Source organism: Peromyscus leucopus, chromosome X, assembly GCF_004664715.2.
Source record: "Peromyscus leucopus breed LL Stock chromosome X, UCI_PerLeu_2.1, whole genome shotgun sequence".
Classification (NCBI taxonomy): domain Eukaryota; kingdom Metazoa; phylum Chordata; class Mammalia; order Rodentia; family Cricetidae; genus Peromyscus; species Peromyscus leucopus.
This window is the reverse complement of record NC_051083.1, coordinates 135,952,342-136,012,582: the sequence shown is the minus strand read 5'-3', so window position 1 is coordinate 136,012,582 and position 60,241 is coordinate 135,952,342. Positions and strand designations below refer to the sequence as shown.

The 60,241-nt window shown below is 45.4% G+C and overlaps 2 protein-coding genes across 3 annotated transcripts; one reads left to right on the top strand and one right to left on the bottom strand.

Annotated features, from left to right (window-relative positions):
- Nucleotides 1-4,277: 4,277 nt before the first annotated feature.
- Abcd1 (ATP binding cassette subfamily D member 1) lies at nt 4,278-24,332 on the bottom strand. The gene is made up of 10 exons (XM_028888491.2): nt 23,000-24,332; nt 19,815-19,995; nt 12,387-12,529; nt 12,136-12,304; nt 10,973-11,067; nt 8,351-8,496; nt 7,832-7,977; nt 5,908-5,992; nt 5,565-5,690; nt 4,278-5,480 (listed from the first exon to the last, which is right to left on the bottom strand). Exons 1-10 carry the CDS (start codon nt 23,897-23,899, stop codon nt 5,261-5,263), a joined length of 2,211 nt encoding a protein of 736 aa, XP_028744324.1. The 5' UTR covers nt 23,900-24,332; the 3' UTR covers nt 4,278-5,260.
- A 90-nt stretch (nt 24,333-24,422) lies between these two features.
- Bcap31 (B cell receptor associated protein 31) lies at nt 24,423-56,781 on the top strand. 2 transcript variants are annotated; one of them, XM_028888493.2, is made up of 8 exons: nt 24,423-24,545; nt 26,360-26,495; nt 28,708-28,808; nt 34,227-34,374; nt 52,507-52,642; nt 53,532-53,652; nt 54,423-54,523; nt 56,362-56,781. In XM_028888493.2, the coding sequence occupies exons 2-8, from the start codon at nt 26,404-26,406 to the stop codon at nt 56,398-56,400; spliced, it is 738 nt and encodes a 245-aa protein (XP_028744326.1). In that variant the 5' UTR covers nt 24,423-24,545; nt 26,360-26,403; the 3' UTR covers nt 56,401-56,781. The 2 variants fall into 2 exon arrangements, with proteins under 2 accessions (XP_028744326.1, XP_028744325.1); XM_028888492.2 differs by lacking the exon at nt 24,423-24,545 and adding an exon at nt 24,669-24,773.
- The last annotated feature ends 3,460 nt before the right edge of the window (nt 56,782-60,241 follow it).

Here is a 60,241-nt window from a genome sequence, read left to right as displayed (position 1 = left end):
ATTAAAATAAAAAAGGTACTTAAAAAAGAATAAATCATACCTGAGAACATACAGGCTTCTGACAGAAAAGTTGCAGTTTATTAAAATAATTTTTTTGAGACAAGGGTCTCTCTGTGTAGCAGCTCTGGCTGGCCTATAACTTACTATATAGATTAGGCTGGCCTCAAACTCACAGAGGTCCTCCTGCCTCTGCCTCCCAAGTGCTGGGATTAAAAGTATGTGCCACTACACCATGCTAAAATGCATTTTGACATAGATTTTTAGTATGGGGATTAGAGAAGTGCTTAGGGAAAGAACAAGGCATACTCAAATGGGGGTAAGTGCCTAAGCATTAATCATCTATACTATTTTGGTGACTGTTAAGCTACATCTCATAGGGTTGCTAAGAAATTTTTTTCTTTCACATTTCTCTCTTAAAATTTTTCTTAGATGTATTTTTTTATGTGTATGAATGTTGCCTGCATGTGTGTCTGTGTGCCATGTATGTGCCTGGTACCAGAGGAGGTCAGAAGAGGACATCAGATAAGAATGGTTATGGACCACATTTAGTTGCTAAGAACTGAATTTAACAGCTGGGCCATCTCTGCAGTCCTCTCTCTTTTTGACAACTGAGATGATAGGGTGCCTCTTGAGGTACCTTGGATAGTATTATAATCTGGTAGGTAAAACTGGGAGCCACTTGGGTCAGCGAGACACATCAGTGGGTCAAGGTGCTTGATGCTGAGCCTGATGACCTAAGTTCGATCCCCAAGACCCACAGGGAGGAGGAGAGAACTGACTCCTGTAAACTGTATTCTAACTTCCATGTGCACACTATGGTATGTGTGCCTTCCTTACTAAACCAACAAATAAAAAAAGAAACAACAACAACAACAAAAAAAAAAACCCTGCCCCAGAAACCATTAGGCCCTTTTACTATAAAGGGGGTTTCTGGTGAGATTCTTAGAAAATTGCAGGTCTACAGATGGGAAATGTTAATTATGCTGAAATTTTTCATTATCCTCAGGGGAGAGGCCCCATAAAACTTCCAAGAGAGAGGCTCTTTCCTATCTGCTTAATTTCCCTTTCTATCCCAGTTCAACCTCACACATTCTCCTCAGTCTACTCATGGGTGGTTCTGTTGCCCTTGGAAGGCCTTGGTCCCATAGATTTCTTGGGTGTCTTTACACTATGGCAGCTGCCTTTCCCCTTCTGAAAATAAGGATACAAGAATGTTTACACCATTGTTTTTTAGTGCTGTGTGGTCAGGTCTTCAGGTCCAAGATCATGGTGTTGCCAGGGTTGGTTTCTCCTGAGGCCTTGACTTGTGGCCTTTCTTCTGGGTGCCTCCCATCACTTACTCAGTTTGCTCTGCTCCTAAATCAGCTGTTGCTCCTTCCCATTTCCGAGCTTCCACACATTGTCTTATTAGGTACTTCTCTTATTTTCTGTTGTGACTATATTTCTTTAGATGGTTGAATTATTTGTCTGTCATTTTGGCAGAGTTTTGAGGAGAATCAAGGGCTAATCATGTGTTCCATTTCTCATGTGTCACTCAAGGTGCTTAAGACTTCTGAAGTCACCTCAACTCAACTTCCTCTACCACCTACCTCTCTGATAGCTATTTGCTCAGCTGAACACCATGGGCTGCACTTGCCACTACTCATGGCTTCTTCCCCATCCTGTGAGAACTACACCCTCTCCCCACACCAGCCCCTTCTTCCCACACCAGCCCCTTCTTCTAATCTGCCTTTCCCTGAAAGGGTGCTATTCCCCACACACACCCAGACAGATCAAACCCAGGGGCTACTTTGCCTTTCCTAATTGTTAGATTGTCCCTTGAGATTTCAGGCTTCTGCTGAGGCAAGGCCCCTGTTTGTTTCTTTTACTTTCTCAGCCTCTATCTCTACCTACCTACCTACTATCTATCTATCAATCATCTATCAATCAATCAATCTATCTATCTATCTTTTTTCTATTTATCATCTGTGCTTGTTTGAATAAGAACAGCCCCCATAGGCTCATATATTTGAATGCTTAGTCACCAGGGAGTGGCAGTCTTTGAAAGGACTAGAAGCATTAGGAGGGTATGGCCTTGTTGAAGGAAAAGTGTGTCACTGGAGGTGGGCTTTGAGGTTTCAAAAGTCCATTTCAGGCCCAGCCTCTCTCTCTCTCTCTCTCTCTCTTTCTCTCTCTCTCTCTCTCTCTCTCTCTCTCTCTCTCTCTCTCTCTCTCTCTGCCAGCTGCCTGTGGACCAAGATGTATAACTCTCAGCTACTTCTGCAGCATCATGTCTATGTACATGACATCATGCTCCCCTCCATGATGATAATGGACTAAACCTCTGAAACTGTAAGCAACCACAATTAAATGCTTTGAGTTGCCTTGGTCATGGTGTTTCTTCACAGCAATAGAACACTGACAACAACACTATCTATTATCTATCTACTATCTATTATAATCTATCATATCTATCTTTCCTAGTTAGCTTCATGGGTCAACATAACACAGCCCAGAGTTATTTGAGGGAGTCTCTTGGGGGATTACCTCAGCCAGATTGGCCTCTGGGCACGCCTATGGGCACTTTCTTTTCTTTTCTTTTTTTTTGGTTTTTCGAGACAGGGTTTCTCTGTGTAGCTTTGCGCCTTTCCTGGGACTCACTTGGTAGCCCAGGCTGGCTTCGAACTCACAGAGATCCACCTGCCTCTGCCTCCCAAGTGCTGGGATTAAAGGCGTGCACCACCACCGCCCGGCGGGCACTTTCTTGATTGTTAATTGATGTAGGAGGGCCCAGTCCACTGTGGGCAGTACCATCTCTAGGCAGGTAGGGCTAGGTTCTATAAGAAAGCTGGCTGAGTATAGGCCAGAGGGTGAGCCAGTGAGCAGCTCTCCCCGCCATGGTTTCTGCTCCCATTCCTGTTTGATCTCCTGTCCTGACTTCCCTTAATGATGGACTGTTGGAAGTATAAGCCAAATAAACTCTCCCCTCAAAATTGCTTTGGTCAGTATATATATTTTTAAGTTTATCAAGACAAGATTTTTCTGTGTAACCCTGGCTGTCTTGGAACTTGCTCTGTAGAACAGGCTGGCCTTGAACTCAGAGATCTGCCTGTCTCTGCCTCCCAAGTGCTAGGATTAAAGGCATGTGCCACCATCACCTGGTGGGTCAGAATGTTTAGCAGAAAAGCAAAGAACTCTCTTTCTCATTCTATCTACCATCTATTATCTATCTATAAGTCATGTTTCCTGTATCATCTATGAATCTATCATAGTTTTTTCTTTTTGGCTTTCTGAGAAAGGGTGTAACTCTTGGATCTAGCTTACCTGGAATACACTGTGTAGCCCAAGCTGGCCTCAAACTTGTGCCAATCCTCTTCAACAGCTTGAATGCTGGGATTATAGGTCTGAGCTACCATGTCTGGGTAACTTATTGTTCTATTAATCCATCAGCTATTTTTCTATCTTAATAGCAATCTATGTATCTGTCTATCTATGTATACCCATCTATTATCTACTTCTTTTGTGGAGAAATTCACAGAAGTCTCTTTGAAGTATATGGTTCAGCCGTGTTTTGGAAGTTTGCAATATTATATAACCATTACCTTTGTTGCAGAACATTTTCATCACTTTCCCCCCAAAGAACCTTGTATTAATTAAACAATCTCTTCCCATATCCATTCTTCCAATTCCCCAGCCCTGACAGCTGTACATTTGCTTTGTGTTGCTATGGATTTGTTTGTTCTGATAATTTCATTTAAATGAAATCATATAATACTTGGACATTAGTGTCTGGTTTCTTTGTCAGTATCATGTCTTTAAGGTCTGTGCATGTTGTAGCATGTGTCACTGCTTCACTACCTTTTATGGCCCAATAATATTCTACTGTATGGATATGCCACATTTGTCCATATGTGGGCACTCAGGCTTCTGTGACTATTGTGTAGACTCTACACCATGGGTTTCTGACTGAATGGCTGTTCTTGGTTCTTTTGGTATAACCCAAGGGTGGGAATGCTGGGCAGTATGGGAACTCAGCTTAGCTTTACTAGAGTTGCCCACAGCAGCCCCTCCCTATCCTGCCTGCCTCTGTCTCCTGAGTGCTGGGGTTTGTTTGTTGAGACAGGGTCTCGCTGTGTAGTCCTGTCTGTCCTGGAACTCACTATGTAGACCAGGCTGGCTTTGAACTCATAGAGACCCACCTGCCTCTGCCTCCCCAGCGCTGGGATTAAAGACATGTGCCACCATGCCTAGCTTACTGCCCAGAACTTCTACCAGACACCAAGTCCAGGAGGCAGGAGTGTACTTTCCAGAGATTTTTACTGAGGGGGGTTTGGGGGGCACTCAGCCAGAGGGCTGAGGGCCCAGGAAAGGCACACAGTGGCAGTGTGTGTGGGGTCTCCCTCTTGGTGAGGGCTGGCTGAGCAGACACAGCACCTCCTATGACCCCTCTTTGGCACTGAGCTGGGAACATTGTGCCCTCACTCCTGCCTAGCCGGCAGAGGGCACCCCCAGTGGCAACTGGCAGTGTAGGCTGGTGAGGGGCCAGGTTTGGCACCAGAGGCTGGCTAGACCAAAGGGACCACCAGTGACCTCCTGTGCTGGCAGGGTGCTCATGTTGGCAATTCAGACAGCTATAAACTGGGAGTCAAATAAATTAGGTTGTAAAAGGTGGAGGAGTGGGAAGGCCAGGGCTACACTCTTCTCATGGTTCAGGAGGAACACTGTGCTGTTCTGGGGGTTAACATGGGGAAGGGCACACTTTGGACCTTGTCTGATCCTAGGCCTCATTCGGCTGTTTCCATGAGGGGGTGTCCTGTGGGACAGGGGCATTGGCTGGCCACCCAAAGAAATGGCAACAAAGGGACGGGTCAAAGGAACAATGAGGACTTGGGTTTCACAACCACCAGGCTTGCCAAACATTCTGGCTGCTGGCAGTAAGGGGGCAGCTCCTGCTTACTTCCTATGGCTCAGCCATACTGTTGTAGGGTCAGGACTAGGGCCTTCCAAACCCTCCACCCTCCCCAGAGAAAAGTAAAGGACACATTACCCTAACAGGGCACAGTTCATGGAGCAGATCTCAGGGTGAAGGTGGGATGGGGACGGGAAGAAGCAGAGTGTCATTCATATCCACTTGCTCGAGAGTGGGACCTTCAGAGAAGGCAGGCAATTGGCTAGGAAGGAGGAAGGCATGCAGGGGAGTGAAGGGAGGGTGGGAGCTGCAGCTTCCTTCATGTGATCCGAGAGCCTGGAGAAGGGTAGGGGCTGGGGACAAGGTCCCCAGTCAAGTGGAGACACCTGGGACTAAGGGCTGAACTGGGGCTGCAACCTCGCCAAGGATCTGGCGGAGCTCCTGAAGGCGCCCCTGCATCTTGGGGATGCCTGCCAGCTGCTGCTCCAGGCGCTGCTTCTCCTCAGTCAGGCTCAGGCGGGCTACCGAGTCCAGCTTCTCAAACTTCCAGCCTCCCTCCCCATCAAACTGCAGCAAGTGTGTGTGGTACTTCCTGAACAGGAGAGAGATGGAAGGCTGTCACAGGTGCTTCCCCACCTCAGGTGGCAGCCCCACTCACAACTCCAAGAGCACCTACCATAGGGAGGGCCGATGGGTGATGGACAGTAGTGCGATACCAGCATCTTTGGCTGCTTGGAAGATCTTGCCTTCCACATCAATGCTCACAGCACTAGTGCACTCATCCAGGAGGGCGTACTTTGGCCTTAGGGTGGGAGTGGGTAAAGAAAAAAGCTGTGGATTCCCCACCACTGTCCAACTTCAGCCCATGGCCAGCCATTTGTGAACCATGGCCCTGTTGTACTGGGATGAGGGGTGAGAGTCCTCCATGGAGTTGTCTTCCTCCCACTGGGAGCACCCATTTTCCCTTCCTTGTTGGATCCAAATCACTAAATGTCCTTGAAAGACACTGCAGTGCTCACCTGTGGTAGAACATGCGGGCCATGCCAATCCTCTGCTTCTCACCTCCAGATAGGACGTCCTTCCAGTCACACACAGCCTCCCAACCTGGGCAGGAGGTGAGGGGCTCAGCTCAATTCAACAGGTACCCAGTGAGAGTCAGGGTAGGACCAGGGTTAAGGAAAGCCAGAGCACTTTGACCCTGGCTGAACTTGTCCAGCTGCAGACTTCTGCTCTGTGTCCTCATCTGCCTATAACACTAATAACTAAAAGACTTGGAACAAGAACTGTCTTTCCCACATAAAACATGCTACAGTCCTACCTCCAGAAGGATTTGGAGAGAGGGTCTTTCCAAATGTGCTCAGGTTGGGTGGACCCTAATCAAGTGTGACTGGTGCCTTTATAGAGAATGGACATTTAAACACAGAGACATGTATAGAGAAAAGATGCGAAGACACACAGTGAAAAGTTGGCTGGCTACCAGCTGAGCAGAGTCCCTTGATGTGTTCTTCCTCATAGTCTCTGAAGGAGCTAGCTTTGCCACACCCAAATTTGTCTCCAGAATGCTAGAAAACAAAGTTCTCTGTTGAAGCCTGTCAGTCTGTGGCACTTAGTCATGGCAGCCTCAGGATACCTAATGGGTTGACAATAAAGAACCTGTCAACACTGCCTCAACAGGCAGCAGATGTTGAGGGCAAAGAGCCTCAGAGATGGTTAGAATGTTCTCCTCAGAACAGAGGCTACTCACCAGCGGAACTGGGTCATATCCCATGGCCTGGTGCTACTATGCTGGCATAGAGGACTGAGTGAGCATGTGAGGAGGGTGACTTGTCAGGACTGTGTGGTAGAAGTGGCATTTCCTCTCCTATCATCCACCCTATGTTTCTATATGACTAGAAGTTTCCTTAGGGCATGTGAAACATTTTAGCTTGTCGTCTTGTGAATGGTAACCATGGTGCTAATTCTAGCCACTGTCATACATGTAGTACCCATGGAGCCTTCCTGGGAAGACAGAAGGCAAGTATTCTTTGTCTTTGTCCTTCATCACTTTCCTCCATCCTACAGCCTGTGACTGGATGTGATGGCTACTGCAGTCATATTGGTAATACGGTGACTTTAGGAATGGAAGTCATGCACAGCATCATAACTTGGTATAAGAGCTTGTATCCCTACAGCCTATAGTGAACCTTTCTGTCCCCCAAACTGTGGCTTGTTTCTTTTGGGATTTACAGCACAGTGGAATAAACCTGTAAATGACTTGAACCATTATGGCGACTAGCATGGTACTGTTATTCAGAGTTGAATTCAATCCTAAGAGGTTGCAATTGTTGGCTACAGGTACTAGTCATTCAGAGCAACCACAGGGCACTGCAGGAGATGTTCCTCAATAAGCTTTCTCTTCTCAAAAACACCTTCTCTAGCCACTTGGGGGCTTTCCTCAGAGTCATCCATGACTCTGCCCTCCACTCACATTCCAAGTCTCTGTACAAACAGAAACATATACCTGGCCATCCTACCCTACCTACAGAAGGGTCAGCCTGCTCAAATGCAAAACTGATCTTACCAGTTGGTTACCTAAAGCCTCAGAGCTTCCAGTATCTTACAGAGGCAGCCAATATCTTTGTACCTCAAGGCCCAGTTGCAACCTATCCTGCTGTCATCTGGCTCCCTAACAAGGTGATTGTCCTAGGTGGTGGTTGTTGTTCTTTTTTTTTCTACAGAGGGTTTCCTAGGTAGCCAATGAGGCAAGTGCTCTGCTACTTTTATTGGCACCCAAGCAACCTGTTTACCCTTTCTCCCTGGCAGGCACTTTGAACTCCTGGATGCTGAGGTAACTCATGTCCCCAGCGATTAGGGGAAGAGGCCAGAGGTAGGTTGGCAACAGGTTCCCCATTAAAGTCTTGGGACAAAGGGTGACTGAATTGTGACCCCATGCCCTGTCCCTACCTCCCTCCCGTTGCAGGATGTGGCGGAGATGCACGATGCCCAGGATGGCTTCCAGCTGCTGCTCCGAACAGCCCTTCCTCCGCATATCCTCCACAGAATCAGGATAGATCACTTGGTCACGCAAGGAGCCCACGGACATGTAGGGCCTGTGGGAAAGCTGCATGTCCACTGGGGCAAGGTAGCCCTGTTTCCCAGCAGTGCTCTGTGCTCCAGAGTGGCCGTGGCCACAAAGCTTTCCAACTGTTGACATACCACACCCAGGTACTCCCCCAGCTAACATGTCCCCCAGCTAACATGTCCATATACTCACCTATGTGCATGGACACAAGTATGTGTACCACCCCCATTTGTGGACATGAGTGTAAGAACCACCATCCTGATCTGAAATGGACAGGACTAGTTTGTGTTCCTGACTATTGGCATATGGTATAATATCTTGGCATCCTTTCCTGAGAGGCAGACTCTGCCGATGCACAGATGGGAAAAGGTGGAGAAGATACAGGGAATGGGTTTACTCACCTCTGAGGGATATAGAACATGCGCTGGGGTGGGGGCTTATAGAGTACACCACTGTATGTGGGCCAGAGTCCACCCAGGATTCGGAACAGTGAGCTCTTGCCACAGCCATTGGGGCCTGTGATGAGCAGGTGCATGCCTTCTTCCACCTGTGGAAGAATCAGGGCATGGCATCCAGAGCTTCAGTCTCTTTCCCCATACCCTGAATCACTGTGGCCTCCTTCCCAGTCTCAACAAAGCTTTCTATATCTGGGATGGGGATGCAGCTCAGTTGGTAGGGTGCTTGCTGAGCACACACAGACCGTGGGTTCAATCCTCAGTACCACATAAACCTTGTATGCTTGTAATGCTAGCACTTGAGAGGTATAAACAGCAAGATCATAAGTTCAAGTTCAATTCAACTAAATCCTTGGCTACACAGTAAGTTCAAGGCCAACTTGAATTACATGAGATCCTGTCTCAAAAAAGAAAGGAAGGAAGGAAGAAAGGAAAGAAAGAAAGAAAGGAAAGAAAGAAAGTGAGTAAGATAGGAAGGAGGGGAGAAAAGCAAGCAAGCTAGTTTCCTATATATAAGGCTGGCATGTGGGAAGGATCTTGCTATGTTGCCCAGGCTGGTCTGGAACACAGTCTTCCTGCCTTAGAATCCTAGGGGCTGAGATTTTAAGCGTGTGCTACCATACCAAGTACACTCTTGATTTCTTGGCAAGTGACTACAAGGCCACAGGGATGGGGTCCAGTATGCAGAGCGTCAGTTGAATGCCAGGTCTAGGATATAGGGGAATGGACAAGACTTGATTCTTTCCTCTAAGGCCCTAACATGCTTCGATAGCACAAACCAAACACAGGGGCCCCATTGGCTTTTAGACCCCAGAGTAGCTGAGCACTGGAGTTCTGGCAGCAGTGGCAGGAAGGAGGGGTTAGTCCATTTAGTGTCACTGCTAGCTAGTCAGAGAGAATGGGTCACAGAGGAGGCAGTAGACATGGCATGACCATCCCTAGCACTACTATCCTCAGTCCCTTCCTTTTTAGTGTAGGTGGTTCCTTATCTGCAAGTGATAAGGGTGTTGCTGCATGGGGCTCCCTGGAAGATCCACGTTCTGGTCTTTGATTTACCTTAAGCAATGTGACAGGTTGACCTGTGTACCCTGAATTTATCTGAAGTACTATGTCCTACTGTCTCAGAGTGGGACCTGACATTGCACATGAAATTAGCTAAATGGACACTAAGGCATACTGGAGGAGAGTAGGTTAAATTCAACATAAAGAAGTAAGATTCAAATAGACACACACAGAGGGGTGTGTATGTGTGTGAGGAAAGAGGCAGAGAGTAGGGTGACACAGCAGAAACCCAGGAACATTAAGGACTGTCAGTGAACTAGAAGTCAGGCAAGGCCTGGGGTGCACATGCTCTCCAAGAAGGAATCCACCTTAGTCCTTGAAGCTAGACTTCTGGCCTCAAGAATATGGAAAGAGTCCATTTCTGGTGATAATGCTGCCCAGTCCAGGGGGCTTGTTTAGGGCAGCCCCAGGACACTCACTAGCATAGGACAGTTGGTTCTGGAGGATAGGAGTGGCAAGAGGGTCTCAGGCTCTCTCAGGGCCCCAGCCCTACTCTTCCACCTGATTCCTTGGCAGTCTTGCTCTCCATTCAGGTTCAATTTGTTCACCCAGGCTGCAGTATCTTTGCTTCCTTGGGCAAGGCAGGAAACTACCTACCTTGGGTCCATCAGGGACCATACCATTATGTTATGCTGTTTAGGGAAGGGACATGTGCTGTATGTACTCAACTGGCTTTCTAGGATCTTGCCCTTCTTCCTCCTCTCCAGGCTCAGCCAACCCCTAGGTGAAGGCAGGGGTCTGATAGTCCACTTCCTCTTTCATCTTTCTAGCTTCCTCCCTTGCTGGGACATTGCAGGCCCAGGTCCCTTTGTCCCTTAGCCCCTAACTCAAGTTGTGTCCACCTATCTACCGCCTATGCTTTGAGGAAAAGCTTCACTGGGCTTCCTCTTATCAAATGATGATCAACCTTTGGTGGTATTTATTGTACTTTGCATCAGAGTCTAACTAGAGACTCTTTAAATTTATTTATTTAGTTGCTTTTTTTTTGAGACAGGGTCTCACTATGTAGCTCTGGCTGTCCTGGAACCCACTCTGTAGACCAGGCTGGCCTTGAACTCAGAGATATCTGCCTTCCTCTGCCTTTTGAGTGCTGGGATTAAAGGTGTGCACCACCACACCAAGCTGTGGGTAATTTTTAAGGGCATCCTAGTCTCTGATTTATCTTTGGTTTCTAATAGCCCAGAGTTCAGGGAAGCCTGATAGGATGAACAAATGATCAAACCAGGAGTACTTTGGTAACCCTTGGACAACCCTGGTAATTGTTAGTCTCTTTTATCAGCACTCACATTATTGCTTCAGAACTCATGGTCAGAGACACGTTAGTCTCTCAGCTTGACCTTGGCCTATCTGCCACGCAGACCTGAGGACAATGTCACTGCTAGCACAGCTAAGCGAGATGCCAAGGGTTAGGGTTCACAGATAAACTGGGAAGTGTACCCTGTCCCCAGCTACTTGGTCCAGACTGGTTAGCACTTCAGGTTGGGCATGCTCCTCCACTTGACCTACCCTGATGTTGAGGCTGGCCACCACCACCTCTCCTGTGGGTGTGATGATGGGGATGTTCTCACAGATGATCCCCTGCTCCACATCTACCACCTGGCCTGTAGAGAGAAGGCACGGAAGGATAGGGGCACAGCATTTTTCTGATTTCCTGTGCCCTGATGCTCACCCCAGTTCCCTTGGCACAGGCTTAACCTACCTCAATAGTAGGCCCTAAGTTCTCAAATAGTATGGGGCCCCATGTAAAACCAGAGGTCTTCCAACAAGTTGATAACCCCAGAGTCAAGTAGCATGCCCTAAGCTGCCACCTTTTGGTCCTCTGGAGTCCGAGGCATTGAGTGGGTACTCTTGCCCTGTGACAACCCCTTTTGGCAACATTGTAAGGTCAGCTACAATGCCTGAGCTCCACTGCTGCAGTACCCTGACTCCTGTGAACTAGCAGCTGGCTGGGATTTCTTTTGTGCTTGCACTCTGCCTTGACTTCTTTTTTTTTGTTTCTTTTTGAAACAGGGGCTTATCCTATAGCCCTCACTGGCCTTGAATATGCAGCAATCCTGCCTCAGCCTCCCAAGTGCTGGGATTACAGGCATTAGCTATCACTTATGAACGTAAATATTTTATTTATTTACTTACTCATTTATTTAATTTTAGACAGAATGCTAAACTTGACACCACCATGCCAGCTTTATGTTGTAGTACGGATTGAACCAAGGGCCTTGTGTATAGTAGGCAAACACTAACTGAGCTATATCCCTAGCCATGAAACCCCTTTTTTTTTGTTGCAGTGTTGGGAAATGAACCCAAGGTCTCATTTTTGTTAGGCAAGCACTCTACTACTGAACTACATACATATATCCACATCCCTCATTGCCTTGATTTATCTGTGTGGGTATAAGATACCCAGCACTGAGAGTCCATAACCCTTCTGTCTTAACTGGTAACCCAGACCAACATACTTGGGAGGGTGTGTCAGCAGCCAAACTGGTAGCCAGTGCTTGGAGAATGCAGGCTGCTGGGCCAGCCCCCTCCCAAGTGATCTAGTTTTCAATGATCTTTCTGGCAATGAGTGCTGAGTACAGGGTTTCTTGAGTGTTGGGGTGGTAATGTTAAGAGACAAAGCAGTGGGTAGGAAGGCAGAGGAGAAGCACTCTGCACCGAGGGTACCTTACCTTGGATCTTCAGGGGCCCCTCTACACGGACACCAGACTGTACCATGGCCCCAGGCCTAGCCTGAGCCTCCTCTAGATCCCCGGTCCTCTTAAAACGACAGTGTTGGACATCTTCGAATACCTGGAACATCTCATACACTCTGGCTGTGTAGCCAGCCAGCTCTGTCACCTATAAGGAGGGTGACATGGGCTCAACTTCAACTAGTTTGGGAGTGGGAGAGCAGGCAGGGTGGGAGCTGCACTGGGGTTACCTCCTTGTAGGATGACATGATCCTCTCGGTGGCATCTGCAGCAGCTGTGAGGAGGTTTCGGGCAATGGTGAAGGCTTCTGTGCGCTCACTAACCAGCTCCTCCTCCTTCATTTCCAAGGCTGCCTTCTTCATGGCTTCTGAGTCTACAAACCAAGGTTGGAGGTAGGAGAGACAGTGGAAAGTCACAGAGCTACCATGGAAAAGATGAGCATTGTGCATACCATGTTATGATAGATGTACAGAAACACATATGTTCTCCACCTCACAGCATAAATAAAAACTGACTGACTCACAGGAGAAAATGGGTAAGACTTGTTCTTAGATTCGATTTCTTAGCCGTGAGACTAGAAACACAAGTAGTTAAAGAAAAACAAATCAACCTGAACTTCAAAATAAATACTTTTGAGCACTGAGGGACATCATCAGCAAAGTGCAAAGGCAACAATACAGACTGGGAAAAAATGCTTGTAAACCACATGCTAGTAAAGGTATAGTCCTCTAAAACTTTTCTTAGCTCAGAGCAATCTAGCATTTGGTTGTAGAGGCAGGAATATATATATATGCCAGGTGTGGTAGCACACACCTATAATCTCGATACTCTGAAGGGTGAGGAAAAAGGATTGCCTCAAGTTCAGGGCCAATAGTGTGGAACATTTTCTCAAAAAAAATTAAAGAGATATAAAGAGCAATAAGGTGGGCTGGTGAGGTGGCTCAGCTGGTAAAGGTGCTAACCAACAAGCCTGATGACCCAAGTTTGACCCCCAGGATCTGTATGGTGGAAGTTGAGAACTAACTCCCAAAAGTTGTCTTCTGACTTCTACATGTGTGTAGCATTATGAGTACTTCCTCATCCTACTATCATAATAAATAAGTACATATGTCATCCTGACTAGGGAAGCTGGAGCAATGGGAGGTAGGAGCAGACATTGGCCAGGTGAGAAGTAGGACCCCCAACCCATGGCTGGAAGGAGATGAAAATAGAAAAGCACTTGGCAGTTCCTTACAAAGTTAAACAGTGAATTTCCAAAGGATCTAGGAATTCCTCTTCTAGCTATATAGCCAGGAGAAACAAAAACATGAGTTCACACAGAATCTTGTATGGAATGTTCACAGTAGTGCTCTTCATAATAGCCAAAAGGTGGAAACAATTAGCCTGTTTGGTAATGGGTGAAGACACTGAAGTGTGTATCGTAGAAGAACAAAACTAGGTCCCTATCTCTTGCCTATATAGAACAATTCTAAATGAATCAAATACCTTTTGTACCTTGGAATGAGGATACATTCCTGAAACCCCAGCACTTGGGAAGACAAAGATGAGGATCAGAAGTTGAATGCCCTCCTTGGCTACATAGTGAATTCCAGGCCAGCCTTAGCTACATGAGATCCTGATTCAAAAAAAAAAAAAAATTCATGCTGGGCATGGTGGCATACACCTTTAATTTCAGTACTTGGGAGCTACAGGCAGGTGGATTTCTGTGATTTTTGAGGCTATCCTGGTCTACAAAGCGAGCTCCAGACCAGCCAAAGCTACATAGTAAGACCCTGTCTAAAAATAACAGCAAAACTAAATACCAAACAAAACAAAACAACAAGCAATCCAGTTATACACACACACATTCTGTGTGGCATGTGTCTATCACATCATACACATGCACACACAATAAATAATAAATAAAAAATAAAGAAAAATGTTGAACACCCTAGCTACCAGGGAAATGGAAGTAAAAACTATACCAAATTTCATCATCCTACAGAGGATGGCTACCATCAAGTTCCAGGCCCACCAGAGATACAAAGTGAGAACCCTGTCTTAAAAAAAAAATAAAGTCTGCCAGGCAATGGTGGCACATGCCTTTAATCCCAGCACTTGGAAGGCAGAGGCAGGTAGATCTCTGTGAGTTCGAGGTGATTCTGGTCTATAGTGAAAGTTCAAAAACCAAACATAAGCTTACAAAAAAAAAGGAATGACAACAAATGCTGGGAGGCTGTAGGGAAAGGTGAACCGCTTTCCTTTTTTTTGTGCAGGAATGTAAATGGGTGCAGCTGCTATGTCAATCAGTGTGGAGGATCCTTAAAAAAAACAACTGAAAATAGAATTTCCATATGACATATCTGTACCACTCCTGGACAAACACCTAAAGGACTCTAAGTCCTACCACAGAGATACTTGCACATTCATGTTTATTGCTGCACTATTCACAATAGCCAAGAAATGCAATCAGCCTAGATGTCCATCAATAGATGAATAGAAAATGAAAAAGTGGTACATATATAAAGTGGAGTTTTATTCAACCATAAAGAAATTGAAATTACACCATTTGCTAGAAAATGGATATAACTGGAAATCAACATACTAAGCAAAACACACCGGACTCAGAAAGACAAATATCATGTTCTCTAAAATTTATGAAAACGGAAACTAACAGGGGCAGGGAGAGAGACAGGAGAATGTAACAGGAGGTGAATATGGTCAGAGTGCATGATATAGTTGAATGAAAATATCTTTATGAAAGCTGAGCATAGTGATGCATGCCTTTTATCCTAGCACTTGGGAGGCAGAGGCCAGCCTGGTTTGTATAGTGAGTTCCAGGAAAGCCAGAACTACACAGTGAGACCCTGGCTCAGAAAAACAAACACATCTTTATGAAACCTATCATTACATACAATGAATATATAGTTAAAAAAGCATTTATAATAAGTCAGATGTGATAACACATGCCTGTCTCAAAAGAACAGAAAGAGAAATTATAGTATATGCATACAATGAAATATTAGTCAGTCATAAGAGGGAATGAAGGACTGGTTCACTTCCAACATAGATGAACCTTGAAACAATTATGTTCACTGAAAGAAGCCAGACAGCAAAGGTCACATGCCATTTCTATGCGATGTCTGGAATAAACAAATCCATAGAGATAGAAGGCAGATTAGAGGATGCCAGGGGCTGAGTGACAGAAGATTAGGAGTGACTGATAATGGATCTGGAGCCTCCTTTAGAGGCAATCAAAATGTTCTGGACTTAGATAATGGTGATGGTTACACAATGGTTAAAAAAAAAAAACCCGATATATATAATTTTTTGAGACAGGGTTTCTCTGTGGAGCTTTGGCTGTCCTGGAACTTGCTCTGTAGACCAGGCTGGCCTCGAACTCACAGAGATCTACCTGCCTCTGCCTTCAATGCTGGGATAAAAGGTGTGCTGCTTGAGGTATATTTTTAAAAAGGCTGAATTGAATGGTCTGTTAATCACATCTCAATAACATCTATTAAGGAGCTGGAGAGACGGCTCAGTGGTTAAAAGCAGAGGATCTGAGTTTGAGTCCCAAAACCCATGTCGGGTAGTTTCCAATTGCCTGTCATTCCTACTCCAAGGGATTCAATGCTTCTGGACTCTTTAGGCATCTGTATTCACATGTACATATTTGCCCTCCACATACACATAATTGTTGGGTACCTTATCAGTCTTTCTTGCTGAACATCTGGATTTCTTCATTCAGCTCCCACTGAGCTTTGTTTCTTAAGTGTGACTTTTCTCCTCCTGACTTTGCAGTGCCCCACATTCTACTCTGTGGTCTCTAACCTCCTGTCAATGGACAGCTCTGATTTCTTACAAGAATCACTCCTGTCTAAACCTGCTTTTTTGGTCATAGTTTACATCCCATGGCCATGCCCTTAAAGTCTCCATAGTTGACAGTTTTGACTTTCAAGACCTTATGACCCACAGAAGAGCAAGGCTTTAATAAATTATTATTATTAGTAGTAGTATGTGTATGCATGTATATGTACATGTAATATGTGGGCACACATTTACAACAGCATACATGTAGGGGTCAGAGGACAACTTCGTGGAGTGGGTTCTTTCCACTTTTTAAAAATTAATTTATCTCTTTTTATTTCATGTGCACTGGTGTTTTGCCTGTATGTGTGTCTGTGTGAGGGTGTCAGAATCCCTAGAACTGGAGTTACAGTTGTGAGCTGCCATGTGGGTGCTGGGAATTGAACCCGGGTCCTCTGGAAGAGCACCCAGTGCTCTTAACCACTAAGCCATCTCCCATCTCTTTCCACTTTTACGTGGGCCCCAGAAATCAAACGCAGATCACTAGGTTTTCAGGGAAAGCACCTTTATCTGCTAAGCCATCTTGCCAGCCCCAGAGCAAGGTTTTTACACATGGAACCTGGAAATGTGGTGGGAAACACGGAAGAAAGGGGGGTATAAATGGATAAATAATGAGTGTCCACTGGGGAGTCATCAAAGGACCAGGGCTCTGGGAGGTGAAGCCGTGGGAAGAGGTAACCAGGATATATATGACCCTCAAGTGGATTAATGGCTGGGGTTGGTCAGGGAGGAAAAGGTACAAAGAGCTCAGAAAAGTTCAAGTTTGAAAGGGAACAGGATGGATGCCTTCAGGGCCTGGCCCAGGAAATGGGGGAGGGGAAATTAATGCACTAAAGTTGTGGTGAGCTAAATCTAAATATCCCCTTTTCCACTGTGTCTTCAAAGACATAGCTACAGTAGGCAGCAGAGACATTAGCCCTTTTTCCCAATATCCCTATAGCTTTTTTTTTTTTTTTTTTTTTTTTTTTTTTTGGTTTTTCGAGACAGGGTTTCTCTGTGTAGCTTTGCGCCTTTCCTGGAGCTCACTTGGTAGTCCAGGCTGGCCTCGAACTCACAAAGATCCGCCTGCCTCTGCCTCCTGAGTGCTGGGATTAAAGGCGTGCGCCACCACCGCCCGGCCCCCTATAGCTTTTCTTTTGTCAGTGAGACAAAGGGACAACATGTCTTTGTGACCTGGACATTCTGGCAGCAGCTAGCACTTCCTAGAGGCAGACCATCCTAGGACCTTTGGAGTCAAGGCTTGGCAGACAAGATAGGCAATCTCACCCCCTTTCTAGCCCTGGGGCTACCATTGCAGGACAGCAAAACAAAGCTTATCTAAAATCATCCCCAGTGGTAGGTGGCTTCCTCTAAGGCTTTTTTTGAAGTACTTGGAACATCAATTGCCACATCTATACCCTCATTCAGCTCACCATAAAAGGTGAGGGAGAAAAGTCACATAAAGAAGTGACATACACAGAGAGGCAGTACTTGGGAGAGGAGTAAGGCAGAACACATAAAGGTAGGCAGAAATAGTTAAATGCTTTAAAAAATTCAAGTTGGACATGACTGAAAGAAAAACAACAGGTGACCTGGAGAGTTATTAAGCAAAAAGAAAGACTAAGAAGCTGAAAAGCCTAAATATGGCTCATTGGTTAAGAGCTGCTGTTGCTTGTGGTTGTTTGAATGAACATGGCACCCATAGGCTCATATTTCTGAATAACTGGTTCTCAGTTGGAACTGTTTTGGGAAGGATTAGGAAGTATGGCCTTTTGGAGGAGGTATGTTAAGGAGGGTGGGGGTGGGCTTTGAGGTTTCAAAAGCCCATGACAGGCCTAGTCTCTCTGGCTCTCTGCCTCCAATTTTTGGGTAAGATGTAAGTTCTCAGCTACTGCTCCAGTGCCATGCCTGCTTGTCTGCTGCCATGTTCTCCATCATGATGGACACAGACTCACCCTCTGAAACTATAAGCAAGTTCCCAATTAAATGCTTTCTTCTATAAGTTGCCTTGGTCATGGTGTTTCTTCACAGCAATAGAACAGTGACCAACACATTGTTCTTACAGAGGACCTAGGTTTGGAACTTACAACTGTCTGTAACTCCAGTTCCAGGGGATCTGATGCCCTCTTCTGGCTTCTGCAGGCACCAGACATGCACTAGGTACACAAACATACATGATGGCAAAACACCCATATACATAATATTAAAAAAAGAGAAAAGCATGCATATTTGAAGGAAATAAAAGTCTGATGCAGGAGAAGCAGAAACTCACACCTAAGCACATTTCACTAAAGCTGAATAGTACAAAAGAGAAAGAAAATGATAAAGGTATCTAGAGAGAAAATGCATGGTACTAATAATTAAACTAACAAAAAAATTTAACAGCTATGCAAGAAGGAAGAAGACAATGAAATTTTGTCAAATGACTGGAATAAATTAACTGTCCACTAAATTTTTATGCTTAACCTTACTAGTTCAGGAATAAGAGTAAAAGATTTTAAAAAAGAGTGAAAAATATTTTCCGGGTAGTGGTGGCACATGCCTTTAATTCCAGCACTCAGGAGGCAGAGGCAGGTGGATCTCTGTGAGTTCAAGGCCAGCCTGTCCTACAAAGTAAGTTCCGGAACAGCCAGGACTGTTACACAGAGAGCCCTGTCTTAAAAAACCAAACCAAAAAAACCCCCTCAAAACCAAACAAACCAAAACAACAACAACAAAAAAGCCAAACAAAACCAAAAACCAAAAAACAAAACAAAACAAAACAAAACAAACAAAAAACCCAAAATCAAAAGACCTCATGATACCCTTACTAAAAGAACTTTTTAGCCAGGCACAGTGTAATCCTAGCACTTCAGAGGCTGAGGCAGGAGGATGTTCAAGGGTAGCTGGGCTACAAAGAGAGACTCCATTTCAAATCAAAACAAACCACAAAAAGAAAAAGTTAACTTCTGAAAATGTCTATCAGGAAGGATGACTGAAGGAAGGGAATGCTGAGCAGAGATATCAGTATCCATATGGGTGAGTTTACACAGATCACACAAAGCCATAATAGAGAATGAAAGCACATGATAGCCAGGTGTGCTGGCACTCACTAGTAATCTCCAGCACTCAGGAAATGGGTAGGAGGATCAGCAATTCACAGTCACACTCAGTTACATACTGAGTTCAAGGTTAGCCTGGGCTATAAGAGGCCTTCTCTCAAAAATCAAAACACAAACAAAACAAACAAAAAGAAAAAACCCCACAAAACTTCAGGCTGGGTTGTAATGACAGGTGTCACAGGGGTTGCTTCTCCAGGTAAACTATTCTAAGGCTTAGGAGGAGGGGAGCTATTTATTGATTAACCTAAGGAGACTTTCAAGAAATGCATGCTCACCTTTTCAAGGGCAATCACTAAAAGTTGAATGAATAAATTGCAAACCAGTAGAGGAACAAACAGAAATAAAGACAACCTGACCACCACCAAAGTGACAGGTAGGGCAGGCTTCCTACTCCCTACAAAGGCCTTGCAATTTGTAAGAACCATTTGTTGGAAGAAACCAAGGCTGAGTCATGAAGGGATTTACCCAAACCATTTCCTATGCTTATCTCCAATTAAAATTGGGCTGAGGACAGGTGGGTAAATGGTACACACATGTGGAAAAGTAGTATGTGGGGTTCCTAAGTCTGTGGTGCCTTCTTGGCACCAAGGACCCTGAGATGCATACATGGCAGCTAAGAGCTCTGAGGAATGCCTGACTTCTGATAATCTCAAGGCCAGTAGGACCTCAGTGTAGAAGGGAAAATTGGATGGCTGAGCTCTGGGCCCTAGTCCCTGGATCCTTGGTTCTTACCTGACTCTGCATAGCCAGTTGCTGTGATGATGGGGACAGCTACCATGAGCAGGCCAGATGCACTCCACACATATTTCATGAGGAACTGTTCCAGCATGACATACCATAGGCGTTCCAGCAGGATAAGGTTGATCTGTGAAGCCAGGTCTTGATAGGAGTGTTGTAGTAGTGCCAGTTCCACCTGCAAGGGCAATAGATATCCAACAGTCTTGTGACAACTCCTGGGGGGTAATGGTGAGAGTCCCCAAGTACGGTCCACATACATGCTAAGCTATTTGATGGCCACAAGGCCAAGGGATTCAAGACTATATTTGTGGAGGGGCCAAGTCTCAAACAGGGGTGATGGTAAGGGACTGTCTGATGTTATGAGGCAGCTCCTATCCTCTCAATTACTGCTGTGGTTGGGACATTGACTGCTTTCCTCTCTGTATCCTGCCAGGGCAGTTTCTGGATCCAGGCCCCTGAGGGCAGTTGCCTTTCATCTTCTGCTGACCCCATTTCATTGGGCTCCCTCCTAGTGCCTCCCCACTCCAGAAATCATGAGCAATAGTTTTTCTACCTTGAACTAAGCAAAGTGCAGCATGGGAGAGCAAATGATAAAGCTCTTGGTTTTGTAAAACTCAATAAATAGTCTGTCTACTTAGGCTCCATTTCCTGCTACTTTTCCAGGACTCTTTTCTGTGAGAAAATTACACTGAATTTTCCCATCAAAACAAGTAAATATACTCTCAATTCTGGTGGCAGCTACAGTCAGACAGGCCTTGGAGGAGTCTAGAAGTATTGGGAAGTATTCATGACAAGGTGACTGTGGTGTTTCAAATTGCTCTGCCCCCACCCCCATGCCCAGCATGGCACTGGTTGTCAAGTGTTTTCACTTCTTTCTCCATTTTACTACCATACACCTCATTGTGTATATTCTCATGTCTATTGCAGGACAGAGAAATAGAGAGAGACAAAGTGACCTGCCCAAGCTCATACTGCCTGGAGATAGCAAGCAGTGTAGGAATGTGGACTGACTGGGCCAGGCTGTTAAGAGAATCAGATTTTCATTTTGGTTTGAGGTATGGTGGCTAGAATTTAGGTCCTTGGGCATTCTAGGCCTTGAGCATGCTAGGTAAGCACTCTACCACTGAGTTTATTTCCAGTCCTAGAGAACCAGACTTCTGTTTTTTATATATTTGTGACAGGGTCTCATTATATAGCCCTGGCTGGTCTGGAATGCTTTATGTAGACCAGAGCCAACCTCAAATTTGTGGTAATTTCCCTGTCTCTGCTTCCCAAGTGCTGGGATTACAGGTGTACACCACCAGGCCTGGCCTTTTTGTTATTTTTGAGACAGCCTCCCTCTGTGCCGAGAAACTCATTATGTAGACCATGAACTCACAGTCATCCTCCTGCTTCAGCCTGATAACCAGATTCTTACCAATAAAGCTGATTTAAGACTTACTTAGTTCTTTCAAGCAGGAGGTTGTATACATATGTATGTGTACACATGCATATGCACTGTTTGAAATTCTAGCAAGAATATAATACCCTGCTGTTTGCCTACCAGCCAGCTAGCCAGTTAGTTCCCTTCTGTCATAAACTGTTAACCTGAATCTAGGCCCATGTCCACAGTACATTAGTCAGTGGGACTAGAGTGGGACATGTGTCTATACAAGGGCAGTCAACTCACCATGGTGGCCCATCATTTCATACAGCTTAGACAAGCAGACCAAGGATGTACACAAGGTCCCTGGGTCCAGCAAGAGAACTCTATTGTTGAATGTGCTATTTCCTGAAGCTAGCCCAGAGGAAGTCTTTCTAAATACCATGCTCTTTCTTTTGCACGCTCTGCCTAGGCCTGCTCATATAGCCCAGCTTTCTTCAAACCTAGCCTCTCATTCCTAAAGTGAGTAAACCACCTTGCAGCACCTTGGTAATCTAGGATTGTGCCTTGAGCTGGTAGCAGTACCAGCTAAGGCTGATGGTGTAGCTATGGATATTGTGCCAAGTGCCTCACCCAAGGCCCTGGCTACTTGCCAAGGCCCTACAGCCTGGTATGCAGAAGAGAATGGGAGAGGGGTTATAGTGAGGGTGAGACACTTTTTCTCCTCATCTGAAACCTGACCTGGACCAGAGATACCTCTCTTTGCAGAATGTAGAGACAAATCCTTTCTGAAAGTCAAAGACAAGCCCGATTCTCTATATGATATGGAGCCAATGAGACAAGGTCCTGGGGCAAGTGGCTACCTGACCCAGGAAGCACACACAGACTTTCAAGAAATGGGTGCTTTTGTGTCCCTCCCTCGCCCCAAGCACTGGGGAACGGAAACTAGTTGCCAGAATAAGGCCTGAGGCAGCTGCAACCACAGGCCTAAGGAAGGGGAGGGGCTGCCACAGAATAAAGCCTGCACTGGCCTGAAGTAGCCTTTCCCAGTGTCTGACAGCTCTCCTGGACCCAGCCTACCTCATAGAGTGGCTGGAATCTGGGCGGAAGGGCGGGAGGGGGGGAGGGAGCTAGTCAGGCCTCAGGCCTACTGGCCGAGGCTGGGGCCAGGCATCCCCTATCCCTGGGAGGGAGGGAGGCAGCTAGGAAGGTTGCTTGCCAAGCCTTTCAGTCACTAGCCAGGCATGCCTGGGGCTTTGATAGCCTTGACCCTGAGCACTAGCTGCTGTGCTGAGCTCTGCTTGTTAACTTCTGCTTGGGCTGAGTCATGCCCATAATACCAGTCAGCCCAGGCAGTCAGCTCTGCTGGACGCTGGCCTTCAAAGGGCCCAGAGGTGCAAGAGAGGTTAGGTAGCAGGCTGTGTCCTACCATCCCTACTCCCGGATGGTAGGAGTCTAATTCCTCCCAGTTGGTTGCAGGAATGGTTGACTGCAAGCTTGGAGTGAGCTGAACCAGGAGCATCTCAAACCATTAGAATCCAAAGCTCCAAGACAATTTTACCAAGGAAGCAGAAGTGGCCTGGAGGTTGCAGGCAGCCAGCACAGGGAAGTTCCCACCCAGTGGTGCCATTTCTCCATTTCAGCACCTTAAGACTATAGCCATCCAAGGCCTACCCCTGAGCTTGTTCCAGTGCCTAATCACAACTTTAACATCAGCCTGAGTGGGCCTTAGGCTTTCCCCACTGCTTATAGCTGGCTGCCATGGGTCTCGCAGGCACCCCCTCTCCCATATAAGCAGCATTTCAACCTGCCCCACCTCATGGCCCCCGTAGAAGGCAATTTCCTCTGAGTTGGCCACCACTCGAGAGTGCATGTAGCGCAGTTCTCCCTTCCGCCGGGCCTCCTCTGCCACCAGCTCCCCAAACTTGGGAGAGAAGGCTCGAAGCACGTTGGCTGTTAGGAACACCACCAGGCCAGCGATGGCTGAGGGCCAGGCTGTGCCAGCTCCTCTGGAGCGGGCAGCTCGAAGGAGAGTGTAGGATGTCACAGCCACGTCCAGGAGCGGCTTGGTCAGGTTGGAATACAGGTGGGCTACAGAGGCAGCAAAGGCTACCACATCCTCCGTCAGAGATTGGTCAGGGTTTCGAAGCCGTCCATCCATGTTGCTTACTCGGTAGTAAGTCTGCTGGGAGAAGTAGAGGCTGTAGGCATGAGCAACTAGACGGCTTCGGAAAGACAGAGCCAGCTGGCCTTCTAGGTAACGGATGGCACTGTTGATGAAAGTGGCAGGAAGGGCGATGAGGAGCCACTGCAGCAGTTGCCAGCTAAAGGCCCGTGGGTCCTTGCGTACAATGCAGCGGGCCAGTCTGCCGTCCAAGCGGGCCACATACACAGACAAGAAAGTTCGGCTTACCAGAGCAGCAGAATGCAGGGCCAGCAGCCCTGTTTCCCGGCACAAGACTCTGGGGAACAGCAGCCTCAGGAGCACCAGGAGCCGCTGCAGGAATACCCGGTTCATGCCAGCCCTGGCTGCTGTGGCCCCAGAGGTCTCTTGCATGGGCTCCCCAGTTGGCACCTGAGGGCCTCTGGCAGGAGTCAGACACTGCCGTACTAGAGGGTAGATTTTGTGGACTCCATAAGCTGTGAGGGCCAGGACCACAGCTGTGCGCTTCAGCGTGGTCACCCTCGAGGATCGTGGAGTAGAAAGCACCGGCATGTCACCTGGACTGGTGGGCAGGCTGAGGGACTATTGCCCAAGGCTGCAGTTGCAGGCAGATGCTGGAAGTGCTGTTGCTCCGACCCAGGGCTCGTTGTCTAGGCAACTGGAAATCTTGAAGTGGTCCCTGAGACTGTTGCTTTAGGTCCCTGGAGTGGTGCTGGGGCCCTTAGATCGGTTGGCTTAGGATCCTCCAGGGTCGTGGCCTCTTCAGGCAGCCCAGGTGGAGGAAACTGGCTTCCCTCTCCGGATAGTCCCTTAGCCCCTGAGGTCAGAGCCTCTAGAGGTCTAAAGGAAAGAGGCTGTCTCTTCCCTTCCACCTCCTCTTACTGCTCCTCCTCCCCTTTGTGACGCCCCTCCCCGGGGCACCAGGCGTGTTCGTCCGCTTTGCACCCGGGCTGAAGCTTCTGTGACTTCGCCACAGCCCAGGATCCCCACCCACCCACCCCTCCCTAGGGGGGATGGGAGGCGGAGTTGGGGCGGAAGGTGGAGTCCGGGCAAGGGGTGCCCCACCCTGTTCTCGCCCTACGGCTGGGTTCCACCCCCTCTCTGACCACAGAGACAAGGGATGATCGCGCAGGCTAGAGAAGCGGCCCTAGCCTTCCCGCCAAGGGTCCTCCGTCCTCCACCCCTGCGTGTCCGAAGTGTAAGAGGCGCGGCACTGCAGCCACTTCCTCTGAAAACCTAAGCAATGGCCTGCGGCCTGGGGGCGGGGCGGGAAACGGCAGTGGGCGGAGCCGTTGAGGGCCTCCACAGGGCTTGTAGGTGGTGCCCAACGCGCGTTTCCGGTTTCCGGCCGAGGGCTAAGGGGCGGGCTGGAGCGGTGGTGAGAGTTTGGTAGTTGCGGTTGGGCGTGCGTGTTGTCTGAAACTCGGTAAGCTGGGTCCGCGGGCATGGCTGGCTCCCGGACCACAGAGGTTCCCCCAGCCCCTTCATGAGGACGGAAACTGAGCTTCCCAGAAAGACTGGGGATTCTGGGAAATGTCGGGATTCGGGCCGACTTGGGAGTCTAGGGCAGGGGCCGGTAGAGGGATGTTGGAGTGGCATGTGGAGTGGTGCTCCAAGGGCACGAGGGCGGGGGCCAGTGATGAGGTCCTACCCGAGAGAGCTGTCCAGGTAGGCCTAGCTCCTCGAAGGCTACCTGGCACAATGGACCTGGGTGGCATTGTGGCATACTAAGGCTTGTAGGAGGTTGGTCCCTTTGGCTTCGGGCGATATTTTCTGGTTCTGGAACTTTCTCCAGGTAAGGCTTCGAGGTGTTCTGTGGAGACCTGCATTTGCTTTTGGCCTGGATTCCTGCCCTCTAGGAGTCACTCTTGTGGGCCTTTTGAGGGTACTTAATGCTTCACACTTCATGTATCCGCAGGAGCAGTCAGAAGGCCTGTTTAGTTCCCAAAAAGCAGCTTCAGCGGGAGGCTGCTGGGTTATCTGTCCCTCCCAGGTGTTGGAGGGAGGAATGGCCCTCCTTGCTTGTTCAGGGGCCGAGGCGGTGGCGTTTGCAGAAGGTGCACATATGAACATTTGTAGTCCCAGGCCCATTGTAGCAGCGACTGAAAGACATGTAGCTCCTGCAGAGGCTTCTGGTCTGGGAAGGGAGTCCGAGGGGTGCTCCTGTTTGTATACTGTTCTTATGAGAAACATTTTTTTAGTTAAACAGGTCTAGGGAGTCCCTTGGACCCCCCCTCCCCCAAAGAATCATCAACAAAGGTACCTTGTCGTGGTAACATGCTTGAGGGTCATAAGTAACTATCCCAGTCAAGGCAAATTCTTTGACTGGTTAACATTGGAGGGACTCTAGCAGGCCCCAGCATGGCAGGCCTTGCCCTTCTCCCATTCCCTCTTCCTTACTAAAAACGGTTAGATTACATTCTTAAAGCCAGCCACCAAGGTCTGTTCCCTTATTTGGCTACTACCTCTTCCTGAGGCTGACTACCAAGATCCAGCTATCAAAGTATTGAAATAGTCAAAAGTCCCCTTTTGGCTACCCTAATTAACATGTCCATTCAAAATTAACCAACTCATCCTAACACGGGGTTTCTCATTTTCCCTTTATAAACTGCCATTTGCCTATGGGCCATGTCTTGTCTCCTCTCTATCCAGAGGCAGTCGTTTGTCCCAGAGGGACAAATACCCCTTCTCCCTCCCCCTTGTTCTTTTTCCCTTCTTAGATCTCTGTCTCCTATTCCTCATCCTTTGTCCCTCTGGGGCAAATAAATCTCCTTTGTGCTGAGAACTTGGTCTTGGGGTGTCTTGGGCTGACTTCACAGTCCCTTTCAAACATCATTGACCAAGTATCCCTATTGGGTTAAGACCTGTTTCAGCTAGGTCTTCAAAAGCTCTGAAGCAGAGTGCTGGAGTCTATCATGAAGAGTAGCAGCCCCAGCCTCTCTAGGGTCCTTGAACTAGATGTCAGTGGCTGCCCAGATCACATGGTTCCTTCTTTTCCCTTTGACCTACCAGGAAACAAGCTCCCATCTCTCTGTTGGAAACCTTTAAGCCACAGGATGAGTCTGCAGTGGACTGCCGTTGCCACCTTCCTCTATGCAGAGGTCTTTGCTGTGTTACTTCTCTGCATTCCCTTCATTTCTCCCAAAAGGTATGGCCAGTAGAGCAATAAGACAAACATGGGGAGGGTGCCTATCTAACCCTGAACCTTATAGTTTCTGTGTGCAGAGTTGGTGGGCACTGAAATTGGGGCTAAATGGAAACAAGTAAAACCTGTCTTAGACGAGGGTGGCAGCAGTGGGTTTTTTTTTTATTTTTTTTTAAATCCTGCACACTGTTTTGCTTTGTCACCTCTTCGGTTCCTTTCCTGTGCATCTGGTCTTTGCAAAGGAAGATCTAGCTTCAGTTTTGTGAATAATAGTCTCTTGCCTACTCTTAGGCCTCAGGGCTGTGGGGGATGGTTGTGTGGAAATCAGAATACTTGCACCACTGGCTTACATTGTTGATTTGCTGACTTTTGTCCTCCTAACTAGCTCTTAATGGCATTGCTTAGCAGGCTCATGAGCATTACTCAGGCTATGAAGGATGAAGCCATATTCCCTTTTAACAAACAGGATTTGCTAAAAGTTAATTAGGTACTAATTTTTAAATTATACATAGTACATTAACACACTATCTTTATTTAAATTAAGATGTCATAAAATCACCACAGTTAATAATACCTAAGGAATATTCTTGCCAAAACCCACATTGGCATCTAATTTACAGGAAATACAGAGACCAAAACACTGGTGGGACTGTAGTCTTGGATGCTTTCTAGGACAACTTTGTTCCACCACTCAGGAGGTGAAGGCAGGATCAGTTCAAGGCTATTGTGGCTACATAACAAATTTGAAGCTAGCCGTGAGACCCACCCTGTCTGAAAATGATAAGGGCTAGGGAGATGGCTTGTCAGTAAAGTGCTTACTGTACAAATATGAGGATCTGAGTTTGATCACTACCACCCATGTGAAAGCTGGACAGGGTGACACACTCCTGTAATATAGTGCTTTAGAGGCAAAGACTAGGAGGATCCTAGTCAGTCTAGCAGAATCAGTAAGCTCTGGGTTTAGTGAGACCTTTGAAAAAAAATAAAGTGGAGAAGATTAGAGAAGACACCCACCTAAGGCCCCCACACTCATGTGCATGGACCAGAACACATGTGTATCCACATATAGATACAAACACATAGAAAAAAGTGAAAAAGGAGAAGAAAGCAGGGACTAAGACCAACTTAAAACACTAAGTGCAAATTCAGAACCATGCCATGTCATGTTTCTAGCAAACCAACTGTTGATTTTTAACTTTGCATCTGATGATGAAGGTGGTTTGATGACAGGGTCTCAGTATGTAGGCTTGGGACTTGCAATGTAGACCAGTCTGGCCTCGAACTTACAGAGATCCACCTGCCTCTGCCTCCCAAGTGCTGGGATCAAAGGTGTGCACCACCATGATCATCCTGGCTTGCTGATTTTTAACAGTATGGAACGCCTTCTGAAGACTTTTTAGAGCCATATCTTGAATATTTGTTCATGAAAATGGAGAGTCTTTTTATAACCTAGGGTGGTAAGAGTCTAGACAAAAAAAAAAAAAAAAGATTGTTACATATTAGAAGGACAAAAGGAAGCCAGGCATAGTGGCACACTTCTTTAATTCCAGCACAGGGAGGCAGAGGCAGGTGGATCTCTGAGTTCAAGGCCAGCCTGGGCTACCAAGTGAGTTCCAGGACAGCCAGGGCTACATAATGAGACGCTGTGTCAGAAAAAAAGAAGATAAAAAGAAAGACAAAAGGACTAAATGGTGTTTGTGGCAGGCACTTCAACTACTACAAAGAAAAGTACAATGAAAAGTAAGTTTCCTTTATTAGAGACTGCCAGTGTTTTAAGACTAATTTTCTAGGTTTTTCTGCAGGTGGACAAACATCCTTTATTTATTTATTGGTTTGTTTGTTTACTTACTTATATATATTTCATGTGCATTGGTGTTTTGCTTGCATGTATGTCTGTGTGAGTATGTTGGACCCCCCTAGAATTGGAGTTATAGACAGTTGTGAGTTGCCACATGGGTGCTGGGAATTGAACCTGGGTCCTCTGAAGAGCAGCCAGTGCTCTTTACCACTGAACTATCTCTCCAGTCCTGACAAACATGTTTTCACTAAATACTCTTGAACTTTATAAATAGGAGAAATATATAAGCAACTAAGACTGATTTTGTACTAGCCTCTTGGTCATTGGAGAAGAGCACCAAGCTATCTTTCCATTTTGCTCAGGGTTTGGATTACAAAAGTGCAGCTTCTTTAGTGTCTGTCTTCATCTCCTTAACAGATGGCAGAAGATTTTCAAATCCCGGCTGGTCGAGTTGGTAGTGACCTATGGCAACACCTTCTTTGTGGTTCTCATCATCATCCTTGTGCTGTTGGTCATTGGTGAGTGAGCTGCAGTAGGGGTTGCTACCTGACCAGATCCTGTGTCCTGGCATCTAAAGCCCTGTGTCACATTGGATGGATAGAAAACAAGTTTTACCTTCTCAGAGACAAACTAATTAAGTGCCCTTTCATTCATGTGAAGGAGTTGCTATATTAGCAAGGCTTTCATTTCAAGAGGTTCCTATAGCAGTCTGGGCTTATACTCAGTGGCTTTTATTTATTTATTTTTTTTGGGTTTTTCGAGACAGGGTTTCTCTGTGTAGCTTTGCGCCTTTCCTGGATCTCACTTGGTAGCCCAGGCTGGTCTCCAACTCACAGAGATCCACCTGGCTCTGCCTCCTGAGTGCTGGGATTAAAGGCGTGCACTACCACCGCCCGGCTTAGTGGCTTTTATATACTCTTATGACCATCTGTGTTTCCAGGGTACTCTAGTTATTTTAAAACTGATGCTGAGAGAACTAACTGGCCTGTGACATTGGTCCAGATAGTGCTGCTTTTTAGTCATGTAGGGCAGCAGTGTGGTCTTCTCGCTTGAAGTCTAACATCATCATCTTTTTAAATTTATTTTGTCTTTTACCTTTTGTTATTTGTCATTATTATTATTTTTTGTTGTTTGAGACAGGGTCTCTCTATGTGGCCTGGGCTGTCCTGGAACTTGCTCTGTAGACGAGGCTGGCCCCAAATTCAGAGATCTATCTGCCTCTGCCTATGCCTTCAAAGTGCTGAGATTAAAGAGATGTGTGCCTGGCTGCTTTTTGTTTGTTTTGTTTTCTCATTTTAAGAGACATGACAGGGTTGGAGAGATGGCGCAGCAGTTAAGAACAATGGCTGTTCTTCCAGAGGACCCAGGTTCAATTCCCAGCACCCACATGGCAGCTTAACACTGTTTCTAACTCTAGTTCCAGAGCATCTGATACTTTCACACAGACATACATGCAGGCAAAACACCAATGCACATAAAATCTTTTTTTTTTTTTTCCCCCGAGACAGGGTTTCTCTTGTGTAGCTTTGCGCCTTTCCTGGATCTCACTTGGTAGCCCAGGCTGGCCTCGAACTCACAGAGATCTGCCTGGCTCTGCCTCCCGAGTGCTGGGATTAAAGGCATGCGCCACCACCGCCCAGCACACACAAAATCTTTAATAAAAGAAAAAATATGAGTTGTTTTTTTTTTTCTTTTATTTGAGATAGGGTCTTACTCTGTAGTCTAGGCTGGAATTAAACACCTGGCTCAGTCTCTTGAGTGCTGGGGTTACATATATGTACCAACATGCCTGGTGAATGAAACAGGGCTTCCAAGTACAAGACAGACCAATTAAACAGCCTAGCTGGAAATGGGGTTCTGGCTTATCCTATAGTGTAGGTAGAAAACTAGGTGTTTGACAGCATGTCTTAGACAGAACTGAGACCTCTTTGCATATGCATAGAAGTAAAGTCTTTCCAGGTCATTCAGCTGTATAGTATTGTAAACTCCAGCATTAACATGTATTATCTACAAGATTTTGAAAGATTAATGGGTCAGAGGGCAGGCTCAGGTCTGTGGCCTTGATAGGTGGTATCAAGATGGAAGGGGAGACAAGCAAGTTGGTGCTTGCCTTTAATCCCAGCACTCAAGAGGTAGGTGCAGGTGGATCTCTGTTTGAAGCCAGTCTGGTCTACATAGAAAGTTCCAGGATAGCGAGGGTTACATAGACCCTGTCTCAAAAAACAAAGATGGAAGGGGAACATTTTACCGTGAGGTGGTAGTAAGCCCCTGTAGAGACAGGGAACGAATAAAGCTCTTGTCTGGCTGTTGAATGTTTGTTGTTTTGCTGTAGTGAGCTATCATCAGTCTGTTCCCTTGCTTGGACTCTGTTTTCTTTACTCTGCTGTGAAACATCAAGTCCTGTTTCAGAGATGTGATGCCCACATAGGCATAGAGGACTCCTTTCTCAAGTTCCTAGCAGAAACACTGCAGGGTAGAGTGTGGGTTAGTGTTGCACACAGCTTCACCCACTCCTCCCTGCAACATTGGGCATTTTCCCTTAATGTTCAGTGATTGATGGGATTTGTTCAGGAAGGACTTCCTCTGAAAAGGTCAAATGTGCCTATAGATTTCCAGGCACAGCTGTTGGGTGCCAGCTACTCACATACCTTTTGAAATGCTTTTAGCAAGACTCCATGGGGCAGGTTTTTTTCACTTATGGTTTGAGTAGCTTCTAGGATAGGAGCCAATAGGGTGTATGTAGGTCTTGCTTAGAGTTGAACTTCATGAAATGCCAAGCTATAATAGTTAATGTAGTAGTACTTTTTCATCATGACCATCAGCCTACAAATAATGAGACTTAATTTATTATTAATTATGAAAGCTCAGCCTTAGCTTAGGCTTGTTTCTAATTAGTTCTTATAACTTAACCCATTTATATTAATCTGCATTCTTTTATGTGGCTTGTTACTCCATCTCTGTACTGCCCATCCTGCTTCCTTCATGTCTGGCTGGTTACTCCTCCTTTCTTCTTTCCAGAGTGTTCTCTCTGCCCAGAAGTCCCTTCTATACTCTCCTCCTAGCTATTGGCCTTTCAGCTTTTTATTACACCAATCACAGCAATACATCTTCATACAGGGTACAAATATCCCACAGCAAAGTTACTTTGTTGTTGTATGGTCCTTGTCTCCCAACCCCCCCTCTCCCCTCAGACAGGGTTTCTCTGTTTAATAGCCCTGACTGTCCTGGAACTCCCCTATAGACCAGGCTGGCCTTGAACTCAAGGAGATCTGCCTACCTCTGCCTCCTGAGTGTTGGCATTAATGGCATACACCACTACCTGGCACTTTTTTTTTTTTAAGTAAATTTGTGTCCTTGCTTTTGAGTTTGGGGTAGAGCCAAGAATTGTAGTGGCAAAGCACAATTGGGATTATTCCATCAGTCTTGCTCTGTCCCCTAACTAGAGCCATGAAAATCTTTGATTTCCTAGTACAGCTTAGTGGGCCAGAGATCTATGTAGAAGATACTAGTTGACACAAACTTGATTGTTTTTGTAGATCAGGGATCTGCAGATGTCTGTGTGGGGATTCTAAGGAAATATGGCTCTGATGACTAGTGACTTCCTTCTTTAATGCTATGAAGCATAATCTAGGGGGTGTGAAGATGGCTCAGTGGATAAAAGCACTTACTGTGCAGGTGTAAGAACCTGATTTCAAATGTAACCTAGAAAAGTCTACATACCTTCTACAGATAGAGGTGCTGATTGATAGCAATACTATGAAGATAGTGGGCATAACCAGTTAGAGCCCTCCTCAATTGGAGGGACCTAGCTTAGATCTTTTTGAGAGACTTGGAGGTAAAGAGGTTATGTTCTGCTGTCCTTGGTTAGGTTGATAGTATACAATTTTTCTCATTCCTGGTTTCCTCTTTGTTGTTTGCCAAGGTAGTCCTGGGATTCCTAAATATAAGTAACAATGTAAAAATGTTTTTAGCTTGTTTTCTAATTATAAAAATAATGAATATTTTTAAATGCAAAAATTAAACACTTAACAATCCCTTGTAACACATATTAAATAGTTAATCATCATGAATACTTTATGTGTTGAAATATTTACAATCTGGAGTCATGTACATTTTCTTTGTGCTTTTTCCACTACATGCTATACTTTAGACATCTTTTTAATAGCAATTGCATTCTTTTTAAAGAATATATCATATTCTCCCAAAGTGATACCATTTAATTCCCACTTTGTAGGCATCCTTGCATTTGTATACAAAAGATTCTGTGGGATAAATTCATAGAGGTAGAATTGCTGAACCTGAGGGTATGAATGTTTTTTATTTTCTATCAGGTGTGTTATGCCAGTTTATGATCCTCCTGTCAGCACTTGAGAGTGCTTGCTTCATGGCACAGATTTAATGCAAAGATACTAGGAGGGCAGACACATTTTGTAATGCAAGATGGGCTTGAAAACCAAGTAGTCTCAAACTAGAAACTGCAAACTGAACAGACAGTGATATCTTGCCTGTCTCACATAGAGGTGTGTTAAGAGCCTCCTTCAGATAGATTTTTGTTTTGTTTTGTTTTTAGTCATTCGTTTGAAACAGGGTCTCATCCTGTAGCCCTGGCTAGCTATGACTTGTGACCCTCATGTCTCAGTCTTTCAAATGCCAGGTTTATAGGTATATACCACCATGTTCAGCTCTTCAGGTAGATTTTTATGTGCTGACTTCAAAAAATGTCCCCCCTGGTTTTGGTGGTGGTGGTGGGAGACAGTGTGTCATTGTATGTACCCTTGGCTGACCTAGAACTCGCTCTGTAGACCAGCCTGGCCTCAAACTCAGAGATCTTCCTGCCTCTGCCTCCCAAGTGCTGGGATTAAAGGTGTATGCCACCAAACCCTGCTAAAATTCTTTTTTGAGGCAAGTGGTCGGGGAGATTAGTAGATACACTAAGGTTCCATGTCTGCATTACAGACCAAAGATTCTGAGGACGTATATTACTAAAGCAGAGCACTGTGTATCTGACAGTGACTCTTGTGGGAGCAGAGGTTGTTCACTCACTCAGCAGTATAGTTTTTGCTAATGTGCTCTGTGTTAAGCTCTAGGGGATATAGAGGAGAAGGCTTTTCAGTTTGTAGTCTGCTGTGAGGAAGATGGACAGGAAACACAGATTGAAGATAATTTCAGTGACAAATGTATGCTATAAACATAACATAGGGTGATATGACCAAATGACTTTAAAACTGATAGCTGTGTATTTACACATATAGCTATCCTGCTATAGGTGATTGTACTAGAGATTTCTTCTTTTTACAATTTTGCTGTTTGAATTTTTGATGGACATGAATTCCTCTTTAAAAAAGCCTTTAATTAATTACAGTTTATTGGTGGTAGGGGACACATGCATGCCACAGTGTATATGTGGAGGTCAGAGGACAACTAGCAAGAGTCGGTTCTGTCCTTTTACCATGTGTGTCCTGGGGATTGAACTCAAGTGGTCAGGCTTAATGGCAAGTACCCTTACCCACAGAGCCATTTTGTCAGCCCATGAAGTTCTTTTTAATTAAGTAAAACGTAATAATGCTCAGTGTTGCCAATGCTGCCTGGACAGGTTTTGTGAGCTTTCCACCAACAGGACCCCTGACTGATCAGTTAAGTGGCTGGCAGTCCAACTTGAATGAAAACTGAGGTGGGGAGTATCATGGGAAAGGGAATCTATCTCCACTGCCAGCAATGCCTCAACCCTGAGTAGCATCTTGAAGTGTAATACAAGCTCATGATCTAACTGGAGTAGGGTGGGCTTGGTTTGTAAAAAGTTAAAAGGAGGTCCAAGGTTGAGAACTTTTGATAAAACCTCCCACAAAGGTTGTGTCTAGAATTAGTACTTGGATTTGAAGGAAAGGAGTCTTGCTACCTGTTTTCCTTATCAAATGGCCATCTCTGTTCTCCCAAAGATGCTGTACGTGAGATCCGGAAATATGATGATGTGACAGAAAAGGTGAACCTCCAGAACAATCCAGGTGCCATGGAGCACTTCCACATGAAGCTTTTCCGTGCTCAGAGGAATCTCTATATTGCTGGCTTTTCCTTGCTGCTGTCCTTGTGAGTAGGGAGGGGTCAGGGACTTGTGGAAGAAGCCGTGGGCTAAGCAACAGTATAGAGCTATGTAGTTTGACCTTCTCCTGTGGCTTTAATTCCTCATTGTGTGTCCTTGTTTGTGTTTGATAAACCACATAATTGCCTCCTGACCCAGGCCCAAAGACTCAAGATTTAGTGTTTAAGGGATTTTTACCCTCTTAATCACCTGGCATATGTTGTGCTTTAGTAGGCATTAATATTCTACCTGTCCAGATTTTAGCTTTCCAGAAAATAGCCAGTCATGATCTTGGATTTTTCTGGATCCAAGTTGAGGAGAATGAAATATGGAGGCAAGTGAGGGTGTGTGTTTGGTGTGTGTGTGTGTGTGTGTGTGTGTGTGTGTGTGTGTGTGTGTGTGTGTGTGTGTGTGTGTCTGTGTTTGTGTGTCTGTGTCTCTCTGTGTCTACTTTGTATCTTTTTAGTGTTTTAGTGTGCTGAGTCATCACTGTATGTTTGTACAATCTAGGGCTCTACAAATGCAAAGCACATTATGCTCTGCTACTATCTTCACTTTCAGCTCTTAATACATTTTTAAGACTATATATATGTTTATGTGCATGTGAGTGTTTAATATTTTTGTGGTACCAGGCCTTGAACCCAGGCCTCTTGTATACTACGCACATATTCTACTATTGAACTATATCCTTTGTTCTACTTAAAATTTTTCTGATTAGACTTATTTTTATTTTATGTGTATAAATGTTTTGCTGTAGCAGGAATCTTTTTTTTTTTTTTTTTTTTTGGTTTTTCGAGACAGGGTTTCTCTGTGTAGCTTTGTGCTTTCTGAACTCACTCTGTAGACAGGCTGGCTCGAACTCAAGAGATCCGCCTGCTTGCTCCGAGTCTGATTAAGCGTGCGCACCATGCCGCTGTAGCAGGAATCTTAAAGGGTCTTATTAATAAAAACAAACCCAGGGCCTGGTATTGGGGTGAATGCTAGAAGATCAGAGAAGCAGAACAAGCCACAGCCACCTCACCCCGCCAGTTCCTCAGCTGATTCTGTTTCCTCAGACTGGAAGCTTCGGTGTCCTCATCCAAATGAATCTCAGCTGAACTGCTGCTCTAAAGCCTGAAAAGCTTAACCAGGCTATAGTTCCTGCTCCTCACACCTTATATACCTTTCTGCCTCCTGCCATCACTTCCTGGGATTAAAGGCGTGTGTCACCATGCTTGGCTGTTTCCAGTGTGGCCTTGAACTCATAGAGATCTCTGCCTCGGGAATGCTAGGATTAAAGGTGTGAGTGCCACCATTTTCTAGCCTCTGTATCTAGTGGCTGGCTGTTCTCTGACCTCAGATAAATTTATTAGAGTGCACAATATTTTGGGGAACACAATAACACCACATTTTGCTTGCGTGCATATATGTGCACTACATATGTGCCTGTTATGTTAGATCCTCTGGTATTGGAGTTATGGGTGGTTGTGAGACACTGTATAGGTGCTTGGAATTGTATTCATGTCCTCTGTGAGAGTAACAAGTACTCCTAACCACTGAGCCATCTCTCCAGACCCCTTTGCTTTAAGATTTGAAGTGGGGTCTCATCAAGTTGTGTGGACTGTTTTTCAAATTTACCATTCCTTTTTAGCCTCCTGAGTTGCTGGTATTATTAAATATATGTGAGCCTGCTTAGCTTGAAGTAGTATGTTTGATCATCTTCAAGCTTAGCATCTTCAAATTTAGGAAAGTCAGGAAATGAGAATGTTGAGAGAATTTGCACATACCCTAGATATATAGAGTTTTAAAAAAAATACCATGAAAATGGGGCTGGGGGTGTAGCTCAGTGGCAGAGTGCCTAGTGTGTTCAAGGCCCTAGGTGACGTCCCTAATGTGCACACACACATACACAGAGTAAGGAGAGTGAAAACTTGCTGTTCTGCAAGGGGAAATGAGAAGAACTGCAGGAAAAGTAGGCTTTACATGGTTTTGTTAAGTAAGGAGATGGAGGACATATTGAAACCACTCCCGTATATCAGGCTCTACCAGAATGCCAAGCTTCTCCAAATAATTAACTTTGCTTAGACATGATGAAATTTTATTCAGAAACTATAAGATCAGCTAGAAATGGAATTGCTACTGATCCTTAAGGAACTCCAGAGAGGGATAAATGTTGAAAGGCAACAAACATACTTGCTTCCCAATTACCAAGTAGAGAGGGTGAATGGGGAAATGACTAGAATGGGACGATTTTATTTAGACCTGAAGTCATATTCTAGAGAGGTGGTGTGCTTTTGAGAAAGGGGATCTGAATTAATGGAGAGTTCTGTAAGTCTTATCCCTCCTTTCTATAGATCAAACATAAGATTCTCAGTATTTGCCAGGTTGAAATGTTAGGGGAGATTTGCTCATGCTGATTGCTCTGAGACCACCACCAATGGAGCTGACTTCTGTTTAGAGGGTAAAGTCCACATTCAGCTGACTGGAATGGGCCATGAGTTTTCTGGCAGACTAAGAGGAGAAAGAAGCACACAGAAAAGGAAGAGGCGGGGCCAAGGGGTTACGCTCACTTAGATGAAGGAAGTAGACTCTCAGGTTTATTCCTTAATATTTATTCCCAAGTTTTATTTTCCAATAAACAATAAAATATCCCAATACTGAAAGTTCTCAGGGACCCAATGCTAAAGTGTGGGCAGGGTGATGGCCTAACCAGTGTACTTAGGTATAGTTGCTACTATGCAGATCAATGCCATTCAGATAGAGGCCACAAGAGACTTTCTGCCCACCCTTGGCCTATTCCATGCAGATGAGGCTGTGGTGAGCAGATATGGCAAGAAGTAGACACTAACAGAAATAGCAAGTAGATGAATGACCTTTCAGAATCCCAGCTCTCTAGATTGCCTCACTAATTGGGCTGGCTGGATTGTGAGACTTGAATTTGTAATGGGAAGACATTTATAAATGGGTATGTAAGGTTCATCAAGGACAAGGAACACTGAGGTAAACAGGAACACAAAGACTTGGGGAATAGGCCTTGTTGCAGCTTAGTTGAATTAGTGGCAAAAGCTCATAGGCTGGGAAGGAGTCTATAGTTTAGTTTAGTACTCAGCATTTAAAACAAAACAAAACAAACCAGCAGGGGCTGGGCGATGGTGATACAGGTCTTAAATTCCAGCACTCAGGAGGCAGAGGCAGACAGATCTCTGCATTCCAGGCCAGCCTGGTTTACAGAGCAAGTTCTAGGACAACCATGGCAGTTACACAGAGAAACCCTGTTCTAAAAAAAGTAAAATAAAACAAAAAGTGATCAGCAGTTAAGAGCACTTTTTTTTTTTTTTTACAGACGCCCTAGGATAGGAGGTTTGATTGCCACCACCCACATGATGGCTTCACATCCATTTATAACCAATTCTAGGGAATCTGAAACCCCACCCTCCCCATCCGCCTCTACCAAGACAGGGTCTCACTGTGTAGCTCTGTCTATCTTGGAACTCATATATAGATCAGACTGGCTTCATATTCACAGGGATCAGGCCTGCCTCTGCATCCTAAAAGCTGGGATTAAAGTTATGCACCACCACACCTGACTCTTACTTATTTATTTACTTGCCCATCTATTCATTTGTTTGTTTATGTATATGTATGTATTTATATGTATATGTGTGTCTTATCTGCACGTGTGTTTCTGTACTATGTGCATACCTGGTTATAGACAATTGTAAACTACCATGTGGGTGTTGATAATTGAGCCCTGGGCCTCTAGAAGAACAGGCAGTACTCTTAACCCTGGGCCAACCACTGAGCCATCTCTCCAGCCTGATGCCCTCTTTTGACCTCTGTGGGTACCAGTCATGCACATGGTGCACATACATATAAGCAAGCAAAACACTCATATAAATAAAATAAACTTTAAATAATGAAAGGGAAAGGTACACAAAATTAAAAAACAGTGTATCTTTATGGGGCATGAATATAGCTTGTAGTACAGGCCATTGCTCTGGGTGAGGTATTGGGGGGGCGAGGGCTGAGAAGTTAATGTGAAGGACTACCATACTATAAACTTTATAAATACTGCACATGTAGGCTGCTTTTGTTTTAAATTTAACTTTTGATTTTTTTTTTGTTTTTTTGAGACAGAGTTTTATTAAGATAAAAAAATAGATTATTGAATCTACTTTTAAAAGGCATCTACTAAGTTTTAAATATTTTACATTGGATTGGATATGTTAAGATAAAAGTAGATTATTGAATCTACTTTTAGAAAGCAACTACTAGTTTTAAATACTTTACATTGGATTGGATTTTTGTATATTGTATACAAATTATGTATATTGATACAAATTTGAGATTGATTTTGCTAGAAAATACTGCGCATATATTTCTAATCTTGTTCAAGGTATTCTACCTTATACAGCTCATTTAACAATGTAATGCAAATTGCTAGTCCTTGAAAGTTATTACCAACTAATTAGGATATAAAGAAATGAAAGTTAGTAGTTATTACAATTGAACTTGTAGTCAGATTAGGTATGTTTTCAAGGTCAAACAGATATATTTTAGATAGACAGGTCATCTTCAAACACTTCAGAAATCTACAGAATATGGCATTTAAGATGTTTTAAGAACATAGTTTTTTTTCTTTTTTCTTTTTAATGACAATGAGACATGTCTGCTCCTGGCAGCACCAATTTACTTCAGAGAAGATGATGGACATTGAAGAAACTCCATACGGAGTTTACTTTCTCTGTGGCAAAAGTTAGCCCCTGGGCAAGAAAATGCCCTGGCATCAACTGCTGACAGTATACTGGACAAGCAGGACACAAAACAAAGGACTGCCGATCCTTGCCAAGACAAGGTAGGAAGGCTCTTTAGAAAATCCTGCTTCACAGAGGAGTCTGTCAGATATGCCAGGCCTGTAGGTGGAAGGTTAATGCACCAATGTTGCAGAGAAACCTCAGGTGACTGTCCAGGCAGCCAGCTGTTTCTGTCATTCCTCACATTTCTTGGAAGTTGCTTGTTTGTACTTCCTCTTTTACTAGGTAATATTATTTCCTTCTTGGGTCTCTGAGGGAGTTGAAGACTAGATAGTTATAGTTTTCCCTGTTAACAAATTCAGAAAAGAAACTCACTACAGAAGTGTAAAATGTGTAAGTTTGAAAGACATCAGAAGATATTTTTCAGTTGGTAATACAAGCTAGGGTAGAATGTGAATTAGGTACAACATTTTGGACTCAGCAAAATAGGATGAATAATAGAGTTTTTTGTATGAATCTGTCAAATGTTAATGGGCTGGACATTGTTAATATAATTCTTGACTATATATATTGTATATAGTTATTGTACTTATTGTATATATAGTTTTTCTTATATTAGCTATAAACTTTATTTTAGACAAAAAAAAGGGAAATGTGGTATTTGTACACTCCAGTAAAATTTATCTGGGGATCAGAGACCAGAGCCAGTCACCAAATTAGATATATAAGTCAGATGCGGTGGCACATACCTTTAACCTATCACTCAGGAGGCAGAAATCTGTCTGGCTCTCCGAGTTCAAGCCTACACTGGGAATAGAGCCAGGCATGGTGTCACACACCTTTAATCCCATCACTAGTTAACCATAGAGGTCTGGAGGTCAGTACAGACAGACAGGAAGTGATAGAGCTGGGCGGAAAGAGGAAGTGATGTAACTGGGTGGAGAGAGGAAGTAAGATGGCAGGGCACAGAAAGGTACATAGGAGTGAGTATACAGGAAGTAGCTCTCTTGGGCTGAGGATTTCCTAGTGGTAAGAACTTGTGGCTTGGCTTGTTCTATTCCTCTGATCTTTCAGCTTTCACCTGAATATCTGTCTGGCTCCAGGTTTTTTTTTATTAATAAGACCTTTTAAGATTTGCCTTACAGGTTCTGTGTAACAGTTCTGGCTGTCCTTGAACTCACTGTATAGACCAAGCTGACCTTGAACTCATAGAGAGCTGCCTGCCTTTGCCTCTTGAGTGCTGGGATTAAAGGAGTACACCACCACCTCCCAGCTAACTTTTGATTTTTTTTTTAATAACACAGTATAAGCATAAACTCATTGGATGGTTGCACATCAACATTGTAATTATTCAATAAGGTGTTTTTTGTTTACATTTTGAACTTTTTGTTAAAACCAAGACACAAACAAAATCAGCCCAGGGCTATGTAAGGTCAGAATCATCAGAATTGATCAGAATTGCCACTTTCCACCTCTGTATCTTGTCCCACTACAAGGTCTCCAGGGGCAGTAACACATGTGGAGCTGTCCTCTCCTGTGAGGACAGTATATTCTCAAGGATCTACTTAAGTCTTTTTTTTTTTTTAAGACAGGGTTTCTCTGTAGTTTTTGAGCCTGTCCTGGAACTCACTCTGTAGACCAGGCTGGTCTCAAACTCACAGAGATCTGCCTGTCTCTGCCTCCCAAGTGCTGAGACTAAAGCGTGTGACACCACTTAAGCCTCTTCTTGAGAAAGTGTTACTTTGTTGAGAAATATGTCCATTGTGACTTCGTTTGTGTGTTTCATCATATATTTGCTTATAAAGCAAATTATACACACTGAATATTCCTCCCTCTTAGTAGAAAGCTTTTGTGGGTTGTGGTCAGTGTTTCAAACTTTTTTTCCAATGTTGGAGATTGAACCCAGAGCCTCTTGCACACTAGATACATACATAGTCTGCGTCTGATCTATAACCTTCAGCCCTATGTTTTTTTAAGTAGATTATTGAGATCTATAAAGAACTTCTGCTAAACCCTTCACTGTGAATTTTGCAGTTCGAATGTAGTTTTCTTTTCTGTTTCAACTGTGTATTTCCTATAGGCAAAAGCTATGTTATAATCTAATCAGAGCCCTGTCATGTGTGGTGCATTGTTGAACAAACTGTTAGCGCATGAATGTATAGTAAAATTCTCACTTTTGGGCACATAATTTTGTTTTTTCCTTGTGCTGAGGATGAAACCCACGGATTTATGCATTCTACATAAGTGATCTAACACAAGAAATGCAGACCATCAGGCAATACCATAATAAGTATACGAAAGTGTTTTTGCAATTTCTTTCTAATCTAAATGGGTAGCTTCTGATAAAAAGTAGGTCTCATATATAATCTCATAGTGATACTTGGGATGGAAAACTTCAGTTTGGGTGCACCACCGAGTTTGCTCATGTAGTCCTAATCCTCTATCTGTTAAATTGACAACTGCTCTTTACCCTTCTCTTTGACAAGCATATAAGGCAAGACAAATGGCTGATTTAACTTCTTGCTCAGATTGCTCAAGCAGCCACACGTGTCTGCTCCATGAGCCGTGTGCTAGCTGCCTAGCTGTGCCTATAGCACCCTCCTGTGGCTCCATCTAGTCACAAGTAGGGTCCTGTGCCACATCTTGGAAAAAGATGCAACAATCCCAAGGATCAGTGTGGATTTACCGGTTGCTCACATTATTTAGTTTCTAGGATTTTGCTAGAAGTACATACTCTTCCATGGTCTAAGGATCAGAATCTATGATAGTGGCTATAACCCTTAAAGAACTTTGTTGCCCAAACTGACCTCAACTGCTTGGACTCAAATAATCTTCCTTCTTGTCTTAGCCTTCTGAGTAGCTGGGGTGGTAAGTGTATGCCATTCCAATTCCACTCAGCTGGAAGAAATTTCTTGTGTGTGTGTGTGGGAGGGGGGGCATGGGAAAGATAGGATCTCACTGTATTTTAGAGTGCCCTTGAATTTACTGTAGTCTTCTCATGTCAGCCTGCCCTAATATAGCTAGAATTTCTGTTTTTGTGTGATCTTAGCCAGAGAAATATTCTTGTTTATACCTTATATCTATAAAACTCATGTGTTGCTCAGAAACACTTAAAAAATAACCATCTTTTTTATTTTCTAGTTACAGAATTACTATACTTGGTTACAAACAGATATAAACAAGAGTCTTAAGACATTCAAACTGTAGAAGAAATGTCAAACTGAGGCTGGGAAGATAGTTCAGTGGATAAAAATCCTTTCTTAACCATGAGGACCCTGAGTTCAAATCATCAGCAGTTATGTAAAAATCTTGTAACTCCAGTGCTGTGGTTAAGCAGAGACAGGAGGATCTTTGGGGCTTGCTGGCTGCCAGCCTAGCTCCAGGTTCAGTGAGAGACACTGTCTCAAGGGGAGACATGATAGAGTGGTAGAGCCGGACATTAGATGCCCTCCCTTGGCCTTTACTGGTGTGCACAGTTACATAGACAGACAGACAGACAGACACACACACACACACACACACACACACAGAGAGGTGAGAGAGAATGTGAATATGAATATTGAGGTGAAAAAAAAACAAACCCAGAAATTTCAGGCTGGTGATATGTTTTATGCAAGACCCTTGACACTGTTTTGTTTTGTTTTTCAAAACAGGGTTTCTCTGTGTAGCCCTGGCTGCCTTGAACTCACTTTGTAGACTAGGTTGGCTTCAAACTCAGAGACCCACCTGCCTCTACTGAGTGCTGGGATTAAGGCGTGTGACACCACCACCACCACAACCTGGCAACACCATTTTTTTTTTTTTTTTTTTTTTTTTTTTGGTTTTTCGAGACAGGGTTTCTCTGTGTAGCTTTGCGCCTTTCCTGGAACTCACTTGGTAGCCCAGGCTGGCCTGGAACTCACAGAGATCTGCCTGCCTCTGCCTCCTGAGTGCTGGGATTAAAGGCGTGTGCCACCACCGCCCGGCCCATTTTTTTAAAAGTACACATAATTAGAGAAATGTCAAACTCCCTTGTGATCTTATCTCCAGACATAGCTACAGGTAATACTAGGAATGTTTCTGAACTTTGAATTGTTTGTTTATTTATTTTTTTGAGCTAGGGTCTTGTTGTATCACACAGGCTAGCTTCAGACTGCCAGTAGTCTTACTACTTTCTTTTAGAAGTATGTTCTTGCCAGGTGGTGGTGGCACATGCCCATAATCCCAGCATTCAGGCAGGCAGTGGTAGCACACGCCCTTAGTCCAATCACATGGCAAGCAGAGTCTTTGTGTGTTCAAGGATACACTAGAGAACAACCAATTGTGTTGACACACACCTTTAATCCCAGTACCAACCATGGAGACCTGGAGGCCTGTACAGACAGACAGTGACAAGGAAGTAAGGTGCTGGGCTAACAGCCAATGAGAGGGCAGAACAGCAAGGCAATAAAAGCCTGGGTAGACAGGAAGTATCTTTCTCGGGAAGCTATGGCGGCCCGGTGAGCTGAGGTTAGTTGGTGGCTCTCACTATTTCCCTGATCTCTACAGCTTTCACCGTAGACACCTTTACATTGTTGGGTTATCTGTGCTTGTGTGGGCAGTAGAATGATATTAGAGATCAGTGGGCTTATGTTCCCATACCCATGCTTTTCTTCCAGCAGCTCTATAGCTTTAAATAAGCAGCCTTCCTCTCTTACCCCTAGTCTTCAATTGGTCAAATAAGGCATATCTAGGACACTGGCCAGCTGAAAGATGTCCCGTGTGGGGTTTTGGGGGGTATGTGTCTGAATCTAGTGTATTTTGTTCAGGTTCTGGCAGAAACCAGGAGAGACTGTAACAATGCTTTACATTAGATGGGCCTTTGTAAAAATAGAGGACACTCAGGAGAGGCTGCCATACCCAAGAGTCCATGCCTGATTCTAGACCTGGTCCAGATAACGCATCCTTGCAGTGATAAAACTTGTTAGTACTGGATGAGTGAGTCATATCCAGCTGCAGATCACATAGTAGAAAGCTCTTTTTCCTGGCTTTTGCTAGGCAGGTTTGGCACAGTTTGTGAGCTAAACTCCACTTCCCTGTTTGTGTTAGTCTTGTTGTAAGAGGTTAGTAGCTGTAATTTCTTATTACCTTTCATATATCTGAAGATCAATAAATAAAGTGGCAGTACATATTTATTAGAGGAATATAAGGCTTTTTTTTATAGTGCTAGAAATTGAACCCATATACTTTTGCATATTAAGTAAGTTCTTCTCAACTGCCTTTAACCTTCGTCTCACCCAAATGAGACTTTAAACGAGCAAAAATAGGAAAATAAGCTCTCTAAAATATCGTATGGCCATTTGGTGTATGTGCATGTATGCATGTATTTGTGGGGATGTGGAGGGCAGAGGAGGACATCAGGTGTCTGGCTCTGTCACTTTCCACAGTATTTTCCCTTGAGATATGTTGTTTGAATCTTAGATGGTCTTTTAATAAAAAACCCAGAGCCAGATATCAGGGTGAATGCTGAAAGATCAGAAAAGCAGAGCAAGCCACAGCCAACCTCACCTCACCAATTCCAGCCGATCCTATTTCCACAAATCCTCAGACTGAAAGCCTGAGTCCTCACCCCTGAGGGTCTCAGTTAAACTGTTTTAGTTCCTATTTCCCCACCCCGTATATTTCCGCCCTGTTGGCACTTCCTGGGATTAAAGGTGTGTGTGTGTGTGCTTCCCAGTACTGGGATTAAACGTGTGTGCCACCACTGCCTCACTCTGTTCCAGTGTGGCCTTGAACTCACAGAGATCCAGACGGATCTCTGCCTCCCCAGTGCTAGGATTAAAGGCATGTGCCACCACTATCTGGCCTCTATGTCTAATCTAGTGGCTGGCTCTGTTCTCTGACCACAGATAAGTTTATTAGGGTACACAGTATATCACCACAGAGATAGGTCTCTCACTAAGCCTGAAAAGAGACTGGCATTCAGTGTTAGTGGCAAGCAAGCCCCTGAAATCCTCCTGTCTCTGTTCCCCATAGTACTAGGATTGTAGGTACGTGTAGCCATGGCCTGCTTTTTTATTTGGGGGCTAGTGTCTGAATTCAAGTCCTCATGCTTAGACAACAAGCACTCTTGCCCACTGAGCTACCAACTCTAACCCTGTTTTTAGCTGCACTTCTTTTTTTCCTTTGAGATGGTCTAACTATAAAGCCCAGACTGGCCTCAAACTCACAAAGATTCACTTACCCCTCCTCTCAAGTGCTGGAATTAAAAGCATGCACCATCATGTCTAGCAATAGCTAGTCTTGACATATACCTTTCCAGATCCTTCTATAAATAATATCAATCTTATTACTCATTAAGCATTTTAAGACAAGGCACATAATACAGTTTTGCACTTTTGCAAGGAAGAAATTGACATTTAGAGTAGTTCAGAAGCCTCTCTGACTCCCAGAGCTTATCACTGGCTGTGCTGAAGTTTCAAATTTTGAATTCTTTGACCACAAACATAGAATTTTTTTCTTCTGGAGAATCCACCTCATTTTAAAAAACAGGGTCAAGTTTTACTTGCTTATTCGTATAATCCCAACAGAAGGGTGGCAAAGGCAGGAAGATAATAGCATGTTCAATGTCAGCCAAGACTGTAGAGTTAGAAGTTGCCCCCTACAATGCAGTGTACATTTCTACCTCTACATTTCAGGAAGATGTATACTTCTACAACATTTTATTTTCACATTAATAGTTATTTCTCAGAGGCACAGGGCATGACTTAGTGGTAGAGGGATTACCTGTTCTGCACAAATATTCCAGGTTTCATGAGCAAAACCACAAAAAAAATAAGTTTTTAATTTTTTTTTTCAAGACAGGGTTTCTCTGTCTAGCTCTAGCTGTGTTAAAACTCACTCTGTAGACCAAGCTGGCTTTGAACTCACAGAGATCCCTGCCTTTGCCTCCCAAGTGCTGGGATTAAAGGTGTACACTACCATCTCCCAGTTGCTAACTTGAATTTTTAAACTAGTTTATTGTAAAGGCTTTTCCATCTATCTTTCCAGCATTGTGTTATCTACTAATTTCCATTTGGTGGACACAGAGCCTTTAGCCTTATTTTTTAAAAGAATACATTCAGTGGCTGGGCGGTGGTGGCTCACGCCTTTAATCCCAGCACTCGGGAGGCAGAGGCAGGCGGATCTCTGTGAGTTTGAGGTCAGGTTGGTGTACAGAGCGAGAGCCAGGACAGGCACCAAAACTACATAGAGAAACCCTGTCTCGAAAAACCAAAATCAGTGGAAAATGTCTCTCAGTTGTCATTTTTCCTATGCCTTAGCTAATCTGACCTTGTTTGAGTCTCCTGGCCCTTTTTGGGATCTCTGTGTTGCCCTTGCTGTCTCTTTTTGCCTTCTGTGTTCTTGTTTCACCAGGAGGAGCTGAACAGGTCCTAGCTGATAGAGTAGGGTAGAAGGGTCAGGATAGACAAAGGGCAAGGTCTTTCAGTGGTGGACAGTTAAGTTATTAAAGTAGTACTTTGTCAGCATCATGGATTAGGATTTTTTTTGTAAGAATATATGGGATGGAGGAAAGCAGGAGAATCTAGACATGAAAAGTCATCATGAGAAATGCCGGTGTCTGAACCAAGGCAGTAATAGCAGGAGGGATGGTGTGAGAGGCACTGGCAGCTGGGATCTTCTACTCTGAGCGTATTGAACGTGAAAACCTAGATGCTGACTAGAAAGGGAGCTCTGAATGGGTGTGGTGGTACACCGCATGCTTTTAATCCCAGCACTGAGGAGGCAGGAGGCAGAGGCAGACGGATCTCTGTGAGTTCCAGGACAGCCTGATCTACAGAGTGAGTTCCAGGACAGCCTGATCTACAGAGTGAGTTCCAGGACAGCCAGAGTTCCACAGAGAAACCCTGTCTCAAAAACCACAACACTCCCTCCACCCCCCAAAAAAGAAAGAAATGGAACTCTGTGAACTGCTTCATAAGGACGCTTCTGAGGGAGCGGCTCATGGATAGGGGCAACAGAGCACACTGAGGGCATGCCTGGGAGGACAAGGCAAGCAAGCTGGACTGAGCACAGTCAGAACTGAGTGTTTTCCAGAAAGATGAAGAGGCTTGGGAGCTGCAAAGGAGAGGGAAGCTAGGAAGATGGAGTGCCAGTGGTGAGAGAGAGCCAGGTACACTTACCCACAGAGGATGGCATGGTTTCTGCTAGGCCAAAGTCAGAACAAATGGGGATTAGCTTGCTTCTGCCACCTATTTACATAATACTTGAGCCACTTTCCTACTTCTTGGGTTTCTTTTCCTGTAATATGTGCTATGCCTGAAAAGCACTACTTTAACCCTGTCTCTGAACCCAGGAACTGAGAGTATGCTGTCCTGTCTCACCCCATGTGTCTTGTGCAATTTTAATGAAAAACACACATAATCACATACTTACCAGTCACCATCTTAAGTATAAAAGCACTCAGTATTGTTAACAAACTTTCATATTCTGCTGTAGTAGCCTCTAGAACTCTTCTCTTCAAATCTGAAACTACACATGACACAGCCTGTGGGTCCCTTCTTTTTTTTTTTTTTCTTTTTCCCAGAGCTGAGGACTGAACCCAGGGCCTTGCGCTTGCTAGACAAGCACTCTACCACTGAGCTAAATCCCCACCCCATGGGTCCCTTCTCTAAGCCTCTCTTCCTCTGCCCTTAGGACCACTACCACAGCAGAGACACCATTATCCTTTGTATCCACGGGCAGGAGCCTTTCCTACAAAGTGTTCTACTGCTAGTCTTGCTCAATCTAGTTTGTCTACTGTGCCCTGGTCAAGGGATATTGGGCATAGAAACTTGACATAGATCCTTGATGCTGTGATCCTAGGAGTTTGTGCCTTACCCTCTGTCATAACTCAGCCATGTGGATCTCCTTGGAGAGCCTTGAGTGTTATGGCCCCCTTTTTTGAGCATGGCTGGCTTGACCCTCTATCTCTTCCTTATTTTCATGACTGCTGGTACTTGAGGTTGAGAGGCCTGCGGTAGTGGGAGCTCTACCTTGCTTCACCTGGAGTCTTGCCTGGGAATCTCCTGATTGGGGTTCCTTGTCAGGGTAGCCACCTTGTCCTTTCTTCTAATAGTTGAGGCGTATTCACAGAGTGTCCCAGGGCCATGCCACACTGTAGGACTTTGCAATATAAAGTCAGCAGGTGGCACTGCGACACCAAGGCCCTACTTGGTATGTGGCAGAAGTGTAGAAGAACTTGTGTATACAACTTATGTCTGCAGGGTGGCTTCTCAGCTGAGCCTGTTCTGGGCCACATTATGGGACCTTTCAATTGGGACTTGCTCCTCCTACTTCCTGTTCATGTTTTGCTCCTTCTGTCTGCTCACTGGGATAGATAGGTGAAAAGTGCCTGTAAGCCATGTCTCTCTACTTAATGTATTTGGCCTGTTTCTCTAGAGGTCAGAGAGAGATTCAGTTTCTTCTGCTTTCTCTTATTTACTCAGCCTTTTATAAAAGCATGATAGCCCTGCTTAGCCTCCAAGAATATTTTACCAGGAGCACCAAGTTGAGTTCAGGAATTTGCTGAGGACACATCTGTATTTTGTTAAGTTTTGTTCTTTGGGCTTCATGTCTGTGCTTGGATTCAGTTAATCTGAACTGTTATCAATGACTACTCTATACCTTTAGGAACTTACTTTGGTTCTTTGGTATTCACCTATGCTTTTTAAAGTGAATAGGTATGAATAGTTAATCTGAGTAAGTCTTTAGAAGATAAAACAGAGCATGATAGATAATACAACAGAAGTAGAGGCCATGAAGTAGTCATTTCTGATTTCTGTAGGCTGATGTGTTTTGGGATCAGAGTGCGGCAATTCTGAAGCTTGTCCCTCTTCACCATCTGCCACACTTAGTTCTAGGGGCCTGGAAAATGCCATAGAGAACAATGTAGACAGTGTCTGAGAGGTGACTAGCAAGTGGGATCTGGATGTGTAGCTCAGTGTGAGAAAGAGCAGTAAAATGTTCTAGAAGGCTGACTCCTAGGTTGGCAAATGCTGGAAAGGGCCTATTCTGTCTTACTAGGGCCCTAAGGTTTGGGGTGGAGGCCAGAACTTGGGTCTGTCCCTAGCTTGAGGTTGTGAATTGAGTTTCCCATGTGGCTTCTCAGCTGCCACTTCGGCTATAAGCCTAGCTTGCTCACTGACACAGAGTCTGAGCCAGCACCTTCCCTGCTGCTTTTATGTTCTCTGTTGTTAGATAGGGCGGTGAGTGCTATATTGGCTTGTCTCCCTCCTCCCTCAGTGCCAGGCTGCCAGGTAGACATAGGTTTAGCAAGAAAAAACGGGCAGGCTTAGACCTGAGTATCAGCCTCAAACACGCTCCTTCCCCTGTCCCAGTAGTGAAATTAGGTCACCTGGAAAGCTTCTTTTCATTGTACCTGGTCTGGGAGAGTAGAGATGGCATGTATAGGGCCAGCCTAGAGGTGTTTGTAGCCTGATAGGGCAACCAGATAACTGAATATCCCGAGAAAGTGGATACAAGTGGGAGCTGCTTTGGGAGCATCAGAGGGTGCCTCCCCAACAAGAAAGTCTTTCCCAAGGGTTGAACTGGATATGATGACTGATGTGCAAAACTAGGCATGTTTCAGGGATGGTGATGCCTTGGCATTACTCTCACATAGTGGCTCAACTAGAGGAGAAACCAGTCAAATTTGTCAGCTCTGAGGTGGATGGGAACTCTGTACAGATGCCAGTAGGAGGAAGCACCAGACACTAGCAGTGAGGTGACTAAAGGGTATCCTCTCCAGAGTTGAAATGGAAAGCACTGGATAGTGACTTGGGGTGAAGAGCAAAGAGGACAGAGTCCAAGACCGCTTACATGCTTGGCACTACATCAGGGACACACTTGGTAGCTCCATCTGATGGAGTAAGGGAAGACCTCTCTTGGCAGACTGTGTTGGGAGTGTTTGTGATAAAATCAGAAGCTGATGTTTAGTAGGTAGTTGAATTATGAGTCTGGTAGCAGATAAACCCTTTAGGTGATAAAGTTAGCTGGAAGAAAATCTAGAGTACAGAGTAGACACCTGAGGAAGAGAGTACTAGGTGGCAGACATCTTAAAAGTGATCTGTTAGTAGCAGCATATGTTACAGAGTGCATATCCTCTGAAAACTCAAGAGTGAAGGATGAGGCAGTTAGGGGGCAAGGCCAGGGCTTAAGTGGAAATGGCAAGAAAGTTGACGAGGAGTTGTAGGCAAGGGCATGAGATGCAATATACCAGGGAAAATGACCCACAGTCAGCCTTGGATGGATTAGAGGCATAGTTCCAACACAGGTGGTGTGAAAGAACTGTCGGTGTGTGTTGGTGCAATTAAATTGTTTGCCCTTGGAGGCCAACTAGAGTGCCCTGGAAGGGAGGTGGGAAATGTCCATGACAGTTGGCCAGAGGAAGGAAAATCAGGCCTAGGTTGACAGTTTGGTTCTCTTAATGGCTGAAAACCAAAGGCCAGAATTATGAGCAGACACTGTCTAAGGTCTTATGCTTGGGTTTTGTGGAAGCTGGATTCTGTGGGTATCCTGGACTATCCAGGAAACCCTGGTTCGCAATATCTGAGGAAGGCCTAGAACAGCACTGAGATAGCTGTTGCACTGTGACTGCTGTTCTTGACAGCATCACCTTTCTGGTTGTGGCAGTCATCTACCACTGGGGTGACAGCTATATATACTCCCTAGTAGCCATTTGCCTGGCCAGGTGGGAGTTAGCAACCCTTGGTTACTCACTGATTTTTGATAGGACCCAGCAGTGTCCATGGGCTCCATCTCTACCACCAAGTGACACACATTGCCCCCTCGTCCCCATTTCTAACTATGGGGAGGGCCCTCTTAAACTTTAAAGGGACCGGTTTGGGAGCCAGGAAGCTTCTGTGCTAGGAGTTGGGACTAGTCACACTTGCCTTTCTTTCTGGCTTCTCTGTGACTTTTGACCACTGTGAGTCAGGCCCATGACTTTTTGCTGGCTGCTGGGGTGCTTGGTAGCTTCTTCTACTTTCAGGGCTTCAGCCCAGTGGGGGGCAGGCTGGTGGGCAGCTTGGGGCTGAGGCAGGAAACCTGAGCTCTAGGCCACGAGGTTTGGGCCGCTAATTTTAGAGAGCACATGTCACTGGAAACTCTCCTCTCCTGCCAGGAATCAACAGCCTGGTTTTCGCTATGCCACCAGAGACCCCTGGGAGCTTCTCCCTAAAGCAAGACCTACGGAGCCCCTCTATTCCACATGTGCATTCCCAAAAAGGGTTCTGTTAGAACACTGCAGAGCCTAGGCTGAAGCTGAGAACAGAGTTTACCTGCTCTGTGCTTCTGGTTCTGTTGCCTGCCCAGGCTGTAGGTAGGGATGACAGAGTGCCAGTGCATTATGGACCAGGGAGGTCAGCCCTGGAGCAGGCCACTAAGGCTGCTGCTACTCTTTTGAGCAAGCACTTTTGTTGAAGTGCCCTGGAACAGGCATCAGGCATATTTTCTTCTTTCTCATCCTTTTTCCCCAGGCCTCTGCATGCACTTTGCCTGACTACAAGTGCTGTGGTTAGATTTTCTGAGACATGTGTGAAAGTATTCCCCTTTCTTGGCTGCCTGAGCAGTGCCTTTCTCAAGGCTGTAGCAATTCCTTCTATTTTCTGTCTAGTCTTACTGTTCAGGGACCAGTGCTTATCCCCACCTGCTACCTGTTTACTTTTCCAGTTGCTTGAGACAGGCAACAGACACCTGTGTCCTGATTCTTTTTTTCTCTGTCCCAAGTAGTGAAAGACAACCTCGGTTTGAATGCTGTCATATAACAGATACATTTTGTCAGCTGGTTGTAAGATGTGTTTGGGAAGGGGATTGGAGGAGAAGTTTTTTCTACTCATGTTGGGGCCTAGAAGCTGAGAGAATATGTTTCTTAATGCAGGTTTTGGAGTCAGGTAGATAGGAGTTGTGAATTTCTGGCTCTTTATCTTAGACACATTGCTTCATCCTGCTGAACCTCGGTTTTCTGTCAAATGAGGGTAGCAGTACTAACTACCTCATAAAGTAGCTATGAGGAATTTACTTGGCAAGTTGAAAGCACCCAGATTTGTTTTTCTGACATTGTTCTCTTAGGGAGGCAAGCCTGGCCTTGCAGGGAGGAAAACAGTTTTTGCTGAGGCTTGTCTAGCACATCTAGGCTCTTACCTGGAAAATATTGGTGTTTCAAGACCTTTTGCTATATAGCTAGGCCGTGCCTGGGTGTGCTTCTGTTTCCAATCCCTCCCTGAGATACTTCCCAGAGCCCAGTGTAGCTGTTTGGGGGAGGTGGCAGAGGACGGTTCCTGGGCCCCACTTTGTGTTGCCAGGTCTGGGCTGGAGGCAGGCTGAGCAGGTAGCAGCCAGGAAGAGTTCCTGCCAGGCCCTTTGCTGTTGTGCTTCTCACTTCTCCCTTCTTTTTGTAAACAATTACAGCCTGCTTAGACGCCTGGTAACTCTCATCTCCCAGCAGGCCACACTGCTGGCCTCCAATGAAGCCTTTAAAAAGCAGGCAGAAAGTGCCAGCGAGGCAGCCAAGAAATACATGGAGGAGAATGACCAGCTAAAGAAGGTGAGTTAAGTCGGCCTTCATAACCTCAGTGGGATGTCCAGAACCACAGTGCTAGAGCCACATTTCTGAGGGTCCACAGTGGTCACTATTAGGTCTGTGTGAGAGTGCTGTTGCCTGACAAAGGAAGGTTTTAGTGGGGATGATGTGCCTGTTGGAAGGATCTGGGGTAAGTCTCTTGCCTTCTGTTATCTCGTAGGGACACAGTAGTGGAAGAGGGTATTGCCATTATTGTATCCATATGCTGGTTCCAGTTGTAGTCTTTTCTGATGAGAAATCTGGGAGCAGGGACCTATGCTGGGACTCTCAGCCTCTTATTCTTCAAAAGTTAGCTGTCAGCTGCAGCCCTTCAGGAACATGGGGCTGATAGACCCCTTGGTACTAGGAAAGAAGCAGAGACCAGTTTGTTGGCCTGTCAGAAGAGGTGAAGTGTAAGCCAGCTAGGAAGGAGAGTGATGGTCTGGTGATTGGTGGGGTGCAGCTGGATAGGAACAAATTTTGGGGTCATTGCCTGCAGTGAACTGCAAGAGCCAGGGAAGAGAAGGAATAGGAGTTAGGTTATCTGGGCAGAGAGTTCCAGGTGACAGCAAGTTGAGTCTCTGGTTAGATGAGTAAACTCCATAGAGTCATTGAGCTTTACTGGTGGGAAGGTAGGTCTAGGGGCCAGGGTGGGCAAAGTGTGTGGCCTGTGAGCTTGTAGCAGATGCCCCTGCTGGCCATTCTCCTTTCTTCAGCAGCTAGCCATATCCTGGTCTGTGCCTGGGATCTTGTAGTGGCCAGTTCTGTCTTGACATTTGCAAAAGGGCGAGTAATTGCTTTAGGTAGCTTGAGAAATCACAGTTCCACGGAGTGCACTGGTCTGGAGATGATGCTTTACCTTCACTTTCCCTAGGGAGCTACTGAGGACGGAGGCAAGTTGGATGTTGGGAGTGCTGAGGTGAAGTTAGAGGAGAACAAGAGCCTGAAGAATGACCTGAAGAAGCTAAAGGATGAGCTGGCCAACACCAAGAAAAGTGAGGATTGCCCCCCTCTTATATCCAGAGGCTCTACTGCGTACTGCTGTCCCCTTGTATCGAGTATTAATAGCACACTTTGTGTGCAAACTCAAAGTTGGGTAGAAACAAACATAGCGTTCTGCACCTTCATACCCAAATGTGACTGAGTTGGTTCATTGCTAGAACATTTCATTGGTTGGAGTAGGCTTTGGAGAAGCCCTAGCAGTTGCTGTGCATGCTTTAGTAGTGCCTACTGGGACTTTCTTGTCAAGACAGGCATGCCGGGGGAGCCTCAAGATGCTTGGGAGCTGAAAACAAAAATGTCAGGAAGAAGAATTTGTGTGATCTGTTCTCCCTTTCTCCCTTCTCGTTTCTATCTCTTAGATTAACTCCAGACTCATTCAGTACTGTAGGTATTGGTCACTAATACTCTGTAAGGTATCACTGTCACTAGGAGTCTTAATGCTGGGATTTTGCTCATTGCTTCTCATTGCCAGCCATTCAAAAGCTCACCCCTTCTGAGGACCACTAATGTCCCTCCATTGAAGGTACTAATAGGGGCAGTGCTCTGACTTTTTGTGCCGTCTATATGTTGGGTCATCCCTTCCTTTCACCTCTCTAGTGGCAGAGACACTAGTGGCGGAGACATTGTCAAACACTGGAACCTGTCTGTACAACCTCTTTTGAGACAGATTCAGAGCAGTTTCCCATGTTTTAAGTAGGTAGGTTTTTTCTTATATAATCCCAGTCTTCTAATTTCTTCCTGTCTTCATTTGTATTGTTGACAGAACTAGAGAAAGCTGAAAATGAGGCTCTGGCCATGCAGAAACAGTCCGAGGGCCTTACCAAGGAATATGACCGCCTGCTGGAAGAGCATGCCAAGCTGCAGGTCAGTATTTCCCTACCTATAGGTGCAGGTTAGACTTAGGGTGGTCGGGGTCCTGCAGCACAGTTCCTAGGGGTGCTGGCGAGCCTGTTGCCTCCTTTATTGCTAAGTGTGGACTTGGAGCAGACTCAGCTGCTAGAACCCTTCATGCAGGAGGTATGGTGTAGTACTAGATGCTGGGCTAAAACCTGCTAAGGGCAGCCCAAGTCAATAGGTTGGCTCTCTCTGCTTTGAGCCCTTAGTACCTTAAATCCACTGTCAAGCTCCTAAAGAGGGGGTACTTAACATACATGGGAAAGCTGGGTGCAATGGCCACACCCAAAATGCTAGTATTTTAGGAAGCTGAGGCTGGAGAATTGAGAAAATTCCAGGTCATCCTAGACTATATACTGAGACCCTGCCTCAAAAAGCAAAACCCCTCAATAAGTAGGGTTCTTCTTCTGTCTACTTTTCCTGTGGGATGGGAGGAGGGTATTGTTTGGCAAAGTCTGAAAGGATACTTAACCTTGTTGTTCAAATCTTAGATGGTCTTTTAATTAAAAAAACCCAGAGCCAGATATCAGGGTGAAAGCTGAAAGATCAGAGAAGCAGAACAGTCACTAGTTCTTACCTCTATGAAATCCTCAGTCTAAAGAGAGTGAGTTCCTGTTTCCTCACACCTTATATACCTTTCTCTGCCTAGACATCACTTCCTGGGATTAAAGGCATGTGTGCTTCCCAGCACTGGTATTAAAGGTGTGTGCCACCACTGCCTGGCTCTGATTCCAGTGTGGCCTTGAACTCACAGAGATCCAGATTGATAGGATAAAGGGTGTGTGTCACCACTGCCTGACCTCTATGTCTAATCTAGTAGCTGCCTCTGTCCTCTGATCCTCAGGCAAGTTTATTAGGGTACACAGTATATCACCACATCACCTGGTAGGTGCTAGTTGTTGATCTGAGTTTTCAGGCTAGCCTCACAACTCTAGGTATAGCTGGAAGCTCAGGAAGGTGAGTGGAAGGAGCCAAGTTTAATATCCCTAGATTTGTTTGGTTTACATCAGGTAGTGGGTCAGAGGAAGGGTCCAGCCCCACAGGGATTGCCTGGGCCCTCAGAATGATTGTACCAGGCTGTCTGAACAGGACTTGGGGGTTGGGGTCCATATGTCCATGTTGACACGTGTATGGACACCAGAGGATAACCTTGATATCATTCCTCAAGAGCTATCCATCTTATTTTTATGGGACAGGATCTCTTACTGGCCTGGAACTTATGAAGTAGACTAAGCTGACTAGCTATAGAGATCTGCCTGATCTGTCTCTCCAGCTCTGGAATAATAAGTATGCTCTACTATACCTGTCTTTTTATGTGTTCTGGGGATTGAACCCAGGTCTTCCTGCTTTTATGGCAGATATTATCTCTGGACCCCTAAGGATTTGGGTTTTAAGAACACCAATGGAAAGTACACAATGGTGGAAAGACCCTAAATTGAGACTTAAAGGCTGGTGGTCTGCTGTGTGCTCTAGAGGAGGTCTTGGTTCTGTTCTCACTGCACTGTAGTAAAAGAGAACTATAGTTATCGCCTCCAGCTGCCACTGAACCCCAGTGGGGCCCAGCTCACTGAGGTCCTGCCAGTCCTCTCCTGGCATTAGGTCCAGGGTCTTCCCTAGTGAATGGATAGGCTGACATACTCACCCTGGCAAGCTTTTGGGTACTGTTGAGGGTAGGGTACCTTCCTTGTCTGGGTACTTGTTATTAACAGGAGAGAGGAACCAAGTGCTTGGGGCCATAATACTAAAGGCCCAAGGGGTGGGGGTGGGCCCTGCTAACTTACTACTTTGAGGTTTCTTTCCTTTTCCAGGCCTCAGTACGTGGTCCCTCTGACAAGAAGGAGGAGTAAAGGCTTGTTTCTTTCCCTGCCTGCAGCTGGCTTCCACCTGACCCATGCTCACTGATTCCTGGGAGCTTAGCCTTCCCCCTGGTACTTGGGTTTGTTCCCTTCTACTTCCCCAGTTTTCTTCCACAGCTTATAGATCATTATTTTGACCCCTTTACACATACTGCTATCATACCAAAAGGGACCTGATTGTTGCTCATTTAGAGTAATTTTGCCATGGTCCTGCCTGGCTAGGGCACTTTTCACTCCTAGAAGTGTAGAAGGGCACTTGTGACCTGGCCTGCAGTTGAGCCCCATTTATTTTGCAGTGTGTCCTAAAGGAGGCTGAGAAGCAAGTCACTTGTATTATCCTGGGGGCAATAAAGGTTGTTATGTTACAAGGTGTTTGTGTCTGAGGCTTTGGGGATGGTTCTGCTTCTCCCCTTTCAAAGCTGAAGAGTGTCCAGGAAGGTTGCAGAGGCTCAGTGTGGTACTCTTCCTTTCCTTGAACTTGTTCTTAGCCCTTGAAGAGCAGGCTCACACTTGCCCTCAAAGCTCCTGTTTTCTCTGCCCCTGCCCTTCCCCCTCTTTCTCCCCTTTAGCCAGGACAACTCTACTTTATGGCTCTTGGGGAGTGTCTGTCTTGTCAGTCTCCCTGGGAGTTGGCAAATGTCTGGGAAGCCCGCTAAACCAACAAGACTTCCTGGTGCCTTCTCTGGGTTCCTATTCATCACATTCAGGACAGATAGAATGTGGCAGAGTGCCACCAGTCACTCCCTGCCCAACCCCCTCCTGATGGTTTACAGCATGACCTCTGACTAATGCTGACTGGGAGAGGAGACTGTCCTTGGCAGTGACCTAGAGCTAGCTAGAGCAGAACAAGGCAGTGGAGAGGGGCTGCAAGGCAACCAAGAAGGGACTGCACAGTGCTTGGATCTCTTTTGGGTCCACAAGCTATGAAGACTTGATGGGGTGGGATCCTGCCTCTCTGCACTGACTTGCTTTGCTGAGAGGTCCATGCCCTCACTGCCTACTTGATTAGTGCAATATCAGCCTGCAGCTAAGCTTCCATCCAGCAGGGTGCAAGAAAGGGCCTGTCCCTGATCAGGTGCTTGACACCCCGTTCCCCCTTTACATCAGCCTTACTGTTTTAGGGTGTGTGCTATGCCTAATGTCTGTGAAGACTGGGTGGAAGGGATTGTGGGAGCAGGTTAGAGGTGTCTCTTGGAATTGGAGTTAGTCCTGAAGATGTTGATATTGGCTAGATGGTTGACAGATAACTATGTTCCTACTCCTGTCTGACCTGTCTGGGATTAGGTGAAGCAGCTGCCTTCTTAAGCATCCTGTTACTCTTCCCCACCCTCAAAGCATGGCTGCCCTGTGAGGAGTCCACCCCTTTCCCAGAAGTCTAGAGGTGGTGCCCATGAGGGCAGGGACATTCAGGTAACACCCTCTGATTGCTATGCCAAGGCATAGGACTAGTCTGCTTTTCCAGGAAGTGTTCTGGACTACTTTGGGCCTCCCCGAGCTTGCTTGTCTGTGCTTTGGAAGGCTAAAGTCCAGATCACCTCTCCTGCTTTTCCACTCTGACCCTGGCCACTACCTTCTATGGCCCAGCTTCTGAGGCATCCTGTCTGATGGTTCACCACTCCATTTTCTCACTCTAGTTGGACTTTTTGGTCTCAGTTTCGTAAGCCCTTTATAGAAGCAGATTTCCTGAGTAAATAGGCCCCATCTATTATAGCATCCAGTGAAGCATACAGTGAACAATGTGAAGTTGCCTTTCTGTGATGTCACTATTTTCTGTATCTGGTGTTAAGACAGTTTGCTGAGAACGCCTTTAGCATGAAGGGGAGTTGAATGTAGACCAGAGTTCTAATCCAGAATAGATACCTGGTGGAGAGAGCCTGAAGCTGTGAGCTCCTCATGGGTGGAGTTAGTTGAGAGAAAGAATGGTATGAGGACTTGGGGAGAATTCTAGTGGACTTTAGGAAGATCTTTTGCAGCTGAAGATAACAGGCTGAGACTTAGGGATGAGAGTAAGCAGGAGATTGGGAATAGCACTCTGGGCAAGAGCAAGGGGTCTATAAAGGAATAAAGACAGAAACTGAAGAAGAGTACTGAGAAGAGGGCAGGGAAGCTATAGCCTGCCCCAGGGGATGACTGCTTCCTGCTCTGCATGGAACAGAACCACTTTGCACAGAACAGAACTAGGGCTGTCTGGTTACCATCCCTCCAGTGGTGCCACATACTCATCAGAGGCTGACCTCTGTGTGCACTATGTCCCCCCCCTTCCAAGACCTGTCTTCTATCACTTTTTTATAGTAAAACATAAATTTATATACTTGTAACACATAAAACATCTTCACCATTTTCAAGTGCATAGTTTGATGGCATTAAGCACTTGCACATGTAAAACTTGACATCACCCATCTGCACAATGAAGTGCTCATCTCCCCATATTGCAGCTGTCCCCATTAAACCATGTTCCCATAATCCCAGCCTCTGGTACTCATCATTCTACTCCATCTCTATGGATTTGACTGCTCTAGGAATTTCCTGTGAGTAGAATCATACAATGTTCTTTTGGAAGTGGCTCATTTCACTGATCATGTCCTTCAGGATCATCCATGCAGCATATATCTGTTTCCTTTTTCAGGCTAAATAATACTGTATTCTGTGGACAAGCAATACTTTGATTCATTCATGTACATTTGGGTGCCTCCCTCCATTGGGCAATGAGCCTAGGGTCTTGCACATGCTACGCAGATGTTGTGCTTCTGAGCTGTATCTCCTGCTCTTTATGTTTTGAGACAATCTTGATTGGTTGCCCAGGATGACTTTAAACTTACCCTGTAGGCCAGGAAGACTTTGAATTTATGATTCCCCTGTCTTAGTCCCCTAAATAGCTAGGATTGCCAGGCTCAGCTTACTCCATCACCACCCTACCCTACCCCATCCCTTTTGGGAACCTACTAAGTTGGCCTTGAACTCACTGTGCAGCAAAAGCAACCTTGAACTTTTGGTCCTCCTGCTTCAGCCTCCTGAGGTAGCTGGATTGACTACTTGGCCCAGTTGACTTTTTATTCCAATTTTTCTTTTCTTTTCTTTTTGGTTTTTTGAGATAGGGTTTCTCTGTGTAGCTTTACGCCTTTCCTGGATCGCGCTCTGTAGACCAGGCTAGCTTCGAACTCACAAAGATCCACCTGCCTCTGCCTCCCAAGTGCTGGGATTAAAGGCGTGCGCCACCACCACCCCGGCTTATTCCAATTTTTTTAATGAGGTTTTGGCATGTGGTCCAAGACTACTCTTGTCTAGGTCTCCATGATCTCTGCTACACAGTGAACTATAGCACCATCTTTGACCATTAAAGGCCAGCCAGGGCCCAGGATAGTATACTTTGTTGAGTCTCCCTTTGTACCCACTTATGCTCTCCTCCCAGTCCTTCCAGACTCAGGACTCTTCTTCTGTATGTGGTGAGAACTTCAGAAGTTTTAGCTCCAGGCCAGATTTTCTAGAACTGCAAACTCCTGTGTCCATTTGCCAACCAGAGATCTCCACTTGGATGACATTTCCCGGATGACATGGTCAAAGCCAACTCCCAGTTGTCCTCATCACAGGATCTGGCAGCACCATTATTCCTGTGGCTCAAGACAAACTGTCTTGACTCCTCAATCCTACATCATGTTGTCATCCACAGCCCCCTCTGGCCCTGCCAACAAAGAGACCCCAATCCAAAGAACCTCTCCTACCCCACTCCAGTGCCACAAACCAGGTCTAGATGGTGGTGCCTAGTCTGTGGATCATTGCCTCAGCTTACCTCTTACTGTCTGTGATCTCCGTGTGCCCTCTACTTTTCAATGTT

Coding starts and splice junctions, on each gene's coding strand:
- Bcap31 (XM_028888493.2), top strand. CDS start 26,404: ATGAGTCTGCAGTGGACTGCCGTTGCCACCTTCCTCTATGCAGAGGTC. Junction 28,809..34,226: donor CCTTGTGCTGTTGGTCATTG/GTGAGTGAGCTG, acceptor GTTCTCCCAAAG/ATGCTGTACGTGAGATCCGG. Junction 54,524..56,361: donor AAGAGCATGCCAAGCTGCAG/GTCAGTATTTCC, acceptor TTCCTTTTCCAG/GCCTCAGTACGTGGTCCCTC.
- Abcd1 (XM_028888491.2), bottom strand. CDS start 23,899: ATGCCGGTGCTTTCTACTCCACGATCCTCGAGGGTGACCACGCTGAAG. Junction 12,530..19,814: donor AACTGGCTATGCAGAGTCAG/GTAAGAACCAAG, acceptor CTTGGTTTGTAG/ACTCAGAAGCCATGAAGAAG. Junction 5,993..7,831: donor CATCCTGCAACGGGAGGGAG/GTAGGGACAGGG, acceptor CCTCCTGCCCAG/GTTGGGAGGCTGTGTGTGAC.